At 39.1% G+C, this 68,944-nt stretch overlaps 2 protein-coding genes and 1 long non-coding RNA gene across 4 annotated transcripts; all 3 read left to right on the top strand.

Annotated features, from left to right (window-relative positions):
• Window positions 1–13,510: 13,510 nt before the first annotated feature.
• DUSP19 (dual specificity phosphatase 19) lies at window positions 13,511–19,146 on the top strand. Its single transcript, XM_058164963.1, has 4 exons — window positions 13,511–13,919; window positions 14,678–14,724; window positions 15,993–16,145; window positions 18,731–19,146. The coding sequence occupies exons 1-4, from the start codon at window positions 13,694–13,696 to the stop codon at window positions 18,920–18,922; spliced, it is 618 nt and encodes a 205-aa protein (XP_058020946.1). The 5' UTR covers window positions 13,511–13,693; the 3' UTR covers window positions 18,923–19,146.
• Window positions 19,147–20,263: 1,117 nt separating this feature from the next.
• On the top strand, window positions 20,264–33,292 carry NUP35 (nucleoporin 35). 2 transcript variants are annotated; one of them, XM_058189230.1, is made up of 9 exons: window positions 20,264–20,416; window positions 23,783–23,953; window positions 24,701–24,828; window positions 26,860–26,920; window positions 27,485–27,626; window positions 28,487–28,556; window positions 28,661–28,789; window positions 29,669–29,833; window positions 29,949–33,292. In XM_058189230.1, exons 1-9 carry the CDS (start codon window positions 20,371–20,373, stop codon window positions 30,024–30,026), a joined length of 990 nt encoding a protein of 329 aa, XP_058045213.1. In that variant the 5' UTR covers window positions 20,264–20,370; the 3' UTR covers window positions 30,027–33,292. The 2 variants fall into 2 exon arrangements, with proteins under 2 accessions (XP_058045213.1, XP_058045221.1); XM_058189238.1 differs by lacking the exon at window positions 20,264–20,416 and adding an exon at window positions 20,631–20,735.
• Window positions 33,293–46,413: 13,121 nt separating this feature from the next.
• LOC131189110 (uncharacterized) lies at window positions 46,414–51,135 on the top strand. Its single transcript, XR_009152918.1, has 3 exons — window positions 46,414–48,240; window positions 49,015–49,080; window positions 50,076–51,135. It is a non-coding gene; the product is annotated as an uncharacterized LOC131189110 (long non-coding RNA).
• Window positions 51,136–68,944: the final 17,809 nt, after the last annotated feature.

The raw sequence follows: 68,944 nt of genomic DNA, 5'->3' as shown, positions 1-68,944 counted from the left end.
AAAAAGCAACAACAAGTAATGTGGAACAGATTGTCCCCATTGCATAGTTAGATTATTAACATAGAGAATTGGATACCCCCACAAAATAGATCTTGTTAAAACATGATTTAATAAAACGCCAGCAACAAATTGTGTGTGAATAGTCAGTCTTCTTTATTACATTAAAAATGAATTACTACTGTTTCAAGATAACTACCCGCTTAAGGGCAGTAGTGGGATTCAAGTAATTTAACAACTGGTTCTCTGCCCTAATAATTTCTTCCAACAACCAGTTTGCCAAACTGCTCAGAAAGTTAACAACCGGTTCTCCCGAAGTGGTGCGAACTGGCTGAATCCCACCACTGCTTAAGGAGTTATCCAAATCAGTCTGCATTAAGCTCACAGAGGAATTTATCCTGATTTTCTAATTTTACAATTACATGTTATTTCTTTTGTTATCGATCATTGAAAAAGCTGGATTCTAATACGACTGATGCTCCGGTAACAATATGTTACAATTCCATGGATTTGTCTCTCTCTTCCTCCGTCCCTTCTCCTAATGTAATCATGGAAGAGTATCTTTGTTGAAACTCAGATGGGAGAGAGATTATCTCCCATGTAGATTTGCATGTTGAAGCTGCTAGGCTCCTTCAGTTCTGCAGTAGAGCAGATATGTCTTTTAAAAATCAGCATGTGTCTTCCCCCCTCCCTTATGTATTATCAGTATCATATAATGGGTAGCTTACCTTAAAAATCAACTAGGATGAAGCCTATACAGTATGCTCCTTGGAAGGAAAACCACTCCAAAATCTTAGAGCGGCATGCTAGATTGTGAATTTATGGTATATAGTATCTTAGAAAAAAGACAATAGCAAAACATTGTCATAAGTGTTTCCAAAGTAAATCATAATGTCCATGGAGAAACCTGATACTGAGATCAATAAAAGGCTGTCTTGGTTTTTTTATAATAATAGTAGTAACTAGACAGCCCATGATCCACTGGATCATTTCAGAGATATTTTCTCACCTAACACCCCTGCGCACACTTTCTGAACCTCCCTCGAACCCTTGTGTGCCCCTTCGTACCCCTCAGCACCCATTCACCCACCCATACGCCTCCAGACCCCCCTGTTCAACCTGTATCACTTCCATGCACAACCTTCCTGATGTCGTGTCCCACTTCTCCGCTGACGGCCGGGTCAGGGAAATCCGAATCAGGCTTGCCTCTGCAGCTCTGCCCAAAGTCCTAGCAAAGTCCTCAGAGCAGGCAGGAGACCAGTAAGTGACTTCAGCAAGATAAGTTCGACTTTGCCTGACTCAGAGACTGCCAGAAAGCAGATCCTTTATGTAGGCCATGGGGTGTGGCTTCATGACTCAGCACTCATTAAGGCCTGCCCCTCCCTTCCTTCTGTTGCCTCCGCCTATCCAATCTTCTGATGTGAGGGTCACTCCAATCAGCTGTTGTTGGAAGTAAACTTTCCTCAGGCTCACATGCTGTGGAGGAGGGGGAGGGGTCTAGCTGCTCCGTTTGCCTGGGCATGGAGCCAGGGCTGGGGCCGGGGGGTGCTCCCTCCTCTGCAGCCTGCTTGGGCATGGAGCCAGGGCTGGGACCGGGAGGTGCCCCCTCCTCTGCAGCTTGTCTGGGCATGGAGCCAGAACTGGGGCCGGGAGGCATACATTCCTCCGTGTTCGGGAGCAGATAAGCAGACCCCGGCTGCGGTGAGAGCGGACAAGACACAACACCTGACTTGCAAAACAACCTTTCAATTATCCCCACACAACCCCACACACCATCCTTCGTCCATGAAGCAACTTTTGTATATACTCCCCATGACCCATTTGCAGAATTTCACACTGCTTCAGAGGGAATCTGTGAGCCTTTTAACGTAGTCCAGATAGAAAACCTGAAGTGTAAGTACCACCATTATTGTATGGTATTATTGAGCACTACTGACCGTAAAAACTACCATTATTGTAAGATTATAGTAACACAGTCTTGCAACTCTGAAAGTACTTCTCCCCTCCCTTGCTTTTACTTCCCAGAGAATTACAAAGGGTCTCTTCTGAGACACTTTCTCTACCTCTGTTCTTTTTATGGGCAGAGATATATCTTAACCAGTGGTGAAATGTAAAATTTGTTATTACCAGTTCTGTGGGCATGGCTTGGTGTGTGTGTGGGGGGGTAATGTGACTGGGTTGGCGTGGCCAACTTTTTTCTTTTTTACTTTTAAAAGCATTTTTTCTACAACCCCTTCTGCTGAAGAAGTTGTAAAAAATGCTTTTAAAAGCCTCTGAAGATCAGGCAACTCAGCTGGGATTGTCAGAGCCTTTTAAAAGCATTTTTCCCCAGCTGAAGAGTTTGTAGAAAAAAATGCTTTTAAAAGGCTCTGATGATCCCAGCTGAGCTGCGCGCTCATCAGAGGCTTTTTTTCTTTTTTACTTTCAAAAGCATTTTTTCGGCCGAAGAAAAAATGCTTTTAAAAGTAAAAAAAAAATCTCTGATGATTGCGCAGCTCAGCTGGACATGGGGTGGGGCAGGGATTTTTGCTACCGGTTCTCTGAACCACCTGCCGCTATTGTTTACCGGATCAGGCAATCCGGTCCAAATCGGGAGCATTTCACCCCTGATCTTAACTAACTAATTCCCTGATTACAGCTCTTCCTCCTGTCTCCTAAACTTCTTCTCACAACCCCTTCCAGATTCAGCTATATTTTTGTGAGGAATCAAAATATAATGATTTGTTCTTGACCCCTTATGAAGGCTTTATGAAATTCTAAAGGATGCACATTTTTGTATAGGCTAAGGCTGGACTTATGTTTTGGTTCTTATATTATGGTCTAGTCCAGGGGTCAGCAAATCACGGCTCTGAAGCCGCATGTGGCTCTTTCATCCTTCTCTTGTGGCTCCTTGTGGCTGCTCGGCTCCACAGTTGATAGGGCTTTCAGTTAGGACAGGTAGAGGAAAAAGGATGCTGCGCTAGGAGGCGACTCTATGGTGGGGGAACTGACTTCTGCTCAACAGAGGAAAAAGGATGCTGCGCTAGGAGGAGACTATGATGAGGGAACTGGACTTCCGGTCGGCCCCAGAATTGAACGGGTGCTTCCGGTTAGGACCTTGGTGGCTCTTTGTGGGTTTAAGGTTGCCAACCCCTAGTCTAGTCCAAAAAGACAGGGATTTTCCAGGATAAAAATCTAGATTTTATTTTATTTGCATGTACATGTATATAGAATAAACATTAGATATGTTAAAATATGATTATTCTCCAGGTCTATATTTAACGATTTCCCTAATACATTAAACATGTATTACATGTTTATAATCTTACATATAAACACGTAAGATTATATTTGATCTTCAAATATAAGATCATTTGAAGCAACTTATAGCAGTGTTTTATTTCATGCAGCTCCAAGTTCTCGACTTGTGTTCGTCTGTCAGAATGAAGAAAAAAAAAGATACGAAAGCATTTTCCAAAGGACTGAGTTATGTAGCAAAACAATGAAGAACCTAGCAACACTTTAAAGACTAGCGTAATGTATTTATTGTCTGCAGAAGTGGATTGAATTCCTCCTAAGTGACAAAGCATACATGATAATAAATTTGTCAGTCTTTAAAGAGCCATAAAAACCTTGTTTCTGGAAGCGAGCAATATAACATCTATGGGGTAGAGTGGAGACAAGGGAGGGTGAGTCATTTTTAATCATCATGAGTAGTCATGGATGGTTATGCATACAAATACTAATAAACTACTGCACAATACTGTAGTTTTCCTATTCAGTCCAATAATCCAAATCTCTTGATTTGGTGTTGTTGTAATGAATTGTATTATTATTATTATATGAATTGTATTATTATTATTATATGAATTGTATTATTATTATTATTAAATGAATTGTATTATTATTATTGTAATGAATTAAGGGGCGTGCATAAGCGCACAAACGTGCCTACCGTTCCTGTCCTATTGTTTTTCTTTTCTTCTTCCTATATATATGCTTATATCTCCTTATATTTACTCATATATGTGTTTATATACTATATAATCTTTTTTGTATGATACCTACATATATTGTTGTGACAAAATAAATAAATAAAATAAATAAAATAAATTGTTTGGAAAGCTGTTTAAGATGATGGAAACCCTGTGCAGATGTTTCTTCAGGATAAAAAAGTCTCCAGTGCTGGGACCTAAATAGTTCTAGCCTTTTTTTTTAATTTTCCTTTTAAAAATACATTAATAATAATAATATACATTTATACGGAGGTGGTATTCAGCTGGTTCAGACCAGTTCAGGTGAACCAGTAGCGGCAACTGCAGGTGGGCCCACTCACTCACCCTGGTGTAATGCCGTCCTGTTTAGCCACGTTTTCAAGGCCGGGTACATGCGCGGGAATGTGTGTGCTTGAGCAAAACGCATGCGCAGAAGGTGTGTGGGTGCGCAGCGAGCCGGTAGTAAGAATATGTGAAATCCACTGCTGTATTACTATTATTATATTCCCAACAGTTAGATGATTTGGAAATGCCATGTTTTTAATTTCCCCAATGTTTCAGACATAGAAAAAGATACGACCGTTCAGAAACAAATGAATTATTTTTATAGAGATTCCCTCAAACAGTTTTTACATTATTATTTTTCCAATAATAATGTTATTCATATTTATTTAATTTCTGAGCAGTTGAGAACTCGGAGATTGTCCCAGCTTTTTACCCCAGTGGCATTTCTGTAAGGTAAGATTTGGTCATATACAATACATTTAACCTGAGAGTTTGAAACATCAGGCTCAAAATTCCCATCAAATAAGTAGGAGATCCAATAGCGCCACATGCTATTTACTATTGTGAGCAAAATTACCTCTTCTTTTTCAGATTCAGTTCTCTTGCAGAGAATCCCTGCTGCTTTTCTACGGATGGAAATAAGGTTTCAATACCTTGCACTGTTGGAGTACGATAAGCAATTAGAAAGCCTTCAAGATTAGCACTTTTGCCAAACCTTTGTGTTTTCTTTTATTGCACAGCTGGGAATCCCCGACCCAAACTTCTGTCATGTAACCTACAAATGTATTTGCTATCTACTTAGCTTTTGAAACAGAGAAAATATCAAAGATGAATGTTGTGAAAGGGGCTCCAATAAAGGTGATACTACAGTAGATTCATCTGAATTTTGGCTTTAGTTTCAGCAGTATTTATTTATTTATTTATTTTTTGTATTTTTATGCCACCCTTCTCCAAGGACTCAGGGTGGTGTACAGCATGGATGAAACATAGATATCAAAATATTTAAAATACAATAATTCATTAAAAAACTAATTCGATAAGCTGACTATTAAAATTACTAAGTAAAAGTTACTAAATAAATTAAACCCCTTAAAAAAAACCCACTAAAAACCCTCAAATTAAACTTTATCATTAGGCCAGCCCTGCTTGGTGAAAGAAGAAGGTTTTGAGCTCGCACTTAAAGGTCCGAAGATCAGGGAGAAGACGTAGTCCCACAGGTAGTTCATTCCATAGGGCCGGAGCCCCCACAGAGAACGCTCTTCCCCTGGGGGCCGCCAGCCAACATTGGTATAAAGATGACAGAAGCATCTCCCAATATTATTTCATATTACTAATATTACTAGTGCCCCAATGATGAAAGCTTTTATGTCCCTTTGTTTGCAGACCAAGCCTTCAGCATAACTTGAAAGGAGAATTGTTCAGTGCTCTTTGGAACAATGTTTCTCTCCTTGTAGTGTTGGTCAAGAGAAGGACATTACCATTGCTTTAATTAGAACAAGATCAGGCTATAATATGGATGGTAAGCGTATTCAAAGGCTCAGACTCTGAACAAGTGAATTATCTTCTTATAGATGTGTTTTCTACCATTAGTGCTCAAGTTGCTATCTTTGCTTTGTTGTCATTGAAACTTTGAACAAAATATTGAAGTTCATATTCACAGGCCTGGCTGTTTTTGTTTTAATCTTTTTGTATCCCAAGCACTTTTTATTATTTCATTGTTATTTCAGTTTATTGGATTTTATGCATTTTTCCCTTATTGCAAAAACCTTCAGACATTCCTAAATGTTTTTCCCTTGACTGATCTTTCTGTAGTGAGGTCCAATTAGCTATTTTTTTTAAAAAAAAAAGCTCTCCAAAATGAATTTACTCTCACCAACTTCAAAGAGTAAAGTCATAAAATATCAACCCAGATTCCATGGGCTATGCTTTCTTTTTCCCTTCTCACCCAGCCTGTGTGCTCTGATGACAGAGCAGCTGTGTTGTGTTTACAGCAGACAAATAGATGTTCAAGGGAGAGAGTACAAAAATCATTTATTTTATTTTTCCTGTGGTCTGTACATTCCTTGCTGGCTTTCAAAATCTTTTTACAAGGGCTAGCTGTGCAGATACAGATTCTCACCTTGCATAGGTAGCACAGAGTGCAACCTGGTAAGGATGCCCCATGGATTGTTCAATTTGGGACCCATCTATCTACATCTAACTGTTGCTGCCATATGTCCATAAATGAAACATAAATGAGGCACTGCTGAAAATGTTAACTATTGTACTGAATGAATTTTTGTAAAGTATTTTTAAAAAAAAACAGTTGTAGCCAAGGTAGGATAATCCTTGGAGACATTGTGCAGGCTTCCTGAAGTGCACAAATGTCATTCATCCCCATTTCATGAAATATAAACTATCCTAGTGTTGCTGAAAATTTACCATTTGTCATGTCTTAAGGGGAATTGCCTCACAAGCAAGATTACTTTCCAGAAAAGTGTTAGTAAATTCCAAGATATATAGCTCCTATATTTTCCTGTTCAATCAAAAGCTTGCCGTGAAACATAAAGATTAGTAGCTAAGTTTAGTTGGATCTTAAGAAAGGCCCAATTTCTCTTATAAACTACTGACTTCTTATTCCTGCTTGTGTTGGCAATCTTATTGTGCTTTACTTGTACCTCAGGAGGATGAATCGTTCCATATGTTCTTCTGTATGGAAGAACAGATAACTTCTGAAGTGTAAAAATAAAAAGTGATTGTGAAGAGCCCCATAAGAATCTCTTTCAAATGGGAAAATGAACTAATTAGCATATACAGTGTAAAGTGGGGCAAAAATACTTTACTCCGTATATACCTTATTTTTCAGAGTATAAGACACACCTTTTTCCCCCAAAAAAGAGAGTGAAAATCTGGGTGCATCTTATACTCCAAATGTAGCCCCACCCAGCTTCTCAAATGTAGATTTCAGAGGCTGAAAAAAGCACCAGAAACAGAGCTTAGAAAAAAAGCCCAAAACGGAGCTTCAAAAAAAAAATAAAAAAAAATATCCAAAACGGAGTTTCAGAAAAAAAGCCCCAAACAGCTCTGTTTCGGAGGCTTTCAGAGGCAGAAAAAAGTTTTTTCTGAAAGAGTTTCAGAGGCAGAAAAAAAAGCAAAAAAAAAAAAAAAAAAGCAAGGCACAGAGCTCACAACCAAGGAACCTGTTGCTAAAATTCACCTCTGGGAACAGCTGATTGGGGGGAGGCTGATCCACCTGCCAATCAGCTTTTTTCTTATTTTCCTCCCCAAAAACTAATGTGCGTCTTATACTCCGAAAAATATGGTACATTAATGAGCTGAGCTATCTGGAAAAAGATCTTGAGGCTGTAGTAAATAGTGGGCCAACCAAGATGTCTACTCTGTGTGCCACAGTCATAACAATACAAATTCCATGCTAGAGATCACATGGAAAAAGACTGAAAATAAAGCTGCCATCACTTTAATGCTCTTAAGCAAATCTAAGATGCATCTAGAGCTGTAGTTGCTCCACCTGGAAAAAAAAATGTAACAAAGCAGGAAGAATTGTAGAATATACCCAAATGCGATTTGAACACTTTGCTTATGAGAAAAGCTAGAACATTTAACCTAAAAATTTGGGGACATGATTAAATCCTGCACAAAGAGATTGGGAAGGAAACTTCTATTTCTTTCCCTAAATAATATGATTATGGATTGCTTAATGAAAGCGATTGGAAGTTCATTTAGAAGAAATAAAACGAAGTATTTCTTGACACACTGGATAATTAATTTACAAAGTCTACCATGACAGGATATGGTTATGGCCATATATGAATGTGAATGACTTTAAAAGGGGATGGGAAGGACTAATTCACGGAAGGCAGATCTATCAAGGTTTTTCAATCTCAAAGCCTCAATGCTACTTCTGGGTTAGAGGGAGCATATCTTCAAATATCAGTTGCCAAGGACCAATAGCAGGAAAACATCTTTTATTAGAACATTAGGGTGGACTGAGCCGCTGGAAGAAAAAAAAATCCTACTTGTCCAATCTACTAATGCTATCCTTCAAATTAAGGGTGAAATTACCAAAGAAGTTTCTTCTTCGCCTCCAAGACTTGATTGAGGAGGTGGGAGAAGAATGGTTTTTGATTGGGCTTTCAGGCTTGATTTAACAAAACATTTAACAAAACATACAAAACATTTGCTAGACCAATTCTTGAATACAGCTCATCTGTCTGGAACCTGCATTGCATATTGGACATTAATACAATTGAGCGCATCCAGAAATATTTCACAAGAAGAGTCCTCCACTCCTCTGCTAACAACAAAATACCTTATGCCACCAGACTTGAAATCCTGGGTTTAGAAAAGTTAGAACTACGCTGCCTTCAACATGACCTGAGCTTAACTCATAGAATCATCTGTTACAATGTCCTTCCTGTTGAAGACTACTTCAGCTTCAATCGCAACAATACACGAGCACACAATAGATTTAAGCTTAATGTGAACCGCTCCAATCTTGACTGCAGAAAATATGACTTCAGTAACAGAGTTGTTAATGCCTGGAATGCACTACCTAACTCTGTGGTCTCTTCCTAAAATCCCCAAAGCTTTAACCAAAGACTATCTACAATTGACCTCACCCCATTCCTAAGAGGTCTGTAAGGGGGATACATAAGAGCACCAGCGTGCCTATGTCCTAATGTTCCCTTTAATTGTATTCATTTTAAATATTCAATTCATGCTTATACTTATATATATTATCTAATATGTACTCGACAAAACAAATAAATAAACAATTCCTTGCTTGTGTTGTATGGAGTGTCTTCTGATGTAGGAGCATGATCTCTTCTGATCAAATCTCCATAATAGAGAAGAAACAGATAACATTTGTTTAGCCTTCAGGTTCTGTAGAAAAGCATCCAATGTTCCCTGCTGGCAAACCCACTACAAACTAAAAAAATCAATCAACAGTTAAGTAGAGTTGTTTACATGAAACACTTCCAGATAAGGCTTTAATGCCCAATTGTCCTTTCTTATTCATTATTTTTCCACTCTTTCTCCAGGTCTTTAAAATCCTTAAAGTGTTACTTGGAGCCTTTTATTGGAAAGCAATTTTATGGTCTTTCAAATTCCCACTGCATATAATTTCACAGATCAATGTCATCTTTTTATGTTTCACCAGTTGTCTCTTACGTATTTAGGAATCTCAGCAATTTTTGTTCTCTTCCAGTGGACTTGTTATATAGTCTGGAATCCATTTTAAACAGTGATACCCAGAACTAGACACACGTACAGTAAAGTAACTGATACCTTTTGAAATCTTTATATTTCACTTAAAATGCAATCTATAGTTTTCATAAAAATTTAGCCATTTAAAATGCCGTCTACGTTTTTCCTTAAAAATGAAGATCTAAGGATCTGAATCTAAGGATCTGAGAAGATCTTATTTTATGCATTTTGACTAGAGATTGGCAAAACTCAACTCATTTGGGAACTGAATGTTCCAGAGAATTCTACTTCCCATCTAGGCTATGGCAAACCTTCTCTAGACCAAGCCGTTCCAGAGGGAGACTTTGAATCCCATCCAGTTTGGAGAACTACTGTTCTTTGGAATAATAATAATAATAATAATAATAATAATAATAATAATAATAATAATAATAATAATAATAATAATAATTTAATTTTTATACCGCCCTTCTCCCGAAGGACTCAGGGCGGTTAACAGCCAGATAAAATACAATACGATACAATACAATAAAACCAATTAAAAAACTTATTCAATATAGCCAATAATTTAAATATAAAATACATAATATAAAACCCCAGTTAAAATCCAATTAAAAAACCCGTTTTATGCCAGTCCTGCTCGGAAGAATAAATACGTCTTCAGCTTGCGGCGAAAGGTCCAGAGATCAGGAAGTTGACGGAGTCCAGGAGGAAGCTCATTCCAGAGGGTAGGTGCCCCCACAGAGAAGGCTCTCCCCCTGGGGGTCGCCAGCCGACATTGTTTGGCTGACGGCACCCTGAGGAGACCCTCTCTATGGGAGCGCACCGGTCGCTGGGAGGCATATGGTAACAGGAGGCGGTCCCGAAGATATCCGGGTCCTATGCCATGGAGCGCTTTAAAGGTGGTAACCAGCACCTTGAAGTGCACCCGGAAGACCACAGGCAGCCAGTGCAGCTTGCGCAGGAGAGGTGTTATATGGGAGCCACGAGTGGCTCCCTCGTGGAATGGCTCAGTCTGAAGGTTTTTGGCATGGCTTGGAGAAGAAACAGAATGTTCTCGAGTTTTCTAGAACATTTCATTTCCAAATTAACAAGTTCTGTCCATATAAATTTATTTTTAATTTATTACTTAGACTTACGTACTTCCAGAATCCAAAGATTTGTCCAATCTTTTTTCCAATCTGCAATCTGTCCAATCATGTCTCCTTTTAAAAGCAAAACATACATCTATTACAAATGGTTAAACGAATGTCTTTGCTTAGAATTGAGTATCTTGTATTCATATTGCTATTATGAGAGTGTTCTGGAAAGAAGTGAGACCCTGTAGTCCAATGACATAAATAGAAATAAATTTCTAAACAATTCTTACACAATCAAATTCAAGATGTATTTGTTTTTCTTCAGTTTTTGGGACTTAAAACTATTGCCCTTTTTTAAAACTTATCTGGTCTTGTATCCTGTAGACATAACTTATTACCTGTTCTACACCAAGTATATTATATTCTGCAAACATTACATATCTTGTCATGGTTATAAGCACTGTCTTTCTTTTCAGGGTTATTTAAGAGTGTTTTGTCTCCCTTAAATGTGTACTCAGTTTTATAGTTTGTGTGTGTTTTACTTGACACAAAGAATTAAAAGCTAGGAAATGATTTGCATTGAAACTGAAATGATGGAATATTGCAAGGCATATATTACAGATTTCAATAGGAATAGTGATAATTTGAAGAAAGGAATTGAAATAAATGCTGCTCAATGTCTGTGTCCAAGAAAAAAAAAAGATGAGGAGAACATAAATGTGGCAATATTAAGAAATGAAAAAGCTGCAGGTACTGATGGCATAACTGATGAAATGTTGATGTACATATAGATGTACTTTTAATGTAAGTGAGAGTTATGTGTGTCTGAAGAGTGTATTGGGCAAGATGCCTGAAAAGCAAAGACAGCAAGACGTCAGCAAAAACTATACAGAAAATAGTTTGTGTGCCTACAAAGGTGTTTGGCAGAATTCTGATTAAGAGAGAAAAAAAGAAGCAATGATGAGCAAAATTTGGGAACTGCGTTGTGGCTTTATAACAAGCACTGGGTGTGTGGGCTGAATTCTTGCTCTTCAGAAGATAATGAAAGAATAGGTGAAAACAGTGACAGTGGTGATGATATATAGACTGTCAGCACTGAAAGGAGCAAAAATAGATGTGTATTGGAATGTGTTATATACAACTAAATGCTGGGTCAAGACAAGTCTAAACTTAAGTGAATGCAGTAGGAATGTGAGTCTTAGAAGTATGTATAGCAGGAATTTTTCCACTCTACAATAATTGTAATCTGTTGGTGTTGCATTTTGGGCACAGGCATGGTCTGATTCCTTATTCAGTAACATCGAGGAAGAAAGTCCAGTTGGCTGACCAAGCTGGAGAAGAAAGAGGAGCTCTTTTCATCAGCACTGGCTGGATCAGGGGTGAAATTCAGCAGGTTCTGACAGCTTCTGGAGAACCGGTAGCGGAAATTTTGAGTAGTTCGAAGAACTGGCAAATACCACCTCTGGCTGGCCCCAGAGTGGGGTGGGAATGGAGATTTTGCAGTATCCTTCCCCTGGAGTAGAATAGAATATAACAGAATAGAATAGAATAGAATTTTTTATTGGCCAAGTGTGATTGGACACACCAGGAATTTGTCTTAGTGCATATGCTCTCAGTGTACATAAAAGAAAATATAAATTCATCAAGAATCATAAGGTACAACACTTAATGATAGTCATAGGGTACAAATAAGCAATCAGGAAATAATATCAATATAAATTGTAAGGATACCAGCAACAAAATTACAGTCATAACAGTCATAAGTGGAAGGAGATGGGTGATGGGAATGATAAGAAGATTAATAGTAGTGCAGACTTAGTAAACAGTTTGACAGTGTTGAGAGAATTATTTGTTTAGCAGAGTGATGGCATTTGGGGGAAAAACGAGTCGGGTGGGAATAGAGATATTGCAGTATCCTTCCCCTGCCATGCCCACCAAGCCACACCCACAGAACATTTGCTAGACCAATTCTTGAACACAGCTCAACTGTTTGGAACCCATATCACATTTCTGACATCAATACAATTGAACGTGTCCAGAAATATTTTACAAGAAGATGTACTCCACTCCTCCGAATACAACAAAATACTTTATGCCACCAGATTTGAAATCCTGGGTTTAGAAAATTTAGAACTACGCCGCCTTCGACATGACCTGAGTTTAACTCATAGAATCATCTATTACAATGTCCTTCCTGTCAAAGACTACTTCAGCTTCAATTGCAACAATACACGAGCACACAATAGATTTAAGCTTAATGTTAACCGCTCCAATCTTGATTGCAGAAAATATGGCTTCAGTAACAGAGTTGTTAATGCTTGGAATACACTACCTGACTCTGTGGTCTCTTCCCAAAATCCCAAAAGCTTCAACCAAAAACTGTCTACCATTGACCTCACCCGATTCCTAAGAGGTCTGTAAGGGGCGTGCATAAGAGCACCAACATGCCTACCGTTCCTGTCCTAATGTTTTCCTTCGTTATATCCAATTAATATAATTATTACATACTCATACTCATATATATGCTTATGTGTTGTATAGTTGTTTCATGCTTATGCTTATATATACTGTGTGACAAAAATAAATAAATAAAAATAAATAAATAAACTGGTAGTAAAAAAAATAGAATTCCACCAGTCCTGGATGTATGGATGTGGTTGGATAAAGGATAAAAAAGTATGGTGAGATGTAGGGCATGTCAGATTTAGCTACATTTTCTTTTATCTTTTCTTCTTCTCTTGCATCTCTTTGTTTTCTGATCATTTCTTTTGCCTCATAGCACTTTAACAGATATTACATACAAAATAATACGAAAGTGAGAGAGGAGCAGAGCATGCGTGCATCTGTAAGCTGTTTCAGCAACCCGGGAGATTTCGTGCTACTTAACAGAAAAAGGACTCTCAACCAATCCAGAAAGGCTTCTCTATAGCCAATCCAAAACTCTTTTACACTGTTGCCTGAGGAAAAAGGAAGCATAACAGGCAAGGCTTCTTACGCTGCTTGCCAATTGTGCTTGAAGACTCTCTGAGGAGGGATGCGTGTGTGTTTAGGCATAGCTGAAAGACTGGGAGCGGATCCACTCACAAAAAAGAAGAAATCAAATGCAAAGAAGCTTCTTCTTGGCTTTGCTCCTGCCCGCTTTCTCATGTCATGCACTCACTCACCCAAGAAATCAAATCCTTCTCCAGGACTAATTTGAAAAAGCAATGCACCAGAGTCACAACTTTATCGGGAAAGAGACTTATCGAGACCTGGAAGGATGCCCAGATGCAAGTGGTGGAAGTGGCTGATTGTAAGGAGGGGGATGCCTGTGGTTATGTGCAGGACCTGAGCCTGGATCTTCAAATTGGGGTGATTAAGCCCTGGCTCTTGCTGGGTATGTAGTTTTTAGCCAAAGCAGCATTAATAGTTGAGCATACCTGTGTGCACTGGAAAACTATGGGTGTGTATGTATGGCTGTGCATAGCTGTGCACCATGGCTGTGCATGGTGGATATGTGTGTGTGTATATACTGGGATAAGAGTCTATATGACTTGGCACCAGGTTTTTGTTGTTTTTAATGTGCTTAGTTTGTAACTTTATTAAGATTTTTAGGTTCTTGCTTTTGACTGGAAGCCACCCAGATTTGGTTATAAAAGGGTAGCCACTGCTTTGGGATCATAATGATAATAGTGTATAATCAGTGATGGGATTCAAGTAATTTAACAACCGGTTCTCTGCTCTAATGATTTCTTCCAACAACCAGTTTACCAAACTGCTCAGAAAGTTAACAAACGGTTCTCCCGAAGTGGTGCAAACTGGCTGAATCCCACCACTGTGTATAATACAATAATAGTAATAATAATTCTGTGATTCTATTAATATACTACTTTCAATACATAAGATTAACTCCAGAAATGAAATAATTGGCATAGGTAATTCAAACTGGATCTGTTCTATAAAAGGGTTTTCCCCCCCCTCTTGTATATACCCGTGTCTTGTATATATGTAAACTGCACATATATGTAATACACATACATGCATGTGTGTAATAATAATTTACTTAATTTCATCAGAATGATATGCAGTATTCGGTCTTGTTGTCTGCATGTAATTATTTCCCAAACTTGGTGGGATAACGTCTGTCTTTCACAGGTTCCCAGGATGCTGCTCATGACCTGGAACTAATGAAAAAATATAAGGTAATGTATGGGTTTTTTAAAAAGCAGTTGCATCTGATAGTTAACATTAGTACAGCTCTGGTAATGGAAAATTAACTACATTTGGGTAAATCTTTGGGGCTTTTTGGCCCTTAGCCTCTCACAAAGCCCCACCAAGTTCTTGCAGAACCTAGAGTTTTATGGAACATAGTTTGAGAAACTTTGGTTTACTGGTTTTGTATTGAAATATACTTAATCACAACCTTGCAGTTGATTTCATGATAGAAGATAATTGTTTGCCATTCAGAACATGAAGATTATAAAAGCAAGTGTATTTTGAATGTGACAGTAACATTCCTTCTAACTGATGGGTTGCAGACAATAGCATGTTGGCTTTCAAGATAGTCTGTAGATTAGAGCAGTGCCCCCCCCCCACCTTTTGGGCATCAGGGACTGGTTCCGTGGAGAGAGATTTTTCTGTTGGCTGGAGTGGGCATGGTTTCATGTGCTGCCTGCATCCCGTGGATGGGATTTCACTTGTTTTCGTGGACCGATTTCTGTCATGCCGTGAACTGGTGCTGGTCCACAGATCAGGAGTTGGAGACCCCTGGATTAGAGACCCCAACTTGTTCAGGATAATATGAGCATGCTTAAGATAAAACTGGTCATTGGCTGTGCTTGTGGAACACAGATCATATTATCAGGGGTGAAATTCAGCAGGTTCTGGCTAGTTCTGGAGAACTGGTAGCAGAAATTTTGAGTAGTTCGGGGAACCGGCAAATACTACCTCTGTTGGGGTGGGAATGGGGTGGGGTGGGAATGGGGATTTTGCAGTATCCTTCCCCCAGGAGTTGGGAGGGAATGGGGATTCTGCAGTATCCTTTCCCTACCACGCCCACCAAGCCATGCCCATAGAACCGGTAGTAAAAAAAATTGAATTCCACCACTGCATATTATGCAAAACTAAACAAATATTGTTTTCATATTGTTGGTAATCATATCTACATCTCATTTATAGTGCTAAAATATGTTATGTGAAAACCTCTATTGACCAAACTCATGATGAATAAATATTGGTGACATACACACCGGTAATCATTATAGCGTGCAAAGATTGTGACTTGGAACGTAAGAGGAGAAATTATCATGAACTAATGAATGAAATGAAGTAGAAAAATATATATTTGTCCAACAAGAGAGAGAGAGGAAGAATTTAACAGATCTGAATGAAGGTGCCACTCTGATCTTGTGACCGATGAATGGCATTCCTTTGAAAGTGCTATCTTGATTGTATGTCTTTTCTGTTTTAGGTTACCCATGTTCTAAACGTAGCTTATGGAGTTGAAAATGCCTTCCCCAATGACTTGACATATAAAACTATCCCTATTCTTGACCTGCCTGAGACTGACATCACCTCCTATTTTCCTGAATGCTTTGAATTTATTGAGCAAATCAAGTTAAAGGTAAATAATTGTTGCAAGGAATGATGCTTGGCAGTGTGTGTGTGTGTGTGTATTAAATTCATCCATTCTTTGCATTGATTAGTTAGGAGTCTTTTAAGACTCATCCATACTAAGATCAGTTAAAGTATCTTAAGGTTGGAACTGCCTATTTATTCCCAGCCTTATTTGAACAAAAGTTTAAACTTCAACGTAAATAAATTAATGTTCTATATGTAGCCACATATATACATATGTATCTCCCTGGCAGGGAGATGATCTTCTTTAAAAATTGTCTCGTCAAGATAATCATTTCAGTGTAAAGCTTAATAATGTATGTAAGTCTTGCAGATCCCAAAGGTGTTTTTGTCTGGGCAATAAAGAAATTTTGTATTATGAAGTACCAGAAATATCAGGAAGAAAGAAAGATTGTAAAAGCAATCTTGGGTATACAAAGCTAACTGAAAAATTAAAACTTCTGAGGCAGAATAGTAACACCAGGATCTTAGAATGGTCAATCTAATTTAGAAATGAAGTGGAAACGGTAACTAGAAACCTTCAGGAGAGTGTGATTGTGTACTGGAAATCAACACTGAATGAGGACCCTTGAAATGCTTTTAATTCTGTACTGAACTGTGGCACTGAACTGAATAGGAAATATTTAGATTTCATACATATGACTAGGATTTTGTCTTGCATATACAGTATAGCCTGTCAAAAATAAATTAGAAAAATCATTTTATAAAGATACAGTACTTCTATATCTAAATGCGCATATAAGTAATCTGATGTCTGATCTATTTCATATAACTTCACTTGATGCTACAACCTGTTAGTATCTTGACATTTTCAAACCTGGTGGTTCCAAGAGCTTCTGAGTTTCTACATGTTCATTATTTACACAGTTTGAAAGAAAGGAAGATAACTTTGCTCCATTACCCTTTGTCTTATTTTAGAAAGAAGAATGTGGTGTATTATTAACAAGTTACCTGAAACGTGTCTTCATTTCATGCTCTCCTGAAGGTTTCTAGTTACAGTTTCCACTTCATTTCTAAATTAGATTGGCCATTCTAAGATCCTGGTGTTACTCTTCTGCCTCAGAAGTTTTAATTTTTCAGTTAGTTTTGTATACTCAAGATTGCTTTTACAATCTTTCTTTCTTTCCTGATATTTCTGGTACTTCATAATACAAAATTTCTTTATTGCCCAGACAAAAACATTCAGTATTGTATTGAAGGCACGCTGCCAAGCAAAGCAGGACAAATGAATAAAGTATGAGATCACAAATTGCTTCATTAAAGCAAACAAACCTGCAATAGAATACATTTTCTATATTCCCATGCATGACATAGGCTTTTGAAATAAAAAATTCTCAATTATAGAAGTTTACGACTATCAAATTATCTTTTTGTACAGTGTTGTTGCTGCTGCACATACAGTAGCTACCAATTTGAGGGGTAGGATCACAAAACCTGCATTATGTAATTTTAATGAAAACTTTAATTCTTAGAGCTTTAACTTCTCTATTTTAAATGTAATCCTAATCCTATTTGACCCGTTTATATTCTCAAATCCCCAATTACTTCTGATCTACACCAGAAAAAAAAACACAGAATTACCCATTCTAATTTCAAATTACATATTGTTTTTGTTACATTTAGCAAGTGTACATTTAAAATTTCTGATTATTGAAACATGCCATCCTAATAAAATGGATTTTTGGTAACTGGTTAAGCCCACCATGGCAGATCAGACCATCATCACAAATATATACAGCAGACCGTTAAATGTGTTTGCTAGCATGAACAGATGGCTTGTCTGTCATTACATAGTCATACCATTAGTCTCCAGCTACTGTATATCTCATATTTCTGCTGGTGTGCTGAAAACCATGAAATGTTTGTATTGATTCTAATTTACCTTTTAGCCATCAATGAGTATTTCAGAAAAGGAGAGCATTGACTAAATACTGAGGTGGGGAAAAGATTGAATCTAGCAAAATCTACGCAATCCACAGGGATTCTGATAAAAATAAATGTATGTATGAAAAAGAGTATGCATGTACTAAATTATACTTCTGAGGCAGTGGTGAAATCTGAACCGGTTTACTACTGGTTTGCTGGCTGCGTGCTGTACGCACCATGCACCAAATGCAAGGTGCGCATGCAATGCATGCCAAAAGGAGGCATGGGGTAAGTAGAACAGCGCGCATGGGTGGAGGGGGGGTGATCAGCTGTGGTGCACAATCTTTTTTTTCCCCAGGCAACTCAGCTGGGATTGTCAGAGCCTTTTTTTTACCTTTTAAAAGCATTTTTTTTACAATGTCTGGCTGAAGAGGTTGTAAAAAAATGCTTTTAAAAGTAAAAAAGGCTCTGATGATTGTGCGGCTCTGCTGGGCATGGATGGGGGGTGGGTTGCAGAGATTTTTGCTACCGGTTCTCTGAACCACCCACCACCATCGCTACTGGATTGGCCAAACAGAGGGCATTTCACCCGTTCTGAGGACTTTGTAGAGCTTGCTTAAAAAGCCTTGGTATTAAAAGAAAATATCGGTGGCTCAATTTTGAGGGAAAATGAAAGCTTAAATGTCTTTCCTTTCTTTTTCAAAGGATGGTGTTGTGCTTGTTCACTGTAATGCAGGAGTTTCCCGGGCAGCAGCAATTATCATAGGGTTTCTAATGTATTCAGAAGGACTCAATTTTGCCATGGCTTTTTCGGTGGTGAAAAATGCAAGACCTGCTATTTGTCCAAATTCTGGCTTCATGGAGCAGCTCCAGAAATACTGTCAATTCAATCATTAAAAATGGAAACTCAATAGGGGAACGATGAAGACTGAATTTTATGGTTGTGTTTTAATGAGAGAAATGGACTTTTTAAAAAATCAGTGTAAATAAAAGTTGCATACCATTATAGCTCTATATCTATCATCAAAAACTAATCCTTGTTCATACAAGTAATTCTGAATTCATCTCAGATGCATTTTGCTTTTTTTATTTTAATCTTAATAAATAGAACGATTACTGTGGACTTAAGCTTCTTTGATTTAGCAATTATCTGTTACTTGCAACTATGTTTTACCAATTAAAAAAGTTTAGGATAACATAATCATATCAACTCATGAAGGTACGTCTGATTTGTTACGCTGGTGAGTCAGGTTACACTGGAGCCAGCCCAGAATCCAGTGAAAAATTGGCTATTAGTCAATAGAACAAATTGTACTGTTTTCCTCCATCTTCTTAAAATGCCTACAATTATCTGATCTAGATAACCTTTGTCATTTTTTACTGTGAGCACATTGGCCCACATTAAAAATAAAATTTTGTTGCCAACTCTCAAAAGAAAGTGTGTGTGAGCGAGCAGATGGCTAACGAAAGCTTAGTAGAATAAAAATTTAATTATTTTAGTTCTGGAGCTTGCAGAATGTCTGTTTTTTGTTTTACATCCATAGATACATACATACATACGTACATACATACATATACAATACATATATGTATATATACATATAGATACACGCATATTACTATTTTGAATACATACCAGAATTGAATTCACAAGGTTGCTATAGACCTCACTTACTAAAACTACACACACACATATATAATATACACGTACACACACTTCACTATTTTGAATATATAGCAGAGTTGAGAGTGCACAAGGTTTTTGCTATAGATCTCACGTCATAAAACAATATTTCCTATTTATCTTAGAGCAGGAGGTATTGACGATGAAATTTATGTTTTAAATAACTTAAATTCCTTATTTTTCTGTACATGGAGCTTGAAAAAGTTAAAAGCTTTTATCTCGCCTGTCACCTTCCACAGAAGAGTGGCTGTCGTTAAAAAACAAACAAACACGCAGCTTTCAAAAAGCTTTTAATTTCTAATCACCCACCCAGAGACCCCAGTGGGCCACGAACCAAGGGCGGAAATTGAGCCAGGCAATAAAACCCAGGCGGAAACGGCCCTGCGAAAGAAAGGATCCTAAGACTTTCGCTTCTCCGCGCATTCCAGAAGGGAAACGACCATAGAGCCGCAACCCTATAGGAGAGGCCGCCAGCCGGCACCAACTTTATGGTCCGTTCTTGTGAGGAAGTGGCGTCTTGCCTTCCCCCCACCCCCTCCACGGCGGGCAAGAGCGGCGCTTCCGCTTCATTTGAAAGTGACGGGCTGAGGCAAAAAAAAAAAAAGAGGCGGCTGCTTTGCACGCGGCCGGTCTGGCAGTGGCTGCTGCTTTCCCGGCGTGGATGGCTGCCTTCGCTATGGAGCTACCGCTGTCTTCCCCTTCTTTGGGTGAGCCTCGTCTCGGGTTAATGAAATTACAATGAAATTTTAATTAAATTACGTCGAAGCGGACTTTGTGAAGGAAGGCGGGAAAGGGGAGGCGTGTTTGTTGCCGGTCGTTTCTCTCTCTTTGCCTCACGTCAAGGGCTCGTCCATTTGGGACGGGGGTGGGTGGGTGGGTGGTTCCAGAACGCCCTGGGTCTCGCGGGCGAGGGGGAGGAGGGAGGGAGTCCCCCCGATTGTGACGTCACTCTCACCTAGACCTGCATGGCGAAATCCCGGAAAGATTGCAAGGGCGTCTGAGGAAGGAAAGAAGGAAGGAAAGCAGGTCGTTTGTTTACCGCTGGGTCGAGGAAATGTGGGGTGGGGGGAGGAAGCAACCCCCAGTACGGGTTCAAACGTGTTCAAAACACGGTCCGGGAGACTGTTTTTAAACCTGTTGGCTTAGGTACGGTGTAAAGAGCCCCAAACGTCTCTTTGCTATAAAACAGAGGTCTCCAACCTTGACAACTTTAAGACTTGTGGACTTCAACTCCCAGAATTCTGGGAGTTGAAGTCCACAAGTCTTAAAGTTGCCAAGGTTGGAGACCCTTGCTTTAAAAAGTTACTGCGGGTGGGTGGAGGTAGGTGAGAAACTTGCTCTTATGACTGCTGCAGCCAAGAAATTAAAAGACACTTGCTCCTGGGGAGGAAAGCTATGGCAAAGCTAGACAGCATACTAAAAAGCAGAGACATCATCATGCCAACAAAAGTGCGTATAGTCAAGACTATGGTTTTCCCAGTTACAATGTTCAGCTGTGAAAGTTGGACCATAAGAAAGGCTGAGCGCCAAAGAATTGAGGCCTTTGGACTCTGGTGCTGAAGAAGACTCCTGCGAGTCCCTTGGACTGCAAGACAATCAAACCAGTCGGTCCTAGAGGAGTTCAACCTGACTGCTCTTTAGAAGGCCAGATCCTGAAGATGAAACTGAAATACTTTGGCCACCTAATGAGAAGAAAGGACTTGCTGGAGAAGAGCCTAATGCTGGGAAAGATTGAGGATGGTAGAGGACAGGAAGACGTGGAGGAACATTGTCCATGGGGTTGCGATGGGTTGGTCATGTTGTTCGCAACTAACAACAACAAAATTGTCCCTTGTTTGTTCGGAGGGAATGTGGTTCTAGGGATAAAGTAACTTAGATTCAAATATTTGTGTTTGCAACCAGTGCAGGTAGTCCTCGAGTTATGACCACATTTAGATTGAGCCCCACATTTTATGTTGCTTAATGAAACTGTTTGTCTGGTGGGGCTTGCCCCAGGTTACAAACTTTCTTGCCACAGTTGTTAAGTGAATCGTTGCAGTTGTTACGTTAGTGCACGATGATTCAGTCAGTCTGGCTTCCCCATTGACTTTGCTCGTCAGGAAGGTCGCAAAAGCTGATTGTGTGACTGCGGGACACTGCAAACGTCATAAATGTGAACTAGTGGCCAAGCGTCTGAATTTTGATCATGTGACATTGAGAATACTTGCTGTGGTCGTAAGTGTGAAAAATGATCATAAGTTACTTTTTATTTTGCCGTTGTAACTTTGAGCAGTCAATGAATGGACTGTTGTAAGTCGAGGAATACCTTTATGGTGGTTACAAAGAAGGTAATGCTTAACAGGGCAGTTGTATTCAATAGGAAAGCTATATTTTTGTTTGTTTTGTTTTAAGGCAGGGGTGTCAAACTGATGTCATGGCAGCATCACGTGATGTATCGGGCTTTTTTCTCCTTCGCTAAACCATCCCGCCTGCCTGCCGTGAGTTTGACAGCCCTGTTTTAAGGTCTCAAAATTAACAACCAGCTACAGATAATCCTCGAGTTGCAACCACAACTGTTTGTTTCCTAACTTCCTAACAAACAGGAAGCAGCAGGTGAAGCTAAGCAAGATCACATCAAATACCTGTACAATTAGCACAGGGGCCCCCTAAGGCTGTGTGCTCTCCCCACTTCTCTTCTCTCTCTATACCAATGACTGCATCTCCAACGATCCATCTGTTAAGCTACTGAAGTTCGCAGATGACACAATAGTGATTGGTCTCATTCGAGACAATGACGAATCCGCATATAGATGAGAGGTCGAACGACTAGCCTTGTGGTGCAACCAAAACAATCTGGAACTGAACACACTCAAAACCGTAGAAATGGTGGTAGACTTTAGGAGAAACCCTTCCATACTTCCACCTCTCACAATACTAGACAACACAGTATCAACAGTAGAAACCTTCAAATTTCTAGGTTCTATCATATCGCAAGATCTCAAATGGACAGCTAACATCAAAAACATCATTAAAAAAGGACAACAAAGAATGTTCTTTCTGCGCCAACTCAGTAAGCTCAAACTGCCCAAGGAGCTGCTGATTCAGTTCTACAGAGGAATTATTGAGTCTGTCATTTGCACCTCTATAACTGTCTGGTTCGGTTCTGCAACCCAACAAGAAAAACACAGACTTCAGAGGATAATTAGAACTGCAGAAAAAATAATTGCTACCAACCTGCCTTCCATTGAGGACCTGTATACTGCACGAATCAAGAAGAGGGCCGTAAAAATATTTACAGATCACTCGCATCCTGGACATAAACTGTTTCAACTCCTACCATCACTCTGCTAAACAAATAAGGCATCACTCTGCTAAACAAATAATTCCATCAACACTGTCAAACTATTTACTGAATCTGCACTACTATTAATCTTCTCATAGTTCCCATCACCAATCTCTTTCCATTTATGACTGTATGACTATAACTTGTTGCTGGCAATCCTTATGATTTATATTGATATATTGACCATCAATTGTGTTGTAAATGTTGTACCTTGATGAACGTATCTTTTCTTTTATGTACACTGAGAGCATATGCACCAAGACAAATTCCTTGTGTGTCCAATCACACTTGGGCAATAAAAAAATTCTATTCTATTCTATTCTATTCAATTGAGTTTGAAATTTATGTTGCCAAGTGAAATATTATTTGAGTTTGTCCCATTTTACGACTTATCTTGCCACAGTCATTAAGTGAATCATGATTGGTTAAATTAGTAACATGCTTGTTAAGTGAATCTGGATTCCGCATTGCCTTTGCTTGTCAGAAGGTTACAAAAGCCGATTACAGGACCCCGGGACTCTGCAACTGTCATAAATATGAATCAGTTGCCAAGGGTCTGAATTTTGATCATGTGACCATGGGGATGCTGCAAAGGTAAGTGTGAAAAATGATCATAAGTCACTTGTTCCAGTTCCGTTGTAACTTTGAAAAGTACCTAAATGAACTGTTGTAAATCGGGAACTACCTGTACTGTAGTGTCTTTGGTAGAGGCTGAATGTAATTCTTATGTGAACTACCTTTTGTAACACAGGTGCTGAGCCAATGGCATTAGGATCCCCTTCTTCACCAAAACCAGGTGCTGGTGCTCAATTTCTGCCTGGATTTCTGATGGGTGATTTGCCAACTCCAGTGACGCCACAGCCTCGCTCTTTAAGTGGTCCTTCAGTTGGTATAATGGAAATGAGGTCACCAATGCTTGCTGGTAAGCTGGTTCTGAATTAAAATACTTTCCTAGTAGCCCCAAATGGCAAAAATTTACCAAGAATATCCTAGAATAGTATTAAGAGTGGGTGTTACTTGAGATAGGGGTAAGTGGTTACTGGTGTTTGCTGAGAACAGGTCTTTGCTATTTTTTTTATTAAAAACATTAGGAAGCAAGCTAATTTTGGCAGGGCAAAAGACCACTTGTGTGTATTGCATTGCAAATATTTTCTAGGGTGAATCACTTGAAATAAACTTTTTGACTGTTCAGCTTGACTGATATTCATGTTACTGAATTTCTAAAACACTGCATTTAAAAAAAATCATAACTACTTTATATATAATGTTCTTGTTCCCTGAGAAAAATACTTAGGATTTATAATCACAAATGCAATTCCCACAATTGTAATTCAGAATTTTTTTCCCCTTAAGAGAAGGGGATTTGTTTTGGAGCACAGTGATACTGTCCATATTGTACAAGTTATTCTTGATTTATGGCTGTTTGCTTAATGACTGTTTGAAATGACAATAGACCTTCCTATAACTACTTATGTGACTGTGATTTGCATTGTTTTTTTGTCAGTTTCCAGAGTTTCCAGCCTTTGATTTTTGACAAGATTCAGAAATAGTTATGCAACTTTATTCATGTACAAGATATTTTTTATTCATGATAATCACTTTAATCAGAAAAAATGTAACAATTACAGAAAATTCCATGCTAACTAGTTCTAATATTATGTTTACTTAGGTGGATCTCCTCCACAACCAGTAATGCCAACACACAAAGACAAAGGTGGTGCTCCTCCAGTTAGAAGTATCTATGATGAAGTCGCTAGCCCAGGTCTTGGATCAACACCTTTGACTTCACGAAGGCCTGTAAGTAATTCCCCCGAAACGGCAAAGCGAGACTGAGATTTGCAAGTGATAAATAATAATATTTTTCTGCATTGGTAATGTTATAGAATTTCCATTGAAGAAAAGAGCACAGTGATGAGAAATGGCTGAGCTTTATCAATGATCATTGGGTGCCTGCTTTGCAAGAAAGAGGGACTCTGAACCATAGAATGGCATATTTTTTATGCATTTTGGGGTTGAAGGGTGAGAGAAATCCAAAAGACCTGATTTATGGCCACATGTGGAATAAGTGAAATAAGTGTTTAAACAAAAGAAAACATATTTTTCTGTTGTAAGGCAAAGCTGTTAAATATTCCGTTAGTGAAACGATGTCAGTTGTATGCATGCTTGATTAGAATGTGTTTTTTCTGTGGTTTTTCACCTCCTGCTTCCTGGATAAACTTTTAGGAAAGGTCTTTATTTCATTTTTCTCCTTGTTGATACGATTAAAAAGGCTATCTTGGCATTGAAAACATAGTCGTGTTTACATATGAGTGGCATATGTTTAATAAATGTTGGGTTGTGCCTGGCCAGTTTATGTATGCAAGTGGTGGGGGGAGCAGGAACAGCAGAGGAAATTGGAAAAGCTGTCTACAAAGGTGGGGAAAGGAAGGGGGAAGAGTTTGTAGCTTTATTTTGTAACTTCTTTATAAAGACCACATTAGAATGGGATTAACCTTTCTGGAATGTGAACAGAGCATACAAAACAATTGTGATACTATGCCACATTTAATAAGAATCAAGCAAAAGAAGTAAAATTCTCTTCCTTCATAGTTCTGGGTTGCAATCTAGAACTTTCATTGCCTAGTGTAAGAAGTGAGGCTAAATCAGCCATTCTCTTTCTTAGTGGATCCCATTTGGCTGTATCAGAGGTGTGAAATTCACGGTGTCACATTTTTGTCATGTGATGTATTGTGACTTTCCTTTCGCTAAAATGGGGGTGGGGATGGCCAGTATGTGATGCATTTGGCCCCTGGCCCGCGAGTTTGACACACCTGGGCTATATTAATACATAGCAATGGCACATCATTGTTCCCCTGAAATTATAGCACAACTGAGTGTATATGATGAAATTATACAATTATAATTACAACAATTAGCCTTGTTATCAATCTTACTTCAGTATTAATCACATGTAAATATTTTTATAACTATACTTGGTAGTGAAAAATGCTTTTGAGAGCCACTGTATTTCTCTAACGCATAAAGAAATGTGGAATGTTTTTGTGATTCACTGAATCTTGGAAAAAGACATAGAATTAATAGAAGAACTTTCTATAATTGACCCCAAAGAGGTCCTCAGAAAACATTCCTACATGCAGCCAAAGAACAGAGCTTGGATTTGAATGCATCAACATTAAGTTCATGGGATTATTTAATGTTGCACAAATAAAAACTCTTGCCTTTGGAAGAGAAAGGGTTCAAGGAAGAGCATGATACTTTGCTGGCTATTATAGGCTTTGCTAATCTTGTATGTGACACAGTATGTTAAAGATATTATACATTTGGCTATGTGTAATATTTTTATGCAATTAGTATTTTCAGAGACCCAAGCCTGATAGCTGAGAAGTGGTTATATACATTTATAGGTTTCTGGAAAATTATTTGTAGTAGTTGACATTGCAGTAAACATTTTATTCCATACTGATAACCTCATCTAATTCTACAGTCCATTGAATTATCACCTATTTTAAGTCAATACTGGCCCAAATTACTCAGTTTTGGCTTCTGTTATTGCTCAGTAGAAAAGTGTGGCGCTTCAACTGTGCTCAAGCCCCAAAGAAAATGTAAATTGCATATGAGATCCTATAAAATAATAATCCCTACACAGCATATTCTGCTGTATAGTTCAGTCTTGGGATTTTATTTGTTTTTATCAAAAACAAATGACAACATGCAAGTGTATTTTTGAGTTGAATTGTGCTGGCTAATTTTAAAATAAAACATTTTGCTTAAAGAGTTTATCTTCTGGCTTTTAAAACAATTTCTAACTAACATTGTACTTTCATGCAGGCTACTTTTTCTGTAATACAGAGTCCAAATGTTGGGTCTCTGCCATTAACTCCTGGAACAGGTACGGCATTATTTTCTCCTCATGATATTTAATTAAGAATTTATCTGCAAGGGAAATTTCAAGAATATCTGATCTATTTAATTTTTATATGGATCATTACATAATTTATGGGCTGATACATAATTTCTATTGAAGTTATACCGACCAAACTTTTACCAGATTTTTAAAATTCCTGCTCTACTTTATGTCTGACACTGATAGAAGTCTTCTTTTAAGTTAGTTTGCTTTCCATTATATTTATGGAAATATTTATATATTGCTTTGCTTGCTTTCCATTATATTTATGTAAAATGCTGGCAATCAGGATAAAAATTTTATTATAAACTTTATAAATCTTTTTTTATTGACAATAGTAACATTTTACTGGGCTTGAGACATCACGTTACCATCGTCACTATTTCTCTTTCTTCAGTATAAAACTATGTGAATTTGGTAAATATGAATTCAAAAATTAACCAGTAAAATAGTTTAATAAGCCGTGCCTATATTTTATTTTAGCTTGGAGTAACTAGTTCATCCTTTAACTACCAGGTCTTATAAGGACATTTCATTATATTTTGACAGGGGCAAGTGTGTTTAGTCCAGCAAGTCTTGCACAACCTAGAAAAACTACCATGTCACCAGCTCAGCTAGATCCATTCTATACTCAAGGAGATGCTTTGACATCAGAAGATCAACTTGATGACACCTGGGTAACAGTCTTTGGGTCAGTGATTGGCAGTTCCATATGATAAACAGAAGGATAGTTAGCTACCATGGTTTATAGTTTTTGCATTAGGGATGTTGATTCTGTGGGAGAAGAGCATGAATTTTATAAGATGCGAGCGTGAGATTAAGTGAGGTTGCAATATACATGTGCAGTTTTTTTACAATGAATACAGTGTGCTTAGATTTCATAAATATGATAATTGGTAAAGCAATTTACATAATGAAACAAGGGAATAATCAAACTCCTGAACAGATTTATTTATAGTTGTCATTACAACATTTAATTCTTCCTTTGTGCATTGAAATAGTGAGGTTTGGATCCAGAAGTAGTGTTGGCTGCTGTATTAGGGAGCAGCCATTAATTAGCCAGAAAGAAAGCAGATGGAGTTTTTAGACTAAAAGGATAAAAACAGGCAGGGAAAGGTTAATCCCTTAGTTTCTATTGGGGAGAAAAAGTAAACAGTTATTTTGAAGGCAGAAGCATTAAGCTACTCTCTTTTTATGTGTGTGGTTTAGTTTGCCAATCTATAAAAATATTCCCCATGAGATGATGCTGTTCCTCAAAATTACTCCCTTGTTTGTAAATTAAGATAGCATTTTCCACCTAGACTTACTTGCTAGCCCATTATATATAGCATATCATTTGCAAAGTGAAGCTAACTTTGCAAATGATATGCTATAAAATGGGCTAGCAAGTAAGTAAGGAGCTACTCAGAGCTTGTCAGTGACTTGGGCATAATGTATTTGTATGCACTTCTGAGACTCTTGTCAGTGATGTAATGTTGAGGTAGACTGAATACTGCATATTTTATTTATGATTTCAAATATTGATACAAGTCTTTTCTACTGATATTACAGATTTCCACAAGCATCTGCTTCATATATCCTGCTACAGTTTGCCCAGTATGGAAATATACTAAAACATGTGGTGAGGCTAAATATATAGTGTTTGCTTTTCTTTCTTTACTTTTTTTTTTAATGGCCATTCTCAGTTTGGCTTTGAAATTTTATTCTTCCTCATTGTCTATATAGATGTCTAATACAGGAAATTGGATGCATATTCGATATCAGTCAAAATTACAGGCTCGGAAAGCCCTGAGTAAAGATGGAAGAATTTTTGGAGAATCTATCATGATTGGAGTTAAACCATGTATTGATAAAGTAAGTTGTTGTTATATGGTTTTTGTGAGCAAGGGTAAATAGCCCAAAATAAGATGGAGAATGCAGAGTCATAACCAATCTTTGATAGTAAATATGATTAACAGTATACATAGTCCTTGACTTACAACAGTTCATTTAGTGACAGTTCAAAGTTACAACAGCACTGAAAAAAGTGACATGACCATTTTTTCACACTTGCAACTATTGCAGCATCCCCATGGTCAAGGAAATCACTATTTTCATCCAGCTTTGTTCAGAATATTAAACATTTATTGCTATTTTAAATCAAGTTTTTCAATGATACCTAATTTAAAATCTGTCCTAAGGTGCAGGTGGTCAACCTGGGGAACCAAATGGCCAATTTGTGACTTTTTTAGTGCTCTCATGGAATTAGAGTTGGAGGGAGAGATATGGGCTCCAGAGGCCTGTCCCCTCTGGGTGCAGGAATTCAAATTAAAATAAGCATATAATAGGACTGTCAAACTTGATTTCATTGAGGACTGCATCAGGGTTGTGTTTTACTTTGTGTGTGTGTGTGTGTGTGTGTGTGTGTGTGTGTGTGTGGTGGGCGTGGCCAGCTTGACATCACTCGTCAAGGGTCCCTTTTCGGCCGCGACAGCCTCCTGTGCAGCTCCCTGCAGCTCAGCTGGCAGAGGCACCATGGGCCGGTCCTGCACTGTTTCCAGGGTGGCCCCGCAGGCCAGATCTAAGCACCGCGTGGGTTGGATGCAGCCCGGGGGCTTTGAGCTTGACACCTCTGGCATATAGGACGGCTCTTCATCCTTTACTTTAACTTACTTATTGAAGCAGAGGCTAATGCACTCCTTCGTCTTCCAACATTTAGAGATGTCTAAATATATTCCTTGATCTTACTTGTAGAATGTGATGGAAAATATAGATAGAGGCACTGTATCATCCCCAACTTCAGTCTTCACACCTCCAATGAAATCGTTTGCTGCCCAAGCACAGCCTTCAAGCACACAAAGGATTTCCACCATGAGACCTCTAGCCACTGCGTATAAACCATCAAGTAGTGATTACCAGGTATTTTTGTATTAACATAGTGAAGAAATCCTAGTCACATTTTTTGAATAAAAGGTATTGACCTTGCTTAAAAAGTTATGAAACAGCTACTTATTCAAATTTGCCTCTCTTGTAGGTAATTTCTGACAGACAGACTCCAAGGAAAGATGAAAGCATTGTGTCCAAAGCGCTGGAATACATATTTGGTTGGTAGTTGAGGAAAAATAGAATGAGCTTGGTTAGAACATATAAAAGACTGCCTGCACTTCTGGTTAGTTATATAACCATTTGGGTTGGTATCAGTTCTGCCTTCTAAAACTTTGGCACAGTTACTTGCACTTTAATCCACAGCTGGGTTTATACTTGACTCATATGTTAAAACGGTTGCAATCAATGTTAAACTTATTTCTATAGTAATTGCATGATACAACCTAAAATGGACAGGTATACAATATGTGAATTTTTTTCAATACATGCTAATACCTTCCATAATTTTCCAGTTGCATGACTTTCTTTCTACTTCAGGAAATAAGGTATTTCTTGATGCAAGATAAATTCATGGATATTACTATAAAAACGGCTGGGATAGATTTTGTTAATTTTAAAATTGAAAGCTGTTCTAAATGTAACCAGTCTTGAAAGAAACTCTGGACAAATTTCTTCTAATTTGGAAGGTGTGCTTTTTAAAAACTAAATAAAAATTGTGGTGCTATAATTTTTTTGAGCTGATGGTGGCTTTTGTAAACTATCCAAAAATACTATCAATGTATACAAATACCACTGCCAGTATTGTTATGTGGCTTTCTGTGCATTGGGACACGTTTAATTGCATAGGTATTTTTAAATTTAAATGCTTTTATATGATAACAAATGCATGAAGTGCTTTATCTAGGGCTTATTTGGAAACTTAAGTTTAGTTCTGACAATTCCTCTTCTAAATATTATGGAACACTGGTCAATATCCAGTTTTACATTTCCCATCCTATGGTAGTTTTACTTCCAGTGTTTCTAAAATATACACCAGGAGTTATCTCGTCTTTTTGAAGTAGATTTTGGAGGGATAGTAGAATATGTTTTGCTGATGCTGTTCTGTGGGTGAGAAGATACAGGATACCTCCCCAAATTATCTGAATGATATTGTTACCATTAAATATGTCCCCATTTTATTTGGTAGTTGGTATAAGAATTATTTATATATATTCTTGCTTTTCAAATACATAAGAATAGCGAGACAGACTAATTTTTAAATACATCCTGCTGAATGTTGAACTTGCACCACTATTTAGTATCATAAATAAAATATGTAGTGTTAAGTCCCTTTTATACCTCACCATTATACCATTTGTAGAATTCTCAAAACTTTATATCAGTGCACCATGTGCAAGTCACTGACAGTTTATAACTACTTCCTCTTCTGCAATTTTCAACAATATTCTATTTTCAATGGATTAGTCAGACTCTTGGTGTAGAATAGATAAATATGACGAATCATAGCACAGATCCCTTTGGTTAAATGTCTGTCTTTGTAGCAGATTTTAATATTCTCAGAGTATTTTTTAAGTACAAACACTGATTTACTACATTTATATCCACTTTTTGTCTAGAAAGTTTTTATCCTTTATATTCTTGCAGCAATAACACTGGGAGATAGATTGGACTGAGAAACAGTATTTGGCCCAAAGTCATCCCAAGGATTCCGTGGGCAGATTGGAATTGTACTTGGGTCTCCATGCTTCCAGTCCATTATTGTATCCACTGCACCACATTGAGTTCTGTTTGATGCTGCTGAGATGGAATTCATTAGTAAACATGAGCTTCAGAACTCTATTCAGTAGATAGTAGGCGGCTATTGAAAGAGGAAGCAAAAAGGATCTAAACATAATTTCAGAAAATGTTTCTTTCCTGGTTTATACTGTTCATTTTCATATATTTTAATATATACTTCCATGCTGATGGTATCGTGTTCTTTTTTGTACAAAATAACTAATTTTTTAAAAAATATTGTAAATCTCTTGTAAAAATGAATTTGTTCTTCAGAGAGACAGACACCAACACACTTCATGTATGGACATTTCTGCCAAAATAAAACATGCTAACCAAAATAAATGCTACTTTATTCTTTGGTTTTATTTACCACTTTAAATACACTTTTTTTGTATCTGATAACTAGGAAACATTTTGGAATTGGATTCAGTTCATTGGTAAGATTAATGTATTCGATGGTGAATGACACTAGAATGAAGTTATTTTGATCTCATGCAAAAATTACTGTAATAGCTGTAGTTCTTGAGAAAATTGTGAAAATGGATGTTGTATTTTATCTTTGTACAGATTTTTTTCTGTTTGCCTTTTGAAAGGCATCACATTGATTTCAACATTTAAAGCTTTAATAAAGCTTTATACTGTAGTAAGATACTTTGCATAGTTAATGAGCCATTTTCTGGAGCTGTAACTCTTTTGACACTTTTACTAGCGGTTTTTGCAATGTGTTGCTGCTATTAAAAGTTTCTTTCATTTCTGAATAAATGAGATGCTGTTACATGGTCAGAACCAAGATGTTATGTACTAAATTTTTTGCTGTACCTATCTGTCAAAGATATGCATCACTTGTAAGTGAAATTGTTTTCTGGTTGTTGTGTCTTGTCTAGAGCATGTAAAGATGAAGTAGACTTTCGTTTCTCCTGAATGTTCTCAACCTGTGTAAATTTTTAGGGGACCTTGTAGAGCTGATTTACTGTATATGGAAGGCTACTTAGAACATTTATTATTTACAATATTTCTAAATTAAGGAAAGGGATGAGGAGAGATTGATTTCCTGAGACATTGATTGTAAGTAGCCATACATACTTCGAAAGGAGATGTGCAACCGCCAAAGTGACTTATGTTTTCCAATTGGAGTGTGGGCTCAAGTAGGATCCTTTCCATCCTTCTCCCTACTGTTCAGTCTCATGGATTGTGATTGTTATTATGGCTAGAATTTCACAAAGGTAAGGGAATCAGCAAATGCTTTTAGCAATTTAGCAAAAGGATTTCTATTGAGAGATATCTTTCTGAAACTTCAATTAATGTTGTATTGTGAGAAAATAATGATTAAACTAAGATAAACTTCTGAAAAGTAGTTTCCTGTTTCATCCTAAATAGTAAACTATTGTTTAAACTAGTACAAAAAATGAGGAAATTTTCCAAATATTGATATGGCCTGTAGATGACATATGTTCATGATTGTAAGACCAAGCCAATTATTGAAGGAAGATGAAGGGTTATTTTTTGTTCCACTTGTAACTTTTTTCCAAGTAGCTTCATTAAATATACTGTTTAATGCTATGACAACATATTTTGGGGGGTGAAGTGCCTTTGAGTCAGTGTTGACTCCTAGCAATTGCCTGGAGAAATTCCCAAAATTTCTTGGCAATGTGTTTTTTTGGAAGTGTTTTGCCATTTCCTCCTTCCTTGGGCTGGAAAGGGAGTGACCTACCCAGTTGGTTTCCTAAGGTAGGGCTAGAACCCCCTGACGCCTGGTGTCCAGTCCGGCATCTTACCCACTCCACCAAAATAGCAGTAAAACATTTTATTCAGATGAAGATTCCCACTGAAGATGCAGAAACAATTGTTTGTTTCTGATTGCTTCAATTGATTCTTCTGATTGATCCAAGGAAGGACCACTTAAGCATCACTGACTAGACAAGCCATATGGACTGGTACTTGCATGAGGAAATATGTTCTCAAAAATATCTTGGATTATGAAGCCATATCCCAAGCACAAAAATATCTTGTAGCAGTGGACCAATGGGTTGAGTCTGATTCACAATTCCTCTTAGTGTTCCTAGCAGCTCAGTTTATATGCTCCATTATAGCGTCTGTTTACCTCTGCATATGTGACCCATTTCCAAATAAACATCCAATCCTTTTAAGCCCTATGGGGCTTAAGTAAAGTCTGGAAGCATTGATGTAAATAAGAAAGGTGCCGGAAGTTTGGCCTTTTGCTTTTCTTTTTATTAAAGACAGGTGAGTGACATCCAAGAAAACATATAACCTTGTAGGAACTCTGTTCGTCTATGGAAGTGAGAATTCAGAGGAATCTGGTGGCACCATTTTTGATAAATGTTACTAAAAGATATAAGCTTTAATGAGCTATACCTCACTCATTTCATCAGAGACAGAGTAGCTCACTCCTTCCAACTCTCTTCAGGCTTGTTCCTGTTCCCAATGCAATCCTTATTTTGTAGTCCTTGTGCTATAATATGCAGAATACTGAAATTTATTTATTTATTTATTGAATTTATATTGCCGCCTATTTGCTCATGGCGACTCAAGGTGGCTTACAGAATATAAAACCACATTTAAAACAATAAAAACTAACAAAAAGAAACAAATAAATTAATATAGTACAATATAACAAAATCACCCTCTGCCCCAGCGACAGCAGATCACACAAGCCATTTAATGGGCTCCATCCCGCTCTGAGTTCTCCAGGCCCGCTGGCAGAACCAAGTCTTTAGAGCCTTCTGGAAGAGTATTAGAATGGGGGCCATTCTAATCTCGGGGAATGATGTTCCAGAGAGAGGGAACCACCTTGGAGAAGGCCTTTCTCCTGGGTCCCACCAGGTGTATCGCCCTCGGGAATGGGACCCGCAATATTCCCTGCCTTCCCACTCTGATGGGTCGGGTAGATGTTTGACCGGCAAGAGACCATCCCTCAGATAACCTGATCCCAAGCCCTGAAGGGCTTTAAAGGTGACAACCAGCACCTTGAATTGCACCTGGAAGCCAACTGGCAACCAATGCAGCTCCCGCAGGAGAGGATACATGTGCACACCGGGGTCTACACAAAACCATGTGGGCCACTGCATTTTGTACCAACTGGAGCTTCCAGATGCTCTTCGAGGGCAGCCTCATGTAGAGCACGTTGCAATAGTGAAGACGGGAAGTGGCTAGGGCATGAGTGACTGAGTAGGGACTGTTGGTCCAGGAAAGGGCGTAACTGGTGTATAACCCACTGTTGCGCAAAGGCCCTCCTGGCCACGACCACTACCTGCTCTTTGAGCAGGAGTCATGAGTCCAGGAAAACCCCTAGATTACGCACAGGGTCTGTTTGGGGTAATGCCACCCCATCCAAGACCAAAGTTGGCAATTCTCCCTGAGCCCATGAACCCCAAACTCAGAGCCACTCGGTCTTGCAAGGGTTTCGTTTCAACCTGTTGCTCCCCCTCCAGCCCCTGACAGGCTCTAGGCACTGCGAGAGGAAGGACACAGCATCTCTCAACTCACCAGAGGCTAAAACATACTGAGTATCATCAGCATATTGGTGATACCTCAGTCCATATGTGGGCCTTTCCCAAATATTCCTAGCCTTGCGTCATTGGTTTTTTGTGTTTCATGCAAAACTTGAGTTTCAAGCTGTTCTGTGGGCAAAGCCTTATTTCAAAAGGCTATTGAAATAAGGTTAGGCTTATGTTATTAAATACAGCTGACTGCCACCTTGTGGCATCCATCTGAAGCTTTCTTAATGTCGCTTAATCCATCTAACCTTGAATATATTATTTTCACATTCTGAATCAATCACCAGAATATTTTCCAGGAGTCATTAAAAAAAAAACCAACAAAAAAACCATAGTTGGATTGACAGCTGGCATGAACGTGACTTTACTTTCATAAAAACGTCATCGTTCTGAAGCTCTGATACTGCAATGCTTTTCAACAAGTTGTTTCTTTTGTACTCTTTGCGAGCCCGTTAATCTGAAGTAGGCAAGTCTAACATGAGATCTCTGACTTAAAAAGACAGTCTTGGATGGCCGTCTGCTGGTCATTCGTCTTTCAACAAGGGTATTTCTTATTTGTAGATGTGGGGAATCAGTTGCCCTTCATGAAGTTTATAGTTTTAATCAGGGGTAAAATACTCATGGTTCGGACCAGTTCGGACGATCCGGTAGTGATCATGGTGGGTGGTTTGGGGAACCGGTAGCGATGGCAGCGCAAAGCTCCGCCTACCTGTCTAGTTGTTCTGTTACTTCCTGGTTTTAACCAGGAAGTAACACGATAAGTTTTTTCAATATTAACTTCAAAATCTTCTGGTTCCACTCCATCTATCTGAGCAAAGGCCTGAATAAAAATCTCTTTCAAATTTTCTTCCTTACATTCTTTTAATCCTCTCACCCTTATAGCATATTCCATTAATTTATATTGTAATATAACCCTTTCTTCATCTGCCCTATCTACCTTAACCTGAATATCATCTATTTTATTTTCTAAATTCAAATTAATTTGAACTTCATCTATTTTCCTTTGCAAATCTAAATTAATTTGGTTAATTTCTTCCAGTCTTTCCTCTGTTTGAATACTAGATAGCAATAATGGATTAATTGATTCCTTTAATTTTTTCATCTCCCTCCTCTGTTCTTCCACCATATCTTTAAAATCCAATATTTCTTTCTCCATTTCATCAAATTTTTGATCTATTTCTGAAAGATGAACCTCCATAAGCTCCTGTAAAAAATTCCTTAAGCCATCTTTAATATCTTCTTTCAATTTCTGTATCTGAAGTGAGGAAATTTCCAGTATTTTAGAAGTAGTTAAATCTCTTTGCTTGAAAGCCATTTTTAAACTAAGTAATACCAAGAAGAAGGGGGGAAAAAAGAAAAAGAAAAAGAAAAAAAATTCAATAAACTTTTCTTCTTAAACACTGTAATAAAAAAATTAAAAAGGATAAAAAATAAAAAATAAAAATTCCATTTAAAAAAATACCTTGTTATATTCTTAAAGATTCCACACCAGCAATTGTAATAAGCATTTCCTTAACTTTCACTTTCGATATACAAAACGCCATTTACTTGCAATACACAAAACGCTATTTCCTTTCACCATCTCCAATCTTGACTACGAATACATTCTCTATCAGGGAGTTAAAATCTTGTTACAATCAAATGCTAACGCTCCAGTTTTCAGCTCTGTCCGCGTTAGAGTCCTTCAATAATCCATTTCAGTCGCAGAGATGGACGCTGCGTTTTGTTCTGCCATTTGGCAAAAGCGTTCCGGATTCTGGAGCTTTTTTTCGGGCTATAGAAGGAGCGTTCCCATCAAGCTACCAGGAATCTTCCTGGTGCTTTCCTGGGGCTCTACTTCAGCCCGAATGCTCACCTCCCCCTCTTTGCCCGAGGGAAGAGATTTCCAAGTCGCTTGACAGCAGATTAACGCTGTCTAAGCACACGGAACTGGCGGTCTGAGATAGCCCGCCATTAACGAAGCGGAGCCACCCGGAAGCCCAAGAAAACATATAACCTTGTAGGAACTCTGTTCGTCTATGGAAGTGAGAATTCAGAGGAATCTGGTGGCACCACTTTTGATAAATGTTACTAAAAGGTATAAGCTTTAATGAGCTATACCTCACTCATTTCATCAGAGACAGAGTAGCTCACTCCTTCTAACTCTCTTCAGGCTTGTTCCTGTTCCCAATGCAATCCTTATTTTGTAGTCCTTGTGCTATAATATGCAGAATACTGGAATTTATTTATTTATTTATTGAATTTATATTGCCGCCTATTTGCCCATGGCGACTCAAGGTGGCTTACAGAATATAAAACCACATTTAAAACAATAAAAACTAACAAAAAGAATCAAATAAATTAATATAGTACAATATAACAAAATCACCCTCTGCCCCAGCGACAGCAGAACCAAGTCTTTAGCGCCTTCTGGAAGAGTATTAGAGTGGGAGCCATTGTAATCTCGGGGAATGATGTTCCAGAGAGAGGGAACCACCTTGGAGAAGGCCTTTCTCCTGGGTCCCACCAGGTGTATCGCCCTCGGGAATGGGACCCGCAATATTCCCTGCCTTCCCACTCTGATGGGTCGGGTAGATGTTTAACCGGCAAGAGACCATCCCTCAGATAACCTGATCCCAAGCCCTGAAGGGCTTTAAAGGTGACAACCAGCACCTTGAATTGCACCTGGAAGCCAACTGGCAACCAATGCAGCTCCCGCAGGAGAGGATACATGTGCACACCGGGGTCTGCACAAAACCATGTGGGCCGCTGCATTTTGTACCAACTGGAGCTTCCAGATGCTCTTCGAGGGCAGCCTCATGTAGAGCACGTTGCAATAGTGAAGACAGGAAGTGGCTAGGGCATGAGTGACTGAGTAGGGACTGTTGGTCCAGGAAAGGGCGTAACTGGTATATAACCCACTGTTGCGCAAAGGCCCTCCTGGCCACGACCACTACCTGCTCTTTGAGCAGGAGTCATGAGTCCAGGAAAACCCCTAGATTACGCACAGGGTCTGTTTGGGGTAATGCCACTCCATCCAAGACCAAAGTTGGCAATTCTCCCTGAGCCCATGAACCCCAAACCCAGAGCCACTCGGTCTTGCAAGGGTTTTGTTTCAACCTGTTGCTCCCCCTCCAGCCCCTGACAGGCTCTAGGCACTGCGAGAGGAAGGACACAGCATCACTCAACTCACCAGAGGCTAAAACATACTGAGTATCATCAGCATATTGGTGATACCTCAGTCCATATGTGGGCCTTTCCCAAATATTCCTAGCCTTGCGTCATTGGTTTTTTGTGTTTCATGCAAAACTTGAGTTTCAAGCTGTTCTGTGGGCAAAGCCTTATTTCAAAAGGCTATTGAAATAAGGTTAGGCTTATGTTATTAAATACAGCTGACTGCCACCTTGTGGCATCCATCTGAAGCTTTCTTAATGTCGCTTAATCCATCTAACCTTGAATATATTATTTTCACATTCTGAATCAATCACCAGAATATTTTCCAGGAGTCATTAAAAAAAAACCAACAAAAAAAACATAGCTGGATTGACAGCTGGCATGAACGTGACTTTACTTTCATAAAAACGTCATCGTTCTGAAGCTCTGATACTGCAATTCTTTTCAACAAGTTGTTTCTTTTGTGCTCTTTGCGAGCCCGTTAATCTGAAGTAGGCAAGTCTAACATGAGATCTCTGACTTAAAAAGACAGTCTTGGATGGCCGTCTGCTGGTCATTCGTCTTTCAACAAGGGTATTTCTTATTTGTAGATGTGGGGAATCAGTTGCCCTTCATGAAGTTTATAGTTTTAATCAGGGGTAAAATACTCATGGTTCGGACGATCCGGTAGTGATCATGGTGGGTGGTTTGGGGAACCGGTAGCGATGGCAGCGCAAAGCTCCGCCTACCTGTCTAGTTGTTCTGTTACTTCCTGGTTTTAACCAGGAAGTAATGCATTTTTTACCCTCTGCGCATGCACAGAAGGTTTTGTGCATGTGCAGAGGGTCTGCGTGCGCATGTGACATGCACACATGCATGAGCAAAGTGAGTACATGCACGCAGCACATGCGCTTCCAAACCAGTAAGGAAGGTTAGTCGATTTCACCCCTGGTTGTAATGTGTGCTTCCATATACAGGCCCGGGAGAAAGGGAGTCGTTTTCCTGCCCCTGTTCATACTGGGATTTATTTCCAGCCATCATTTTGCAGTTTGCATATGATGGTTAAACAAAGAACTAAAAAGTTCTTCAAGCAGAATTTAATTCCCAGTGGGTATGTACTTTTCTTGATATATTGTCACTGCCTTTGTTCCAGGATGTGTTTTCAATTTTTTTCAGTCTAACCATTGGACTCTAACCTATAAACCTGTAAATTCTTGGTGTCTCTCCTCTCTTCCACATCCAGGTCCAGATGTGCTTACTCTTCTTCTCAAGAGCTTGGCCCTAAGTGTTCCCAATATATGTTATAATATATAAAGCGAGCTTAACACACATCTATTTATCTGCGCAGGACTGGACTAGAATTTTAAATTTTAAATTTTATATGCTTCAATTTTAAATCTGGTTTTAAATGGGGTTTTATTAGTTATATCTCTATTTTAAATATTTGGCCTGTGTAATAAGTTTTTTAATTAATGTTTTACTTTGTATATATATGTGTTTTTATATGCCTGTAAACTGCCCTGAGTCCCTAGGGAGATAGGGCGGTATAAAAGTATAAATAATAAATAAATAAATAAATAAAATAATTATTATTATTTTTCTGTGTGTGTGTATAGACACACAATCACTGTCTGCTTGGACTACTATAATGCACTCAACATAGACCTGCTCTTGAAGTCATTTGGAAGATGCAGTGGCACAGAGAGCTTGATGGCATCTCTTGGTATACCCATGTAACAATTTTGCTTTGTGAGCAGCACTGACTTCAGTAATCTCCTTGATGCAATATAAGAAGTTAGTGGTCATCTATAAACTATACCTGATACAGGGCCAGGTGATTTGTGAGACTGCCTTACTTCAATTATATCTGTGTGCCTCCTGAAATCCAATAGGGTACGCATACCTTAGGTCCGTGATGGTGAACCTATGGCACACGTACCCAAAGTGGCACACAGAGCCATGTCACCTGGCACACGTGGCATCGCCCATTCCTCTTCTGGGTTTCTGGCGAGTATGTGCGCATGGCGATCAGCTGGCCTTTGTGCTTGCGTCAATGCTGGAAATAGGGAGAGCTGGTCTTCCATTTTCCGGCATGTGAGCATGTGCACTGGCCAGCTGATCAGCGTGTGCGCATGTGTGGCAGTATAACCTGAAGACTTGCTGGCCATCGCACATGCGTACATTGGAAACCAGAAGTACATTTTCCGGTGCACGCTCAACAGCTGATTGGCGTGTGAGCAGTGGTGGGATTCAGCCAGTTCGCACCACTTTGGGAGAACCGGTTGTTAACTTTCTGAGCAGTTTGGCACACTGGTTGTTGGAAGAAATCATTAGGGCAGAGAACCGGTTGTTAAATTACTTGAAGCCCACCACTGCGTGTGAGGCATGCGCAGCAGTAACGTGAAGACTTGCCAGCAGTAATCTGAAGAAACCGCAAGTATATCCTCCGGCACGTGCACGCTCCTGGGCAACTCCTATTCCTAATCTCAGCCCAGACTATTGCACGTGAAGTGCTCCCTTTTCGGTACTTTGTGACCCCCCCCCCCCGCATGCTCCCATTTTGGCACTCGGTGCCGAAAAGGCTCTCCATCACTGCCTTAGGTCTTGTCTTTGAAACTAGTGCAGCAGTCCCCAACCTTTCCAGCTTGGCGGCTTGGGGCGGAGGGGGGGCATGTGAGTGGCAGGCATATGCATGCGTGCATTGCTCCATTTGAGCATCCACCCTCCCCTTGTACCCTTTGCTCGTGTGATCTCTGCTCGTGTGCGAGTGCAAGTGCCCTCTGCTCATGGCGAATAAGCTTCGCTTGCCTGCTGCCTGGTTTCAAACAGGCCATCGCCCAGGGGTTGGGGACCCCTGATCTAGTGAAATCCAGGAAGTATGCCTGCCCTGTGAAACAACATGTATTCCTCTGCTCCATTGGTGGAATTCAAGTAATTTAACAACCAGTTCTCTGCCCTAATGATTTCTTCCAACAGCCAGTTTGCCAAACTGCTCAGAAAGTTAACAACCGGTTCTCCCGAAGTGGTGCGAACTGGCTGAATCCCACCACTGCTCTGCTCCCAACTTAGCAAATTTGGGTCAGAGGTTCTACAGGTCCTTTTGGGTTTGAAAGCACTGACTCCATCAATAGGAGTGTTTAAGACTTTATTCCAAGGCTGCATAATAAAATCACATAATTACATACGGTATCAATCAAAGAATATTCAAGAAGCCCGAAGAATGTAACACAGCACATGACAGCAATTAAAAATATACAAGAACACAGTAAGACAATGAAAGACCTTATGCTCCTTCTGCCAGTCAGGGAACCTTAGAGGAATGACAGCAGGCAGACCCCTTCAAAGCCAGAAAACAAGCGCACTGTCATTAGATATGCATCAAAGCTTTATCCCATGGAGCTTCCCTGACTATATAGACTTTGAACCATAATTAGGCACACCTGTTTTTCAGTGGTCTCATTGAATTTTACCAAGGGCAAGGAGGGTGAGTCTTGTGTCAGAATACTTCGCCTTCTTATGTCAGAAGACTTTTTGCCAATAGGGAGATTATCAAGGTTCAAGGTTGAGGATTCCTGTCAAGAAAGAGACCATTAAAGCTAAGAAGTCTTTGTTTTATCATGGGCAGTAATGAGACCACCCCAAAGTTAAGGACTATCTGTTTCTCAAGGTTAATTGGATTGAAGATGAGAAAGACCATCCTACTTAACACAGGTATTTCACCAAGGACAAAACAATGAATACGACCCTTTAGTGAGTAAAAGAAATACTTGCTGAATTCTGCACTACAGTACTGAATTATTACAAAATCATACAGAGAAAAATGGTATACATCACTATTAAATTTATCTTCGGCAATCTTCTCGTGGAACCTCCAGCACTAAACAGCATCTTTGCTGAGATCTGGGCAGGATTGGCCCTGTCTTTTTCCTCAGGGCTTGGGGCCAAGTTGTTAATACAGCCTTACACCGGTAGTGGTATTCACTTACCTTCACTACTGGTTTGGAATTGTGAGCGCATGCACGCTCACTTCACTCGCGCGCGCCACCTGCACATGTGCAGAGCGTCTGTGATGACATCCTGGCAGGTGGGCGGAGCCTCCCGCCATCGCTACCAGTTCACCCGAATCGGGTAGAACTGGTAGAATCCCACCATTGCCTTACATCTATGGTTTGATTGTGTTGTAATTTTTAGGGGGCTGGGCTTTGTTGTAACATCACTTTGTTTCTTATTTTTATGCTTGCTGTCAGGGGTCCAAGGAACACCCCTTGCATTGTGACCCTACCAGATTGACAAGCCTGAGATGGTCAGCTTAATAAATGAATGCATCAAACAAATTTTTGTTTTTGTTTTTAAGTCAGTGTTGGCTTAATTAATATTGCAGTATTGGTTCATTGTTCAGTTCCTGAATGTTGACAATAAAAAGGAAAAGATTGTACTCAGGTGCTTAGGCAGCTGAGGCAGTTATAAACACAACACTTTCAGAGCAGGATTCTATGAGATAGCAAGACTATTCCTGTCTCTATGTTTTATTTTAAAGAAGTTCCATCAATCATGCTTCTTGGTACAGAAGCGGACAGTATACCTTTTTGGTACAGTCTGAATAGAAACTAGATGCAGCTTTAGCACATTAACTGGTTGTGAAGAGTAATTTCTATTACAGTTTTTTTTTTTACTCCTCTAAGCTCTAAAATAAAAATTGAGGGGGGAAAATTAGTTCTAAGACTGATTTTTCATGTGTGATGGAATCCATCAAAGATCAATGCCTATTGGCATTTAGCAATTATTTTGTCCATCCCATCTTACCTTTCAAAGAAATTATCCTGAAGATATTAAGGTTGTTTGGATAGAAACATAGCAGATTTTTTAGCAGAAGCTATTTTTGCACACCACATAGTGGCAAGAAGCCTCAGAAAATATTTTACAAATGTCATTGTGTGAAGCAAAACAAAACAAAAGAAGAAAAACACCTGTTTTCAGTGGTCTCATTGAATTTTACCAAGGGCAAGGAGGGTGAGTCTTGTGTCAGAATACTTCGCCTTCTTATGTCAGAAGACTTTTTGCCAATAGGGAGATTATCAAGGTTCAAGGTTGAGGATTCCTGTCAAGAAAGAGACCATTAAAGCTAAGAAGTCTTTGTTTTATCATGGGCAGTAATGAGACCACCCCAAAGTTAAGGACTATCTGTTTCTCAAGGTTAATTGGATTGAAGATGAGAAAGACCATCCTACTTAACACAGGTATTTCACCAAGGACAAAACAATGAATACGACCCTTTAGTGAGTAAAAGAAATACTTGCTGAATTCTGCACTACAGTACTGAATTATTACAAAATCATACAGAGAAAAATGGTATACATCACTATTAAATTTATCTTCGGCAATCTTCTCGTGGAACCTCCAGCACTAAACAGCATCTTTGCTGAGATCTGGGCAGGATTGGCCCTGTCTTTTTCCTCAGGGCTTGGGGCCAAGTTGTTAATACAGCCTTACACCGGTAGTGGTATTCACTTACCTTCACTACTGGTTTGGGTTAGGCGCGCATGCACGCTCACTTCACTGTAGCGCCACCTCTGCACATGTGCAGGCGTCTGTGATGACATCCAGGCAGGTGGGCGGAGCCTCCCGCCGTTGCTACCAGTTCACCCAATTGGGTAGAACTGGTAGAATCCACCACTGCGTGTGAGGCATGCGCAGCAATAGCGTGAAGACTTGCTGGCCATCGCACATGCGTACATTGGAAACCAGAAGTACATTTTCGGTGCACGCTCAACAGCTGATTGGCGTGTGAGCAGTGGTGGGATTCAGCCAGTTCGCACCACTTTGGGAGAACCGGTTGTTAACTTTCTGAGCAGTTTGGCACACTGGTTGTTGGAAGAAATCATTAGGGCAGAGAACCGGTTGTTAACTTTCTGAGCAGTTTGGCACACTGGTTGTTGGAAGAAATCATTAGGGCAGAGAACCGGTTGTTAAATTACTTGAAGCCCACCACTGCTCTGCTCCCAACCTAGCAAATTTGGGTCAGAGGTTCTACAGGTCCTTTTGGGTTTGAAAGCACTGACTCCATCAATAGGAGTGTTTAAGACTTTATTCCAAGGCTGCATAATAAAATCACATAATTACATACGGTATCAATCAAAGAATATTCAAGAAGCCCAAAGAATGTAACACAGCACATGACAGCAATTAAAAATATACAAGAACACAGTAAGACAATGAAAGACCTTATGCTCCTTCTGCCAGTCAGGGAACCTTAGAGGAATGACAGCAGGCAGACCCCTTCAAAGCCAGAAAACAAGCGCACTGTCATTAGATATGCATCAAAGCTTTATCCCATGGAGCTTCCCTGACTATATAGACTTTGAACCATAATTAGGCACACCTGTTTTTCAGTGGTCTCATTGAATTTTACCAAGGGCAAGGAGGGTGAGTCTTGTGTCAGAATACTTCGCCTTCTTATGTCAGAAGACTTTTTGCCAATAGGGAGATTATCAAGGTTCAAGGTTGAGGATTCCTGTCAAGAAAGAGACCATTAAAGCTAAGAAGTCTTTGTTTTATCATGGGCAGTAATGAGACCACCCCAAAGTTAAGGACTATCTGTTTCTCAAGGTTAATTGGATTGAAGATGAGAAAGACCATCCTACTTAACACAGGTATTTCACCAAGGACAAAACAATGAATACGACCCTTTAGTGAGTAAAAGAAATACTTGCTGAATTCTGCACTACAGTACTGAATTATTACAAAATCATACAGAGAAAAATGGTATACATCACTATTAAATTTATCTTCGGCAATCTTCTCGTGGAACCTCCAGCACTAAACAGCATCTTTGCTGAGATCTGGGCAGGATTGGCCCTGTCTTTTTCCTCAGGGCTTGGGGCCAAGTTGTTAATACAGCCTTACACCGGTAGTGGTATTCACTTACCTTCACTACTGGTTTGGAATTGTGAGCGCATGCACGCTCACTTCACTCGCGCGCGCCACCTCTGCACATGTGCAGAGCGTCTGTGATGACATCCAGGCAGGTGGGCGGAGCCTCCCGCCGTTGCTACCAGTTCACCCGAATTGGGTAGAACTGGTAGAATCCCACCATTGCCTTACATCTGTGGTTTGATTGTACTTTTTAGGGGGCTGGGCTTTGTTGTAACATTACTTTGTTTCTTATTTTTATGCTTGCTGTCAGGGGTCCAAGGAACACCCCTTGCATAGTGACCCTACCAGATTGACAAGCCTGAGATGGTCAGCTTAATAAATGAATGCATCAAACAAATTTTTGTTTTTGTTTTTAAGTCAGTGTTGGCTTAATTAATATTGCAGTATTGGTTCATTGTTCAGTTCCTGAATGTTGACAATAAAAAGGAAAAGATTGTACTCAGGTGCTTAGGCAGCTGAGGCAGTTATAAACACAACACTTTCAGAGCAGGATTCTATGAGATAGCAAGACTATTCCTGTCTCTATGTTTTATTTTAAAGAAGTTCCATCAATCATGCTTCTTGGTACAGAAGCGGACAGTATACCTTTTTGGTACAGTCTGAATAGAAACTAGATGCAGCTTTAGCACATTAACTGGTTGTGAAGAGTAATTTCTATTACAGTTTTTTTTTTACTCCTCTAAGCTCTAAAATAAAAATTGAGGGGGGGAAATTAGTTCCAAGACTGATTTTTCATGTGTGATGGAATCCATCAAAGATCAATGCCTATTGGCATTTAGCAATTATTTTGTCCATCCCATCTTACCTTTCAAAGAAATTATCCTGAAGATATTAAGGTTGTTTGGATAGAAACATAGCAGATTTTTTAGCAGAAGCTATTTTTGCACACCACATAGTGGCAAGAAGCCTCAGAAAATATTTTACAAATGTCATTGTGTGAAGCAAAACAAAACAAAAGAAGAAAAACACCTGTTTTACATACCTCTGAAAAAGACTTGGGATTTTCTGGCAAGGTAGATGCCAGCTGCTAATCTTTGCAACGTCTAATACAAATTGATTTGATTTGCACTTTTAGATCCAAGGAGTGGATAAGAACATCAGAATTTTGCAATTCACATGTTGTGATTTGATTCTTGCTTCCCCACCCCCAATATATAAATGTATTACCAGATTGGAAATACATTTCAAAAATATGCATTTAAGTATTCATTTTTTAAAAAAATGTTAAATGTTGTGGGCTAGAAATATGCTAATCAGTATGTTCCTAAGATAGGCATCTCTCGCCCTGTCTCGATTTATATACTTTCTTATCCAATTTAAATTTAGAAGAATGATTATCTGATAAAGAAAATATATCCAGCTGGCTTAGCTTCTTTCTTTGGAAAAGGAATGCATTCACATTCTTCCTTCTGAACGGATTGGAAGCTGCATCATTCTGCATGTCTGATTTTCATCATTGGCACTTTCTGAATAGTTAAGCCCTGCTTTTTTAGGCCTGTAGGATATTTAAATAACTTCCCCTAAACACCCAAGAGCACTAAGTTATAATGCCCTCCCAATAGCTATTCACGAGCGCAAATAAAAAAAAAGTCTTTAAGAGGTAAAATTGTGCCCTTGCAGAGAAGGACTCTTTGAATCTATAGTTCATATTCTGTTAGACTGCACTTTCTATAAGGACACAAGGGCCCACTTCCCAATCTCCCAATATAATGAAGTTGGTAGACAATTCTGATTTACAGGTAGTTCTTGATCATTTGTTTAATGATTGTTCAAAGTTATGATGGCCTTGAAAAAAGTGACATGACTTGTACTCACAATTACAACTATTGCACCACCCCTGCAGTCAATGATCGCAATTTGGGAACATGACAATTGACTTGGCAATTGATATACCCTTTACCACGCCCTGTGGTCACAGGATCGTGATTTGTAAACTTTTTTGCTTATTTCCAGCAAAATTGCCCATTGGGAAAGCTGGATTTGCTTATCAATGCATAATTCAATGAATAGAATAGAATATAACAGAACAGAACAGAATAGAATTCTTTATTGGCCAAGTGTGATTGAATACACAAGGAATTTGTCTTTGGTGCATACGCTCTCAGTGTACATAAAAAGGCAAGATAAACCCGTCAAGAATCACAAGGCACAACATCCAGTGACAGTCATATGGTACAATAAGAAATCAAATCATACTAGGAAACAATATCAATATAAATTGCAAAGATACAAGCAACAAAGTTACAGTCATGCAGTCACAAGTGGGAGGAGATGGGTGACAGGAACGATGAGAAGACCAATAGCAATAGCAATAGCAATAGCAATAGTTTGACAGTTTGAGGGAATTATTTGTTTATCAGAGTGATGGCGTTCGGGGAAAAAACTGTTCTTGTGTCTAGTTGTTCTGATGTGCAGTGCTCTACAGTGTTATTTTGAGGGTAGGCGTTGAAATAGTTTATGTCCAGGATGTGACGGTGTATAAATATTTTCACAGCTCTCTTTTTGACTCGTGCAGTATACAGGTCCTCAATGGAAGGCAAGTTGGTAGCAATTGTTTTTTTCTGCAGTTCTAATTATTCTCTGTGTGTGTCTTGTTGGGTTGCAGAACCAACCAGACAGTTATAGAGGCGCAAATGACAGACTCAATAATTCCTCTGCAGAACTGGATCAGCAGCTCCTTGGGCACTTTGAGCTTCCTGAGTTGGCACAGAAAGAACATTCTTTGTTGTGCTTTTTTGATGACATTTTTGATGTTAGGTATCCATTTTAGGTTTTGAGATAATGAGGTCTTTAGGTAATGAGTGATTCACTTAACAACTGTGTGATTGGCTTAATGACCTCTGTAAAAAATGTCATAAAATTGGGACTAACTCAGTGGTGAAATCTAAATTTCTTTCCTACTGTTTCTGTGGGCATGGCTTGGTGGGGTCATGTGACTGGGTGGGCATGGCTATGTAACCATGTGACTGGGGGATCAAAAGACAGAAACTCACTAACAATGTCGTTCTGGAGCAGGGTTGGACTAGATGACCTCCAGGTCCCTTCCAGCCCTGGATTATCTTTTGAAGCTGCGTCTAGTGCCAGGTTTGTAGTCCTTCGTTCTTCTCCTCCCTCCCTCCCTCCCTTCCTTCCTTCCCTCCTCCCCTCCCTCCCTCCCTCCCTCCCTCTCTCTCAAAAAGGAACCCCCCCATTTTTTGCCTACACCCTCCATTTTTTGCCTAGCAGGCTTCAGCTTTTTTACCTTTTAAAAATGCTTTTAAAAGATTAAAAAAAGGCTCTGACGATCCCAGCTGAGTTGCCAATCTGGTCCAAACTGGGAGCATTTCACCCCTGGACCAACTCACAATTGTAATGACTTGTGACAGAAATTCACGTCCCAATTGTAGTAGTAAGTCTTTGACTTACTACTGTATAGTTGCTCCTTACTGGCCAAAGTCGCTAGGACATTTGTCCTTTGTTCACTGCAGCAAAACTTTGTCTTACTTTGTGAAACACAACATGCCTTAAATTGCCTCAGTTCAGTGGTGGGATTCAAATTTTTTTACTACCAGTTCTGTGGGCATGGCTTGGTGGGCGTGGCAGGGGAAAGATATTGTAAAATCTCCATTCCCACCCCATTCCAGGGGAAGGTTACTGCAAATCCCCTTTTCCTCCCAATCAGCTGGGACTCCGGAAGCATAGAATAGGTGGGGGAGGGGCCAGTCAGAGGTGGTATTTACCGGTTCTCCAGACTCCTCAAAATTTTCACTACCGGTTCTCCAGAACTGGCCAGAACTGCTGAATACCATCTCTCAGTTACAGTTCTTAAGTGTCTATTTTATTTTACCTGAAGTAGAAACTGTTTATTGTAACTTTCAGAATTCTGGTCAGAGATGCTAAGGAAGAACTGCAGCCACCAGAGCCCAGGAACCAACAACTTTTCAGGTATCAATGACCATGTACAAATGTATCCAATATCATGGCTGCAAAAAACATTTCTTAAATTAATGAATATTAAATTAATATACATTATATACATATAATATACATATACATTAATATTAAATTAATGTAAATGAATATATATATATATATATATATATATATATATATATATATATATATATATATATATATATATATATATATATATATTTTCTGAGGTTTTCACGGTGTTTGTATGTAGGTCTTTGGTTGTTCGGGTTTTCTCCCGTGTAAAATTGGAAATGTCTTGGCTACGTTTACACGGGAGAAAACCCGAACAACCAAAGACCTACATATATATATATATGAAATGGCCCAAAATTTAGGTACAAATACAAATATTGTGAGATTTGGCTATCTTGTGACATTTTTATCATTTTAAATTGCTGTTTTTAATTTGCATGCTCAGTAGATGCTGCCTTATGGTACCAAATATCTCTCCAGACATGAACTGTTGATCCCAGCCTTGAGCATCCATGATTTTACAGAACTGGGTCTAAGAAAGTTTGCTGTCAAATCAGTTGGATGCTGAGTTCAAGAACTCTGGAACTTCCAAGCACAGAGATAGACAACACAGGCTTATATTTCAATAGACTAAAAGGGCCATTTCACCTCTGTCATAGCAACCCTGTAATAGACTATTGATTTCAAGCACCATTTTCTATTTCTTTGTAATTGAATTGTGCACATAAACATAAGAATCTGCAGGATGAGGACAATAAAGGGAAAGTGGAATTGTGGAATCAGATTTATGATGGCTATCCTGGAACATGGTGAAGTGAACATTAATTTTCTCATTGTCTTCTGAATGGCTATTATTAGAAAGCAAATTTGTGTACACTTTAAATAATATGTGATTTCACTCCCTAATCTTAAATTAGACACCATACAATTATTTAAACATTCAATTCCTTTTTTTTATGGCATTCATATATATCCATTTCTTTTTCTTTCAGATCCTATTGATTTTTCCTGCAAGAACTATTTTCATTTAAGTAAAGGAAACATCAACATCTCTTTCCTTTTCCCCACTCCTTTTTCTTTTCTTTACTTCCTGTACAGCAAGTGAATTGTTTACATTAAAAGAAAGCGAGGCTGCAGCATTTATTCTAAAAGTGAAGCCAAGGTTGATTCTAGAATCCTTTGCATTTTTTTTTATTTACCAACCTCCTCAAAACCTTGCTGAATTCTGTTATAGTCAAGATTGATTAAAATCATGTGTGTAAGAGGTGAGAAATAAAAGACATTGGAGGGAAACAAGATACCTAAGGACACTAAGGGATTGTGCACTTGACGTGTCATTTAAATGGAAGAAAGTTTAGTAAATGACCTTGTAAGTAATCATAATGCAGGTGATCTGCTGGTATAGATGTAGATAAGACCCTCAGCCCAAGGCCTGTTCACCATATGCAGCAGAGAAAGTCTCATTCTTCTCTGCTGTAACATTAACAGTATTACAGTGGTGGAAGGAATACCTTGGAGATATTTGAGCCACGGTGGTGCAGTGGTTAGAGTGCAGCCCTGCAGGCTGCTTCTGCTGATCACCGGCTGCCAGCAGTTTGGCAGATCAAATCTCACCAGGCTCAAGGTTGACTCGGCCTTCCATCCCTCTGAGGTCAATAAAATGAGGACCCAGATTGTTGGGGGCAACATGCTGACTTTGTAAACAGCTTAGAGAGGGCTGTAAAGCACTGTGAAGCGGTATATAAGTCTAAGTACTATTTGTGCTCCAAATTGTTGTTTTCCCATTGCCATTGGCGATGTTGGAGGTAATGTATCCAGTCGGGTGTTATACTTACTTCATATAGAGTGCTATCTAAATGGTATATACCAGGGATGGCTAACCTTTTTGCCATCGCGTGCCAAAAGTGGGGGGAAGCTGTGGGGGGGGGTCACGCACATGTGTGCCCACAGTCATAATTCAATGCACCCTATGCATGTGCATGCGACCCCCCACTTTTGGCATGGTAGGCCCATTTTTCACCCTTCCCAAGCTCCAGAGGCTTTCTAGGAGCCTAGGGAGGGTGAAAACTGCCTTTCCCTCCTGGAGGCCAGAAACAGCCTGTTTCCCCACTTCTGGTGGGACCGGAAGACCTGTTTTTCACCCTTCCCAGGCTCCAGAGGCTTTCTAGGAGCCTAGGGAGGGTGAAAACTGCCTTTCCCTCCTGGAGGCCAGAAACAGCCTGTTTCCCCACTTCTGGTGGGACCGGAAGACCTGTTTTTTACCCTTCCCAGGCTCCAGAGGCTTTCTAGGAGCCTAGGGAGGGTGAAAACTGCCTTTCCTTCCTGGAGGCCAGAAACAGCCTGTTTCCCCACTTCTGGTGGGACCGGAAGACCTGTTTTTCACCCTCCCTAGGTTCCAGAGGCTTTCTAGGAGCCTGGGGAGAGCAAAAATGGCCTCCCCTACCAGAGGCCGGAAACAACCTGTTTCATGACTTCCAGTGGACCTGGAAGGCCGAAAATCAGTTGGCTGGCACGTGCATGCACACCAGAGCTGAACTAGGGCAACGCTTGTGTGCCCACAGATATGGCTCCCCATGCTACCTATGGCACATGTGCCATAGGTTTGCCATCATGGGTATGTACGGTCACCTTCCCTTCCCTTCTAAGACCAAGAAATACACACATTACATTATGGAGGCCTTAGTAGACTTAGAATAACTTTATTGTAACTTTGACTGTACACTAATCGGCATACATTAAAATGAAATTTCGTTGCATATAAAAGTACTGTTTGAGCTTGGTTATTTGCTTGCAGATGCTTCATTACTCGACTAGCAATATCATCAATGCTAGTGAGTATGGGGTTTGCTCCCTGTTTATATATAGTGGCTTGCTCTGCCAGGTTTGATAGGCTGTTATTACACTATGACTTGTAATGCCATATTCCATTACAGTCATGTGAAAAAGAAAGCACATGCTCTTTGAGTTCTATGGTTTTATGTATCAGGACCAGAGGGAAATCCAGCAGGTTCTAACAGGTTCTGGAGAACTGGTAGCGGAAATGTTGAGTTAACTCATAGAATCATCTATTGCAATGTCCTTCCTGTTAAAGACTACTTCAGCTTCAATCACAACAATACACGAGCACACAATAGATTTAAACTTAATGTTAACCGCTTCAATTTTGATTGCAGAAAATATGACTTCTGTAACAGAGTTGTTAATGCTTGGAACACACTACCAGACTCTGTGGTATCTATTCAAAATCCCCAAAGCTTTAACCAAAAATGTCTACTGTTGACCTCACCCCATTCCTAAGAGGTCTGTAAGGGGCGTACATAAGAGCACAAACGTGCCTACTGTTCCTGTCCTACTGTTTCCTTTCATTATATCCAATTTATATAGTTATTACATATTTATACTCATATATATGCTTATATATTATATAGTTACTTATGCTTATGCTTATATATACTGTTGTGACAAAATAAAATAAATAAATATTCAATAAATAAATATGAATAATATTTCAATAAATATTTCATATTTTCAATAAATATGAAAAAGAAAGCACGTCCTCTTTGAGTTCTGTGGTTTTATGTATCAGGACCAGGGGTGAAATCCAGCAGGTTCTAACAGGTTCTGGAGAACTGGTAGCGGAAATGTTGAGTAGTTTGGAGAACCGGCAAATACCACCTCTGGCTGGCCCCAGAGTGGGGTGGGAATGGATATTTTGCCATATCCTTCCCCCAGGAGGGGAGGGAATGGATATTTTGCAATATCCTTCCCCAACCACGCCCACCAAGCCATGCCCACAGAACCAGTAGGGAAAAATTTTGGATTTCACCCCTGATCAGGACATACTTATGAAAGCAGTAAGGCTATATTTAGTTTTCACATATGGCTTCTCCATTTTGGCCTTTTTGTTTTTTTGGTAAAAGAAATGACATTTCTTTCTTTCTTTCTTTTTTTTGTAAAAGAAAAGAAAGAAATGATGACATGGTGTAATATGTCATGTGTTGTTCATCTGAGGTTATATTTACCTACTTTTAAGAATTGCTAGGAAGCAGATGATTTTTACTATTTCCTGAATGATACATAAAATCATAGAATTCAAAAGGGGGTCTACTTTCTTTTTCACATGACTGTATATGCCTCAGTATATGGTGGTTTTTTTTTTTTTTTTTTACAAAAGGAGCAGGGTGTTCTTTATTTTTATGTTGTGTTTATCTTGGGTGTCCTTTATTTTGAGAATTGAAGAAGCTTCTTGGATGAGAAGTAAAAAAATTTGAAAGGAAAAAAAAAAAGCCCAATTGCCTTTTGGAAAAAAAGCAGCATTGGGACAACCATGACCTGGATGATTGAGCATCTTCATAGACTTATATCCTGGATGGCATTTGTAGTTACACTGACCACCAGGAGGCACCATGTGATCAATTTTTTTTCTTTGAATTCAATGCAATTCCCAATCAAAGGTCCGAATAACATCTGTCTCCCTGCATTTGGAGAGTCCCAATAAGGCTGAAACTAATAAAATGGTGACTCCTGTTGGCCAGTGTTGCTTCCTTTTATTACATGTACAGTATGAAACTTTACCCCGTCTTTCTTTCAGATGAGTATACTCATACTCCAGAGTCATCCTTTTTGCTTTAGCTGCTCTTGCCTTCCGGCAGCTCTGCGCAAGCGTGCACTAGGAACAGGCTCCTCCTGTTCCTCTGCCTCTCTGCTGTCCGCCTCTGGATGCTCCGGAGTCCGCGCATTGCTTCCAGATGGCCCTGACTCCATCTCTGCCTCAGATGCAGAGCCCTCATCAGGGCCTTCCCCTGACTCCAGGACTGGCCCATTATTCTCCCTCCTCACTGTCCGACTCTGCTGCCAGCTCTGCAGGCTGCTGGCGGACCACAACACTAACTGGTTGAATCGTGGCCCAGTAAAACAGTGGAATAAATAACTTGTCAGGCATTGAGGAGACTACAATATATATGACTACTTTAAACAAAAACAATATTGTAATTCTGGAAATAAATGAACTATTACAGTGGATTAGCATGAGGGAGTTAGCAGGTATCCTTGCCAAGCATGCAAAATTGTTGCTGCTTTTGTTTTTCTTTCCTTTGCAAGATGAAGGGATTTGCTTCACACAAACTATCTCAAAATAGCAATCCTGTAAGAGAAATCAGTCAGTCTTCAGCTGATGTTAACTGTTCCTCATCAAAGGCCACCTGGAAACCTGGTATTTGAATCAAAAATCCCCATATGTGCTTATTACAAAGAGGTATTGTTACTTCTCGCTGGATATGATGCAGGAAGGCACTGATTTAATCTTCTCTTCCAGGTTGTAGATATTCTTCTGTAGTTCAAAGCTCCAGTTATGAGAACCATTTGCATCAGGAGATTGGCATAAAAAGAATTAGTTCACTCATCTCTCTTCCTTCTAAACCACAACTCTCTTCATTCTAAACTCTTGGTCCAATCTTAATTCTCTCTCCCCCTTCTCTGTGTCTTCTTTAAAATCTGTCTTCTAGTTTTTCCCCTTGGCAGCTCTTTAGAAACAGCAGTAACAACTGTTAGTTTTATAATTTAATGTCTTATTAATTAGTCATAAGTTAACGTCTTATTAATATTGTCTCTAGTGTAGTTTCTTCCAGCAAAACTGGTCTTCAACAAGCTGGGTTGTAGGCTGCACATCTGGAGGGCAACTGGTTAATTTATTTGATTGTTTTCTATATTGGCTTCTACCTAGCTTGGAACTTGCTCATAAGATATTTTCATGGCTGAGGTCTGAGTTGATGGATGCTTGACCTTGACTTTGATGTTTCCTGAACTTCTTTCAGATAAAATCTTAATAGTTTTTCCCTATGGCTATAGAGAGAAGAAAGTGTGCCCTATTTGCGATACCATATTTCTCTGAAAATAGGACTGGGTCTTATATTTTTTGGGGCTCCAAAATAAGCACTAGGGGGATGTCTTTTTTTTTTCATGTACAGGAGGCCCACTTCTTCTGCTTGCTCATGGCCACAATGGACCAGGAGGCTGCGCGGCACGCTAGTGTCGCCACTATGAGGCGGGCGTGGAATTGCTCCATGTACCCTGCACAGGCTTATCTCAGGGCCCCTCCGTCAGGCCATCCACACCATGACATCTGTCTCGCCTCATGGTGGTGGCTCCAGCAGTCCCATCCATCAGGACCCTGTGTGGCCGCAGGCCCACTTCTGCTTTCTCTTGGCCGCAATGGAGCAGGCAAGTTGAGAGACAGTGGGATGGAGTGGGTGGACGGCTGTGGGAGGTTCATCTTCACATCTCTTGGCTTTCCCACAGCCTGCATGTCGCATCAGGAATGCCTGCTTTCCCCCCTGTAGCTCTGCCTCCATCTGCTGCCAGTGCTGCAGCACAAAGATGAGCCTCCTGGAGCCACCCGCCCACTGTGGCCTATCGAATCTTGGCTTTCCTGCATCCCACATGGTGTGGCCAGATTGCAGGGCTCCCCCACATCTCTGCCTCTGCCTGCTGCTTAGACAGGTAATCAACTCACCCGCACAGCACAGGCTGCAGTTGCTGCCAAACACCATTGCCCTCCCATTCCCTTGCCACCTTTGGTGCTGGCCATGCCCCGCTGATGATGACCTTAAATAGGGCTTATTTTGGGGATAGGGCTTACATTAGGAGCACACTAAAAATCAGGCTAAGTCTTATTTTTGGGGTAGATCTTATTTTCAGGGAAACAGAGTATATGGGATTCACCTAAATAACTATCTACCCAGGGACCTTATGATGGAAATCACTTTAAAAATAATTTAACACAGGTAGATGTGGATTTTTTTTAGTGATGTGCATTCTTGTACACCTTCTCTCCCTCCACCAAAATCCCTGGTAATATCCACATGGGGTTCTTTAAGGATAGCTTGGAAGAAGATCTGATATTGATCTGTTCACTTTTAACACAAGTCTTTTTGAACAAAAACTTTAGGATCCTTATTCTAAGATTCCATCATACTTCATTACTCCTAAAATCTGGAAACTGAATGCCACTGGCATGAGAATGCATTAGCTGATTTTCTGCAGTGCTGTCTATTTTGATATAATGCTGATGCTGTTATTTTTTGCAATATATTCCAACTGGCATGGGAGTTGAAGGCATAATTTTCATTACATGCCGCTACACCAGATAGCAAAAAGCAACAACCCTGATTAATCCTTGGATCTTACCCAATGATGCAGCAAGCTAATGTGGCTTTGAAAATGAAAATGAGTGCTGCCTCACTCATTCAGAAATACAGTTAAATAAAAGCCACAAAATAAATAGAGGGTCCTTTATTATTCATTGTTTCAGTAGGATTTTTCTTTTTTTCCTCTTTTTTTACCTTTAAATTAAAATGTTTGTGAACTCTGAGGAAGGACCCTTCTTATTAATATTGCTTTGTATATTGGAAAAGCTGTAAATTGAAGGACAAGTTGGGTCTTATTTTTATTCTGAGGTGATGCATTGGCTTGGCAGCAGCAAACAATAACAGTAAATGAAATTTCCCCAAGAGAAGTTCTCCACAGAACTTGAGCAGGCTAGTTTTGTAAAACAAAGAAAGTTCTAGTCAGCAGATTTCAGCTGCCCTTGGTCTCTTCCTCATGGCTAAGTTAAACTATTAAATCCACCAGTCTTTGAGCAGAAAATTATGTCAGCATAAATTCCGCCGTCTCAATTGCAATCCGCATTTAGAATAGAATAGAATTTTTTTATTGACCAAGTGTGATTGGACACACAAGGAATTTGTCTTGGTGCATATGCTCTCATGTAGATAAAAGAAAAGATACCTTCATTAAGGTACAACACTTACAACACTTAATGATAGTCATAGGGTACAAATTTAACACTTAATGATAGTCATTGGCTACAAATAAGCAATCAGGAAACAATATCAGTATAAATTGTAAGGATACAAACAACAAAGTTACAGTCATATAGTCATAAGTGGAAGGAGATGGGTGATGGGAACGATGAGAAGATTAATAGTAGTGCAGACTTAGTAAATCGTTTGACAGTGTTGAGGTAATTATTGAGCAGAGTGATGGCGTTTGGGAAAAAACTGTTCTTGTGTCTAGTTGTTCTAATGTGCAGTGCTCTATAGTGTCGTTTGAGGGTAGGAGCTGAAACAGTTTATGTCCAGGATGTGAGGGATCTGTAAATATTTTCACACCCCTCTTTTTGACTCCTGCAGTATGCAGGTCCTCAATGGAAGGCATGTTGGTAGCAATTGTTTTTTTCTGCAGTTCTAATTATTCTCTCTGTTTGTCTTGTTGGGTTGCAGAACCAACCAGACAGTTATAGAGGCACAAATGGCAGACTCAATAATTCCTCTGTAGAGCTGGATCAGCAGCTCCTTGGGCAGTTTGAGCTTCCTGAGTTGGCACAGAAAGAACATTCTTTGTTGTGCTTTTTTGATGACATTTTTGATGTTTTAGATGTCCATTTTAGATCTCGTTATATGGTAGCACCTAGAAATTTGAAGGTTTCTACTGTTGATACTGTTTTGTCTAGTATTGTGAGAAGTGTAAGTATGGAAGGGTTTCTCCTAAAGTCTATCACCATTTCTACGTTTTTGAGTGTGTTCAGTTCCAGATTGTTCTGGTTGCACCATGAGGCTAGTCGTTCAACCTCCCATCTCTATGTGGATTCATCATTGTCTCGAATGAGACCGATCACTGTTGTGTCATCTGCAAACTTCAGTAGTTTAACAGATGGATCGTTGGAGATGCAGTCATTGGTATACAGAGAGAAGAGAAGTGGGGAAAGCACACAGCCTTGGGGGGCCTATTCTTATCTATTCTATTTACCAGACAAGCGAACAGTGCTATCCTTGTAGTTATTTGAGACAAGTTTATTTTATTCTTTTAAGAAAATTATTTATTAAATTCTCTCCCCTACAAGATGATGCCGGGCTAAATTAAAAGAGTTGGGTTTGCCCTGCTTCATTTCTCCTTCCACCAAGCATCACCCAGTCACCTACTGTAGGCAAATTTGGACTGGTGCTTCAAATGTTGTTTTAGCTCTTTATCATGTAGCTCCTGGAGCATTAAACTTATGATCAAAATTAGCCTGGTTGATAGATAATAAGAGCAGGAGGTAGAGGGAAAAGTGAGAAGGAACAATCAGTAATAGCTAGCACCATCTCTGATTAGTGCAGGGAATTTATGATCAAGAAATCTAGTTCTAGCCAAATGACCAGCAGTAACTAGAAGTATTCAATGGATGCCCATGGAGAACCTGCATGCACAAGCATAGTTCCAGAACTACTGGTATGTGGTTGTGATGGGCATAATAGTAACAATCACAGCGTATAGTGTCATTAAAGTCAGAATGCAGTAGGATATACACTATGGTCTTGCTGCAAAAAACTGTGAAAACTGCAGTGGCATGATATGATCCTAGGAGCATTGTTGTCAAGTGTGAGAAATCAGGAAATCCAGGCAGTTCAAATGAATATAAAGGTTTATCGCAAGCTGAAGCTCTCTACAAGAATCTGAACTACTAACAGTCAAAAGCAAATTGGCGGTAGAGAAAAACCAATGGAATTCGAGATGGGCTGGGCTTAGATCTCTTGTGGGCATGAAGGAACTTGAGACTGATGACATGTTTGACCCCCGCCCTTCGGGCTCAGCCTGGCCATCTCCTATATCTGCCTAGTTAGAACCCCTCCTTCAAGCTCAGCCTGGTCATCTCCTACATCTGCCAATTGTTCCTCCGGTGGTGACAGTACTAGCAGCAGAATGCAGCTGTATTTTCTGGTTTAAATCAACCACTTCTCCCCCATGTTATCTGGTCATTGCACATGCTCCAGTAGGTTGGATACACTTCAGATCCCTTCCTTGAAACAATACCACTGATGGGATCCAGGAGACATAGCACTTCCACGATAGCGCCTGTCTTCTGGAATAGTCTCCCCTGTTTCCTGAGATATAACTGGTTCCAATCCTATTGGCTTTCAGAAAAGCAGATTAAAAACTTAGCCTTTTGTTTAGATTTTTTTTTGGGGGGGAGGAGATAGGAGGATTGATGTTTTCTCATTTGGAATGGGAGGCAAATTACCTACTAATGTATTGGACTTTGAACTAAAACTGCTTTGTTTTTGACTTCTGGTATGCTTCCAGGGTTGCAATGCCTGAAGCGAGCAGATATTATATGTATATGTGCATATGTATATATGTGTAGATACATACGTATACATCAATGGTGGATTGCTACCAGTTCGCCCTGGTTTGGGTGAACTGGTAGCAGTGACTCCGCCCACCTGCCCGGACATCATCAGATACGATCTGCGCATGTGCAGAAGCTTCTGCGTATGCGCAGACGGGGCACACGCATGAGCAAAGTGAGCACATGTGCGCGAGCGAACCGGTAGCAAAGGTAAGTGAAACCCACCCCTGGTTTACATCAGTGGTGGGTTGCCCTCAGTTCTGTCTGGTTTTTGCGAACCGGTAGTAAAACCTGGGGGAGGCTCCACCCACCCACCCGGAGGTCATCATAAACAATCTGCGCATGTGCAGAAGCTCAGCGTGCATGTGATCCCGTTGCAAACCGGTAGTAAAGGTAAGTAGAACCCACCCCTGATATTCATATATACATATCTATATGATATCTGCTGTCTTTAGCTACACTCCTCCCCAAGCAATTTAGTCTGTAATGGGAATTACATTGGTTCCATAAGAAGGGACTGATTGCTTAGTCTATAGCTTTTCAGCTTAGAGAGATAGCAACTCCAGTTACAATCATTGTGGGTGACACTTCTAGTTATCCATGCCTACCTTTTGTTGCCACTGGGTATAGAAGCTGGTGTTGATATTTAGAACTTAATCCCACCATTTCCTAAAAATGGTTCTCGGTAATGGAATTCAAGTTTTCTATATCTTAAAAGACTTTTGTTGGTGGTGATGTTGGTGTGTCCTTCTCTCTCTGGTCCCTCCCCCCCTCTCCCCCTCCCCTGTTGGCTACATAGCTATTTATTAGAAGATATGACAGTTTAAATGGCTCTTGTCAACAACTGCTCACTTAGAAAAGGGGCAAGCTTTGCTTATGGTGCTGTAATGAAAACCAATCTCCAAAGAAAAATCTTTTACAACATGAAGCAATATTTCTAATGTGTAGTAGGTGAAAGGTTGAAAACTATTAAAATAAATGCATCCAATAGATCTGTGTGGAACGCAATGCTGAACTTTTCTTCCATTTAGTCTTTGAGGTACATTTTCCTCTTAGTTTCATGTAATAATTCGCTACAGGTAGTCCTCGACTTAACAACCACAATTGAGCCCAAACTTTCAGTTGATAAGTGAAACATTTGTTAAGTGAGTTTGGTCCCATTTTACCACCTTTCTTGTTAAGTGAATCACTGCAATTAAGTTAGTGCCATGGTTATTAAGTGAATCTGGCTTCCCCATTGATTTTGCTTATCAAGTCGCAAAAGGTGAATCGCATGACCCTGGGGTACTGCACCATCATAAATATGAGCCAGTTGCCAAGTATCTGAATTTTGATCATGTGACCATGGGTCGTAAGTGTGAAAGATGGTCATAAGTCACATTTTCAATCTCATTGTAACTTCAAATGGTCACTAAATGAATTGTTGTTATTCGAAGACTAGCTGTATATTGGTCAAGTGTGCCTTTTACACAGAAGCAGCTGCATTAGTTTGAAGTTGCAAAAGTAAAAAGAAGTAGCACTTGAAAGATTAATCAGAAATGTATTATAGTTTTAACTTCTGTGGATAACAGACCTCTTCATCAGAAGCAAGGTGCATGATCCTGAAAAAGAAGTTATATAAATTACATCTAGGAAACGCAGCCAGGGGCAATTACCAAAATACAGCATCGATTTATAACAGAGTTACTGGATGTGATACAGATTTCCTTGCACGGATGGGCCAATACTAAGTGTTTTTCCACTTATAAGTAAAGGTGGATGTGGGAGATTAGAGTCTTCTCCTTTGGCTAACATGATCTCATTGATTCCGGCCTTTAATCAAAACCAGCAACAAACCCAAAGCAGCATAAAATAAAAAGCAAGTGGATAAAAAGTATGATTACAAACTGAAATAGAGATTTTCATCTTTAAAATCCAGAGCTCGGTGGGGCTCAGCAGAACCCCTAGACACGTCTTTACCCTGGTTCCAAGTGTTGAGGGATGAATTCCCAAACATTCACTCTCTCAATGATGTCAGCCCCTTCCTTAGGAGCCATTTTCTCATTGCCATTTGCTAGCATTCATACGTTGTGGGTGATGGTAACTTCTGCAATTCCTCCTCCTGAGTGAGGCGGTAGTGCACTTGCTATAACCTTTCGAGCTGGCCGCCCTTCAATTGCAAGGGCTGGCTCCCAGAATGCTCAGTAATATCCATGCTGCCAGAGGAATTCTGGGAGTTGAAGTCTACATACCTGGGCGACAACTAGGTTGGAAAAATACATTTCTGTGTCCTGCTCAGTATAATCCACTCGGATTTATATCAACAACATTTTGCAATGGGTGCTGGTAAATATGTTGCAGAAGATGCACCGAAGCCTCTATCACTATGATACATCATGGGTTTCAGCAGTGGGTTTCACCTATTCTTACCACTGGTTCGCCATGCGCACGCTCGCTTCACATGCGCACCTTCCGTGCATGCACCCGGTCTTCCGTGCATGTGTTTGCTCATGCGCATGCCTTCCGCGCATGCGCCTGACCTTGAAAATGGGGTTAAATAGGTCGGCATTACGCCGGGGCAGGTGGGTGGACCCATCTGTAGTCACCGCTACCAGTTCACCAGAACCGGTCCAAACTGGCTGAATACCACCTCTAATGGATTTTTTTAAAGAAGCAGTTGCCTGTTTCCTCTGCTGAGTGTTGTTTTCCCCTCTTATCTTTTAAAATCTTATACATGCTTGACACTGTCAGCTCAAACTGGCAAATTGAATTGAATAGCAATTTTCAAACATATCCATCAAGGCGTCAATATCTCACCGTTTTATTTTTAAAGTGGGCAACTTTAACGAATAAGGGACTGACAGTGTTACAATTGTCACTTTCTCTGTATCAGTTATGATTAGCCTCTTTGCATTGATCTCACTGTGCCAGGGTGCTTTTGCTATCATTCTGCTAGGTAATTAATTTTGTTGTGGTTCGCCAGCAGCCTGCGGACCTGGCAGTGGAGTCAGACTGTAAGAAGGCTAGGGAGAACAATGGGCCAGTCCTGGAGTCAGGGGAAGGTCCGGATGACGGCTCTGCATCAGAGGCAGAGATGGGGTCAGGGCCATCTGGGAGTGATGCGTGAACTCCAGAGCCCCAGAGGCAGACAGCAGAAAGGCAGAGGAACAGGTTCCTAGTGCACGCATGCGAAGAGCTGCCAGAAGGCAAGAGCAGCTGAAGAAAAAAGGACAACTCAGGAGTAAGGCCAGAAGATGATTGGCCACTCCCATAAGGCTTAAAAGAGCAGCAACAAGCCATTGGGTTCTTTGTAGAAAAGCAATGTTGATTTCCATGCTTCTTGTCAGCATCTATTTATTTATTTATTTATTTTATTTTGTCACAACAATATATGTAGGTATCATACAAAAAGATTATATAGTATATAAACACATATATGAATAAATATAAGGAGGTATAAGCATCTATCTATCTATCTATCTATCTATCTATCTATCTATCTATCTATCTATCTATCTATCTTGAATTTTGTGGGGTTTTTGCCAAGAAAAGCCTTTGGCAAGTTGCCAAAGACATCAAAGGTTGGTGATAAGTTTGTTGGGGACTGAATTGTGTTTAGTAATCACTACTTGGGCCTTAGTCACAACAAATTTTGACCCAAACAAATCCTGTCCAAAAAAGGCCAAACTTTGCAAATGAGCCCTGGATTTTCTTGAAGCTATTGAGGAAGATCTCCTCTGGAGTCACCTAGCTTGCCAACAACTGTTGCCAAACTTCTTGGTACCCCCTACATCCATGATTAGTGGCAGCAAAGCATAACATCCCAGAAAAGCATGTTTAAGAGAAAAAGTAAAAATAATGGTTTTGTCTTAAACAATTTTTGACAATGTTTTTCTTTAAGCTGAGTTGGGACACTTTCTGCAAGTTCATCACAACTTGCTCTTTTTGTGTTGTCCTTTTCTCATCTCCTGTCTTAATAGATGTCCAGAAAAATATTTTTAAAAAATATTGTTGTAAAGACCTTGAAGAAACTTGGCAGGCTTAATGTCCTATAAAGAATGAAGCATTCCTATTATTTTCATCTTATTCTGCTAAAAATAAAGCAGTGGCAGGCTTTTAAATGATTCCCTATTATGTCTTGTGGATTAATCTTCTCTCCCCTCACACCATTTCAATTCTGAAGCTGCTTGAATCAGATAAGTTTGTCCTTGAATCTCAAAGCACAAATTCAACTTTGATCAGGTCCTGCTTGAAACTTCAATTTTCATTAGAATTGAAGTATTCTTGATTTTCCTAGGTCTTGAAGGTACCAATGTGGCCATTCCCATCCTCCCCAAGATTGCAAATCATCTCCCAGGTCTTCTGGGGGATGTATGACAAATTTAATTCTACAGAAGCAGAGTTGATGACTGCAGCGAAGACCAAAGAACCAATGAGTACACCAGTTCCTTGTAACATCTCCAGACAAAGAGAGGGCAGAAGATTGCCCACATGTGCGCTAGAGAACTGGCCTTCCAAGGCAATCACAGAACAGTGGCTTTCTGTGGGTTTGTGCACAAAGAGATGAAGGGATTAACTATCTTTCTCACAACAGCAACAGAACCTTTGAAAGAACACTAAGTTCTCAAACCTCACTTTTTAATCAGTTTTTGAAATTGCCTAATATCCATCTTAAAACTATTAAGAGACCTTCATCATGACAAGTTTGAAAAGTCATTGGAAAGTTTTATCTTCAACTCTGGACAAAAGAAAAATCAATTGTAAACTGAAGAACTTAAAGAATTGGAAATAAACAGCAGAGAGTTATAAACAAATTGAGGCTCCAGATAAATTTGGAATATTGACTTTTACTAAAAGGTTTTGGAATTAACTATAACAAATAAGCTTCTCATGGGAAACAGATTTACTTTGTCTTTCCTGGCTATTGTAAGAAACTGGATACTAGTAGGCACTAAAGATTCTAAGCAAAAGTGAGGGGAAATAAAAGCCTGTTTTTGATGTCAGTACTGAACTTATAAAATGACACAAAATGTTATAATATGAATAACATTAAAAGAGATCTATGAAGAATGGAGACAGAAATTGGTATTTACAATATCAACACTGCAGTAATAATGTGTGCTTTTATGGATAGACTTGTTCAAAAATTGTTAATGAAGGAATGACAAATGTTGAACAAATTTTATCTGACAGGCAAAAAGTTCTGAAAGTGGAACTACAAATGACAGGCCAAGATATTGATTCAGAAAGATATACTGGATTTTCCAAAAAAATAAATAAATGCCAAAAAGCTTAGGAATTAAATGAGAAATACCAATGATATATCAATAAAATGACCTGGACAATATTTTCTTATTGAATTTACAAAAGGCTGGTAAAAGCCTTGAAATTTTTTTTCAATGAGTTAAAGAGGAATTGAAGAGAAATCAAAATGTATGATAACATTTATTGAATTAAAGATTTAAACTGTTTGAAATAAAAGGAAGGAATAGAAAGTTGGTTTATTTGATCATGGTTAAAACGAGACTTTTTTTTCTTGCAAGGTTCTGGCAACACTTTATGGACTTTCTGCTGATACCAGGATTGAAATATTGATATTTAATGGATTTACTTGTAGATAAGGAATGAGATATGAGATAAAGAGATATTTGTTTGTAACTTTTTAGGGGTGAAGAGTTGCTAAATTTTGTTATACATCTTGTGATAAAGGTTGCTAGTAAGTTCTTCATATATTTATTTTTTATTTATTCTTTCTTTTCTTTTTCTTCCTTTTCCTGCACTTTATTTTTTTCCTATTTTTCCTCTATCTCTAAGTTTAGTTTGGATTAGTTTTTATTATTGCAATCAAAATTATTCATAAAAATTATATTAAAAATAAACACCATTGAGAAAGGATCCAGGAATATTTAGCGACTTCTTCCAATTCCACTTGTTCTCTGTCTGACAAATTCCATGTTTCAGTGAGAATTTAATTAATTAATTAAAAAAATGATGAAGCATTTTTTCATAATTTCATTTTTTACAACTGTCCACTTGCACGTAATTTATAAAAATGCTTCTTATCCTTCCATATCCCTTTTGTCTTTTTCATGGTTCTATTTCCTCCAATTTCTAACTCACCTTAAATATATGTTTTACCCTCACTTCTCTTGCCTATTTGAGTGCCTCTCACCTCTGATTTTTCCAGTTTTTTGAGTCCTTTCTTTTTATTCTGCTTCACTGGTCAGTCTTCTTCCCCTGCCTGTTTTTTTTTTTTTCTGTTTTTCCTCATCTCACCTTCTCTTTCTAGGCCTTTCATTATGAGAAGTTTAAATGAATCTCCTAGCCTTTGTCAGTAAAAAAGATGTCAATATAGACTGTATCCTCTAACTTTTTACATATTTAAAACATAATCCTGATCACTTCCCATAAGAGATCACTTTATCTTGGCTCCCTGGAAAGGGATGACGAAGCATTTTTTTTTCATACTTTGTTGTTATTACAGAGATAACCTGCTTGTTTAAATAAGAATAGTTGCTTTTCAAAAACAGGAAGGATTGGTATAACATTTTATAAATTCAGAGTGTTTTATCAACTCTATTTTTGCCTCATATTTCAAATCTCAGGTGTAATCTGTAATTTTTCAAAACGCAAAATAATAAAGAATGCCTTTTTTAACATGTTTAGCAACAGCTATTTTTCATGACCCTCCTTTTAAAGAAACCTATTTCTTGCCGATTATAACTTAACAATTGTGCCTTATTGGTTATGGATCAAAGTTTAGTAGCTGTCTTTGTTACCCCTGAGACCAAAAAGGTACGACAATAAGTCTTCCTTTAGTAACTAATCTTTAAAAAGCAGGATGGAATCATGGTACTATAATGGAATTCTCTGACTCTGGGAATGAGAATGGATGTTTTCAAAACAACATAGAACAAGAACAGATGGACTTTCCAATTCTAAATGGGTAGCGAACTCTCTCTTAAATCAAGATTGTTAGAAGAAAGATCAAAGATATCAAGGAAGACCTACCTCAGCACACTTGCTGATAAAAAGGGAGCTTAAGCATACTTATATCCAGTTCTTAATGTTTTGTAACCTTTATTACAATTGTAAACACCTTTTCCTTGCAATAAACCTGCTAATAATGCTTTGTAAGAATCTATTTTTTTGATTGCTCATAGGAGACCTGACAGTATTTTTATAGAAATACTTGATGGGGTAAATTATATAAGAAAAAAGGAAGTCTTAGGTTATAGAAGTGTGGGAAGCCCCCCTCCTAGAAAATGAAATATTTGGGGGGATATTAAAAGAGGCATAATATTATAGTTCTCCAAAGGAGAAATGGAGAAACATGTTCTTAAACACAGAAAGCAGTCCCAGTCTCCCTGCCATAGGAAAACAGCCTCAAGCAGAAGAGATAGGTCTTTTGGAATGGAGATTTGATACTCATTCCAAAAGACTGGGCCAATCTATTCGTAAACAAAACACCTTCAGTCACAAGTTCCCACAGAAGGCTGGAGCTGATGGGATTTTTAAAAAAGTAGAAAAAACAAAGACTCCTAAAATCTACATTCTCCCCACCCAAATTCTTAGGACAGGACATGATCTTTAGGACATAATAGGATTTACCCAACATCATTAGAATAGCAAAAGATACAAGGCTCACTATATTGCATAACCCCCGGAGCATCCCAATCACCAAGCCCCAGAACCCTATAAAAATCCACCCATTCATCCAGCCAATTGGTCAGCCACTTTAGAAATATGCTGCTGTCACTGAAGTTTCTGGAAACCGCAGAATAACACCCCACCCCCAGTCAAACGATGTTTAGGGTTGAAGCTTTTATCTTCTCCAGCACGCACCCCTGGGATCGGCCCCTGATGGTCTTTCCTCCCACAGAATGGCAGCTCTGAGCTGAGCATGCCAGAGCTGACACAGAGACTTTCTTTCCTTGTAGTGAGCCTCCATTTTATTTCCAGTGTTTTTCTCCTGCTTTGGAACCAGACTGGATTCTTCTTCCAACAGGAGAATGATGCACAGAGTGAATGATTGATGCAAAGTCACCCAGAGAACATCAGAAGTGAATGGAGACTTGGATGTAGGTCTTCCTATCCCAGTCAGCTATACAGAATAGTTGAAAAATAATGATTGTTCATCCCCCCAACAGCATGATATTAAAGTAATAATGATTGCTGTAATGTATACAAATTGATTTGCTTACCTAATAAACATCCTTATTTTTCTTTTGCTATCATAGATAACTACTAATTATTCTCCATTTTAAATTTTAAAAAGCAGGCTGGTTTTTCTTTTCAGATTGGCCTTTCATATGTGTTGTCCATTAACCTTCAACACAATATATTATTAATGCCTTTGCAACTATGGTTCTATAATAATGGTACACAAGTGCTCAATGAATGAATAAATAATAAATAAATAAAAACTTATGAGCAGTGATTTTACATTATTTTGTCTTTGTCTTGACATTATTTCATTATGTTTTAAAGGCAGAAAAAGAAGCAGGAGCAGAAGAAAAGGACCGCACCATTTTATTTTATTAAATTAAATTAGATAGCATATTTGTTCATAAGAAAATGCCTTCTTTTTATGGATATCAGTTTATTTATTTTATTTTATTTATTTAATTTTGTCATAACAATATACACAAGCATCACACAAAAAGATTATATAGTATATAAACATATATATGGGGAGAAACAGGGAAGTATAAGCATATAAATATAAGAAAAAGAAACAATAGGACAGGAACGGTAGGCATGTTTGTGCTCTTATGCACGCTCCTTAACGTCCTCTTAGGAATGGGGTGAGGTCAACAGTAGATAGTTTTTAGTTGAAGCTTTTGGGATTATGAGAAGAGACCACAGAGTCAGGTAATGCGCTCCAGGCACAGATAACTCTGTTACAGAAGTCATATTTTCTGCAATCCAAATTGGAGCGGTTGACATTAAGTTTAAATCTATTGGTTGCTCTTGTATTATTGCAGTTGAAACTGAAGTAGTCTTTAACTGGAAGGACATTGTAATAGATGATTCTATGAGTTAAACACAGGTCCTGTCGAAAGCGACGGAGTTCTAAGTTTTCTAAACCCAAGATTTCAAGTCTGGTGGCATAAGGTATTTTGTTGGTTACGGAGGAGTGGAGAACTCTTCTTGTAAAATATTTCTGGACACGCTCAATTGTATTGATGTCAGAAATGTGGTTTCAAAATGAACGTGTCTTTTTAGGACCAGGAATGGTTTAATAACAGATTGAACTGACAGCATATTTCCAAAATGCTTCAGGTTTTTTCCTGTGAAAAAATAAGGAATTTTTAACCTGCCATGTAGAGGAAAGAAGGACCATTGCCTCTCCCCTTTTTAAAAGAAAAAGAATCTGCCGGAACTTTGAAAAAGCAAATAAGTGATCTTTTGGCTAGGATAGTCCAATTTGCTCTTCTGGTGAGAAAGAATTGGGCTAGTAAAAAATTGACGGTTGGCACAATGCAAAGAAATTTTGTCACAGACAAAACAGATATAAAATGTGAGGCTCGGGATTTCTATAGATGCAAGGATCAGAAAGCTTGGATTTAATATAAAGATTTCTGAAATAAATGAAAGAGGAACTTTTTCTGCGTTTAGCATTTAATGTCATGAATATAAAGTTAAGGAGAAAGATAATTTCTTTTAAAAAATTCAAAACCAAGAAATGCAAAGTTAAGCTATTTTTTTAAAAAC

This window comes from Ahaetulla prasina, chromosome 1 (assembly GCF_028640845.1).
Source record: "Ahaetulla prasina isolate Xishuangbanna chromosome 1, ASM2864084v1, whole genome shotgun sequence".
Taxonomy (NCBI): domain Eukaryota; kingdom Metazoa; phylum Chordata; class Lepidosauria; order Squamata; family Colubridae; genus Ahaetulla; species Ahaetulla prasina.
The sequence above is the reverse complement of the archived record's forward strand: the minus strand, read 5'-3'. Positions and strand labels throughout refer to the sequence as shown.

What these genes read in the sequence shown, in the direction of transcription:
- DUSP19 (XM_058164963.1), top strand. Translation starts at nt 13,694, where the DNA reads ATGCACTCACTCACCCAAGAAATCAAATCCTTCTCCAGGACTAATTTG. An exon ending in AACTAATGAAAAAATATAAG is followed by an intron (nt 14,725 to 15,992) that starts GTAATGTATGGG and finishes TTTCTGTTTTAG; the next exon opens with GTTACCCATGTTCTAAACGT. An exon ending in TTGAGCAAATCAAGTTAAAG is followed by an intron (nt 16,146 to 18,730) that starts GTAAATAATTGT and finishes TCTTTTTCAAAG; the next exon opens with GATGGTGTTGTGCTTGTTCA.
- NUP35 (XM_058189230.1), top strand. Translation starts at nt 20,371, where the DNA reads ATGGCTGCCTTCGCTATGGAGCTACCGCTGTCTTCCCCTTCTTTGG. An exon ending in GCCATTAACTCCTGGAACAG is followed by an intron (nt 26,921 to 27,484) that starts GTACGGCATTAT and finishes ATATTTTGACAG; the next exon opens with GGGCAAGTGTGTTTAGTCCA. An exon ending in GAAATATACTAAAACATGTG is followed by an intron (nt 28,557 to 28,660) that starts GTGAGGCTAAAT and finishes TTGTCTATATAG; the next exon opens with ATGTCTAATACAGGAAATTG.